We start from the raw sequence: 66,470 nt of genomic DNA, 5'->3' as shown, positions 1-66,470 counted from the left end.
ATCACATTTGGCCTGATCCAAACCCCAATGCAATTAATTTTTTTTCCCATTTACTTCAGGGGGTTATAACTCAGGGCTACTGAAAGAAAATGAAGTCTTGCTAGTAATCAAAACTATTCTTTATCCAAAGGGTGAAGCCTCCTTCATCTCAGACTTGATTTACCCATTCAATAATACTTAAATTAGGTCAAAATAAAAAAAGATTCTTTTATACAGCATATAATTAACCGGTGAAACTTGGTGCCCCAGGAAAATGCGGAGGTCAATGAGATGATGTCTGTTTTTGCATGTGGTGTCTTGCGTGGAAACGAATGCCTGGGCCACGCTACATAACAGCAACACAAGTGAGTTTTTACCCTCACAATAAAATTAGACTGTTTGTGTTAACCGTGTTCTTGCAATCTCCCATCTGTTTCTCTGTGCCTGTTGTCTCTTGTCTTGTATTAAATTATGAGCTCTTGGAATGGATGACAACAAAGGTCTTTTGGTAGGTACTTTGACAGCCTCTATCGGTCTTATGTCAGTAAAAGAAATAAGGCAATTTTGCCTAAAAGCCTGCCCTTATTCAGAAGTGACACTGAGGTAGGGCTTAGAAATAAAAAACAGTACTGAACAAGTGGGAAAAAAAAGGAAAAAATCATACATACTGCTGAAGGCAGCTAACCAACGCTGTAAGAAGCTTGGTATGAAATGTAATATCCCCAGGACCACGCTGATTCAAACTAATATTTAATTAATAGCTTTTTGAGGGGGAAAAGGCACAATGATTCCTTTCCCCTCATTTTTTTTTTCTCTTTTTTTTCTCTAAAGTTTAGTTTACCTTTTTACCTTTGCCTTAAAGACGTATAAACCCCAGCTCAACGTTCTCACTCAGCACCATCTGAGAACACTCTGTTATGCAGCACAATATGCTTGAAATGCTTGAAACTGAGTCAGCTCAGGTACTTCAGAGCTTGTTAGTTTTAGCTCAGGCAGCCTGGACGTTCCCGCACCGTGGCTGCCAGCACTGTGGATTGCAGGAGGGTTCGTTAGTTCAGCTGCGATCTAAATGTATGCAGCCGGAGGAGGCTGAGGGCAGTGCCCGTGTTGGGGATCACGGAGCAGAGCCATCAAAGCAGCACCATCTGCCACCAGCAGAGATTCATCGGAGACAATTGGCTGCGCTGAGCCAGAGAGGGCTTCGCGTAGCGCTGGTGGGACACCTTGTCACTCTCCTCCCAAAGCTACCGTTCCCAGGAGCGTGACGTGTGGCTTAGAGATGCTTGAGCCTGTTCCAGGCAAAACCAGCTGAGCTCTGGCAGGGGTTTACTAGCCCAGGCTCAGCACCGTTTCAAGGCAACGGCATCGCTCCTAGACCCAAATTGGCCCCAGAACAAGTACAGCTCCATTTGTATGCACTGCCGTTCCCGAACCAGTAAGTCATACTGCAGCCAAGCTGACTCCGCACAAAGCCGTCTCAGGTACATCTAAACCCAGACAGCTGGCAGGGCTTTAAAAATAAAGAATTCAAGTCACGACGCAAAGTTAACTGGGTGAAAGAAACGTAGTGGTCCCTGCAATCTAGGAGGTCAGACTGATTGATACAGCGCTTTGTTCTGGGGTTAAATCTGTGAATCTGCAGCTGAGGCTCCAAAGCAGAGGGATGACAACAGCAAGGACAGTGCCAGTAAGGAGAAAAGCTGAGTGGTTGGCAGAGCCATGGCTGCAGCGAGGCGGGTAACTGTCAGTAGATCAGAGCAGGCAAAAGGGAACAGTTCCCTGCCCCTGAAACCGGGAGAAGAAGGGAAAATCTGGTAACAAAAGAGGACACAAGGAAATTCTGGCTTGTGGATGTGGGCAGAAGCGTTGGGATGAGGGAGAAGGATGGATTCATGCAGGGAGTTCCTGCAAAGAAGTGGGAGGTTTCTATAGGAGGAACTTGCTGGGGAATGAAGGATTGCCAAAAGTCCTCGACTGGCACAGCGAGTTTAGAGAAGAATAGTAATAAAATATGCAGTGCCTCCTGGTAACAGCGTTAGTAATAACCATCAAGATAAATGTTAATGTTGATATAAATAAAGCTATATGCGATTATGATCAGCTAAGGCCAGGAAGATATTATTTTTCTGGATTGAACAATTAAGTGCATTGTGTGCACTTACAGACAGAGAAAGGTGGAAGGAGAGGATTTATATTGTCTTCTGAAGACTCAACACTGACCACTGTCAGAGACAGGACACTACATCGATCTGTTTGGGAATGACAATTTCTCTTTTCTGCAACAACCACAAAATATTTCTGCTGGGAGTTCAGAGCTTTGGCCTCACTTAATTTGATACTAAAAGGTCTTGGTGGACAGAGATACCTAAAACTGCCAGCCTGATCTAGTGAGAATCGTGTTCATGCCTCCGCATAGGAAGAGTTTGTCTTATGATAAGGCAGGAGCTTAAAGTAAAACCTGAGTGTAAACATATAAATAAAATGGTTTGGCATTTACTTTAGACTCTAAATTCTAGCTCCCAAAATATAAATAAAATGGCTTGCTGTTTACTCTCACTCCCACTTGAAATGCAGGCTAGAATGCCATAGGGTTGTTCTAGTTTAGCGGCATGCTAATAATTGCAGATATACCATCAATTGTGCTGGCATATTCATTTAATGGATTGCAATTGTTGCTATAAACAAATGGTAATTGCTTGGGATTTAAAATATACTGTAATTGCACTTTTAACATTGAACTTCTGCAATATAAAGATGGTAATTGCGGCATCTTTCAGTTCGATCGGTTTAAAATACAGGAGCAAGAGCAGTTCTGCAATGAAGACCAAGAGAAATAAGGGAATGCTTCAAGTCAGGGAGCAGCTTAGCCTCCAGTCCTGCTCCCTTCACCGTGCACAACACCACTTCCCTCCCAGTGCGAGAACTTAGGGCTGGCCACATATGAAACCACACAGAGATTTCCAAAACGGAGCCGTCAAGTTTCTGCACGTAAATCAAGACTTCTCTTGGTATAACCAGAGTGGATTTGCTGGCGGGGGGGGAAAAGAGGAGATGGCTATTAATCCTGATGCCAAGTTTGCGTGATGGGAGTACGGGCAAGGCTGCCAACCCCATCCCACTCCATGGCTCCAGCTGCAGCGAAGCACAGGCAGAAATCTCCCCGAGCACTAACCTCTCCATCGCTCAGCCTAGGTTTTACGGGAGTAAATAGCGTTTGCCCTATACCCCTTGTTCTGGTCCATTTAAGTATCCATCCTTCTAACTTTATGCCCTGAACTCTCATCTCATAGTAAGGTTTCCTCAAACAAGTTTCAGGCCCTGGCCCAGGCTGCCCAGGGCAGGGGCTGAGTCCCCATCCCTGGAGGGATTTAAAAGAAGGGCAGACGTGGTGCTCGAGGACATGGTTTAGTGGTGGGCTTGGCAGTGCTGGGTTAACGGTTGGACTCGATGATCTTAGAGGTCTTTTCCAACCTAAACGATTCTGTGGTTCCATGATTCTAAGTATTCCCATCTATTGACTCTCTGCCTTTCACAGTCCCAACCTCCCACCGCTTCTGCTCTACCTATGGCATTTATCTGACCCTGAATAAACAACCTAAACGAGCAGAAAACGGCCCCAACCCCCCCAAAAAAAGAAGAAAAAAAAAGAAACCAACCCACAAACATAAGACCCCTTCCAGATATTTTTTTGCTGATCTAACGAGCTGGGAGCGAAGGAGGAGAGAGCAGGAGCACCACTTTTGGCAGCAGCAAGTTGCTAGAGGCTCAGGAATTTTACAAAACTTCACCTATAGGGCCATCAGGTAGGTTAGGATGAACCCGAACCACAGAGGTGTCATCTAGGTGAGGTACTCTGTACCTGCAGCTTGGCAAAGGTATCCTGATCGGCTTGTGCGCGTCTGTCAGTCAAACAAAAATAAACGTTGCTGTTCTGACGGAGGATTATAGATCAGCTGGGAAATCAGTTGTGCTACATTCTGCTACACCCGATTAGTTTTAGTCCTGGTGCTCAAATCTGTCAAGTATTTATCTGGGGTAACTGCCCGGCCTTTGCGAGAGTAATAATGAATAACTAAGCTTTTTACTGTCACAATAATAATGAAGTATTAATGGTGAATTAAGGACCAGAATGAGAGAAAATCCAGTCGTGCAGCAGTTGCTGCCAGTTAGCGTCCAACTATACAGTCAGACGTGGAAGCGTTAATGTATCTGGGTAAATGAAGGAGCGATATGATCACACAGTGTCTATAAACATAAATCAAGATCAATAAAAACACTGGCTGCATAGATTCGGAGGGTGGATTCAGCAGCTTTAAGACTACAAAACTTAATTTCCTAATCACCTGTACCTTTAGCATCTTACTTGTATATCATAAAAATGCTTCAATGTATTCCTGTGCCAGTGGTTGCACTGAATTCCTGAAAGTACATACATGTATTCTAGGAGGAGAAACATTTAACTGCATCAAGGATGGAGTAGAAAAGAAAAAAAAAAAGAATTTACAAGCAAAAAAACCCTCTAACTCAAAATTATCTAATTAATGTTCAATTTGTAATGGAAAGCCACAAAAAAGTCTATAAATCTAGATGTTATAAGCTAATCTAGAAACAGCTATAAACCTATATTCCTGGGCTTTTAGATTTTGGCTGCACTAGAAAACGTTTCTTCCACATTCTGTAAAGTTGAGCTTGAGTGCTAGTGGCCAAGATCCGCAGAGCTGGCCAAATCAAGGCCCACACAGTGAAAAAGCTTTTGAATATAATTTCTGACCCAAGCATTGGATACACTTGGGTCTGGTTAAAACATATGAGCCAAGGAAAATCATCGGAAAACTTCATCGGAGGGGATTTAATCGCACCTCGCAGACACGGCCACGTTTTCTCCTGCGTGCCCTTCTGGCGTTGACAAGATGCGGCTGAGTCAAATTCTCCTGGCACTACAAACGGGAATAAACTGCGTCCCCTATTTCTCAGGTGAAAACAATTCATTTCTTGAAACGAAACTGTGTCTCTGCCTTCATTTTCTTCCTATTTTCCCCTCTGCCAGCTCACTACATCCATCATTTTCCTTCGCTAAAGACAACCTCGGCTGTTGACTTGTCTCAAACAACTGTAGGATCGCTGCCAGAAGACACCTTCTGATGCTTGGCTTGACTGAGCTGTCACCGACCCATCGCGTGGACTCACTCACACCTCCTCTCTACACCAGTTTTTGGTTGTCCCGCTTACAGGGAAATGAAGGGGCAACCCATAAAAATAACGAGCATGTAAGCAACACTGCTGGGGAGCAAACGGCTCAGAGGGAGAGCGGTGAAAAATCATACACAGCGGCGAAAATCTCCCAAGATAAATGCAAAGATTTAGGGCAGCCAGACAGAAATTGCAGTGTTTGCAAAAGTCAGCGTGCACGCACCGCGTTATTTACAGCAAACGACGTGTTCAGTCGACACAGCCCGTTCTCTGTTCCTTAGGCCGCTGATTTTCTTTTGTTTTGTTCTCTCCCGATTTGCCCAGACTTTCCAAATAATTTTCCCACTGCCTTGGCCTCTCGTTTGCGGTTTTATAGGCTGTTACAAGCACCGTTGATATCCGATGTTCTAAAACTGAGACAAGTTAGTTGCTTTGGATTAGTCATAGCAGGAGTGCTGTAGTTCCACGGTTGGATCAGCTTTACCCCAGAAGGCAGGTTTCTAGGACAAAGAATATTTATGAGCACAGGCATCATTTGCTGAGGGCAGCGAAATGTGGGCTCTTTGGAGGAAGACTGAGAAAACAGAATTGAAACCACTTCTGAGCCTGGCTCCCTGACTTCTGGCATTTGTATAAATACAAGCGCATCATCGTTTTCTACATTTTTCCCTGCGTAACACCCACAAAATATCCTCCTGCTTGGCCAGTATTTATTCTGCAGCGTGCGAGTGATGTGTGGGTATCGCTCAGGACGCAGCCCTCTTGGCCAGATCACACAGAGGTCTTAACTGATGTGGAAGCGAGATGTGACCGTTTCACTCTCCGTTCATATTCAGATGTTGGGTTGTAGAAGCAAGTTTTGGCAGAAAAGATACAGTGAAATATCGACGTGGAATAACAGTATTTTTGCAGGAAATCGAGAGGCCAGTATAGTTTCTGTACTCAAGTGATTTTTTTCCACGAAAATCTATTTGTGAGTGGTTGAACCCATGTTATCTCATTCTTCAGGGCACATTTCTCATGCGTTCTTTCGCACGTCTTTATTAAGAGGAGTCACTCCGTACGCTTGATGCAAGGCTGCTCCTTTTCCCCATGTGCAGAGGCATTAACTGGGTAGCAGATCACTCACCTTCTCCCGATGGAGCATACATCTGTGCCAGATGTTCATCTCCTGAGTCTAGCCCCAAATAATCCTGAAATTGAATTAAAGTCTCTAAGATTTTTAAAGTAAAGAAGGTTGGGGTGCTTTTCGTTTATGCTTTTAAGGATTCGTATTTTTGCTCTGCTCTCCCATTGTGAGATCTAGAAATTACCTTTGTTTTAGAAAGCAAGCTGGGATTTCCCCAAGTTTCCCATTATTCCAGAATTTCGAATCTTAAAACCTCATATTTCACAGGTCATGGTAAAATTGTTGATCATCACACTGCTCAAAATGAGCTACATATATAAGCTCTTTTCCTCTCTCTAAATACCAGATGAAGAACTGTCTGATTTTCAGACCACCTCTCATGTAACTGGAAAGGAGAGGAAAAATCAAATGACTGTTTGACAGAACGGATCTTTCTGATAACGACCTCCTGGGATTTAGGTTTTATGGACTGCAATGGATTGGACTGTGTGGATGCAGGCTGGGATGAGGGCTGGGCTGGAAAGGGATGCTGCTGGAGGGAAGGCAGTCTCTTCACCTCTCATCCCTGCCGCCCCTATCACCTCTGCCTGGGGATGTACGTGGATGCAGTGTAGCTCGCTAAATGCATTGTATTATCCCTCATGGTAAAGTACGCAGATGCTTCTTATAGGCAAGTGCTCCAGGGACACTCAGAAGCTGCTATTTTCTCTGTCTCATCAGTGAAGGCCTGTAGGTGCCTGCAAATGGATGTGTGCCCGAAAGCTGTAGGCGTGCTTGGGACAGGTTTAATCTAGCTAAGCAGGGTACGAGAGTAAAGGTGGTTTGGTGGCACAGCCTTTCGCTGCGATACCAGAGAATACACCCAGAGTCCCTGGTGGGTTTCTGTGGTCTGTACCGAAGGCAACGTTACTCTGTTCCCAGGGTAAACTAAAGCTGTGTTGGAAGATACAGACTTCGCCTAGGCGTGTTGCAATCCAGCCTCTAACTGCCGTGAAGCCACGCTCCGGGTCTGCACCGAATGCCCCGGCGTGCCCTCACCGCTGTGTAGCTGGTGACACGTGCTATTTGACAGGACGACATCTCAAAGCTTGCGTCCCTCGGGACTGAATGCAGACACACGGGCGTGAAGCAGAGGTGGGGCGTGCAGTAACACCACTGCTGCGCTCTCGCTGGCTGTGCAGGGTGCGCTACACCAGGTAGTATCGGCGTAGGTGCCGCAGTCCCTCCTCCTGCATTAAACCTGTCCCTAGGATTCATTAATCAGTGGCATATAAGAAGGGAGGTTAGCTCTGATGTTCCTAGCTGATGCTGTCAGACTTAAATTCCCCCTGTAATTATAACTGGCCACTTTTGATATGTGGTTTTTTTTTTTTTTTTAATTTACAGTTCACCATTCCTGTGCGTTCAGCATGACTGTGCTACGAGCAGGGTGTGTTTATGTGGTGGATGATGTTGTTTCTCTAAAGGGCTAATCCCAGAGATCCTCAGGGGAAAAAGGTTCTTTGAACATTATAAAACTGCCTATTTGCCTACTGCTAATTAGGCAAATATAACCTCCAGTTTGAATCTTCTTGGAGACTGGGAAGAAGAAAAATACCCTGAAAGCAGGTGGGAAAGGGTTAACAAACGAAACACAGGCTGTGAAATGGAAATATTCTTCCTGGCTCGGAGATCGTAGGCAAAAGCGCTCATCAAGCAGGAGTCTCTGTATCTGCTATCTGACAGTGCCACAGGGGACAGCGAGACGCCTGCAAACCAAGGTCATTGCCTCCCTCTTTGAAGTAACGCATTACTACATGCTGGCGCAGAAGGAAAAGCTGGACCTCCAGCACATACAAACCGATCGAGTGACACGTCAGGCAAAAAAGCGTGGAAAAAGGCAGAAGTATCAGCACCCAGTTCCTCAGATACTGAGAGCTAACAGGGATGAGGAAATTATCCAGTCTGACCTCATTTGTGATGGGATTTTTTCCCCAATTATTTCTCCATAGAGTCTGATAACTTGTCATTTAATGGGGAACTAGAAGTCAGTAACCTATGGATGGTGGGTAGATTAAAACGCCCCCTTTTTGAGTTGGGAATCAGAGGAGAAAATTAAACATTTTTTTGGATCAAATCCTGCAAAGAATTATGCACGTACTTACCCAATGGACTAGACGGACATACACAAACCAGTAAAGTAAGGAGGGACGGACGCTGGGGTGAACACTTGTCCGTGGGTGTCTGTACCGTTCCGTTGTTGGCACTGCTCTTGGTACGGCGTTGGCTTCTGCTGACTGTCCCAGACATGGTCTGAGAAGGTCATGGGCCAGCAGCTCTTCCTGGCCAGCAGAAGGAAGAAGCCACCCTGTCCCGAGGAAGAAGAGGAGCAGAGTTCAGCTGTATCAACAGGAGTCCTGACATGGCATTTCATCTTAGGTCAGACGATGAGCCCTGACCTTTATTTACAGGTACAGATACAGTCAATTAGCTTATTTGTGAACAAAAAAAAAATGCCTGAGCTTTTAAACTACCTCCTGTCAATGCTCTTTAGATGCCCCAGCATCGCCTGAGGAGGAGGAGCAATGAGGGCTCTTTGGAGGAAGAACTGTCATAACATTTATCCGGAGCTGAGTGTCCTGTTAGTTCCCAAGAAACAGCAAACCTCTCCAATATTAAGCAGATGTCATCTTTTAAAGTCTGAAGATGCTGTCGCTTACAACGAAGGGGGAGAGGGAACAGAGAGAGGGAGGCTCTGTGTTAAGGAACACAAAGCTGCAGCCGGCTCCCTCGCAGCCTCCACTAACTCCCGCTCAGCTTGAGAGACTCCTAGCCTAAATGTCTGGTCTTAAATGTTAATAGTGCATGACGAGAGGATGTAAAGAACAAGAGGAGGCTTTCATCAGGGTCTTGCATGCACCACTAAGCTCTACAACCTCCTCCCTTCCCCTCAAGAAGCTGCCTGTGCTGGAAGAAGCTCTGATCACGGTTCAGCCATAGCCTTGGGTCAGCCTGCGGTGACACGAGTGTACGTGAGGAGCTGCTGAAACACGGGAAGGGCTCTCCTTCCCCTATCTCAGGAGCTGCATTTAAGCTCGCGCCCTTGCCTGAGTGATGCTTGAGGTTTGTCCGTGCCCTGCCTTTTACTTGCTGATCCTGACCTGCCGACTTGGCTTCCTAGACCTCCCTCAATGCTATGGACTTGTCCGGCATCTGCTGGACTCTTGGCTGGACTTGGTCACTCTCACTGGACCTGCTCTGCTCTCCTTGCTTGGTTGCTGTGGGACCAAGCTCATGTTGGGACCCTCGGCCCTTGGCTTCCCTTCTGCTGTGGGGCAGCCCCACTCCAGCTGCCTCTCCGCAGCTCCTGGCTGACCTCCAAACCCTGCAGAGGACTTTGGCCAGCCTACAGAGGCAGGTCTTGGCCTCGCAGGCTTCTCTGACACCTCTGCAGACACAGTGACCGCTATCCCTCAACCCCTCAACCGCTCAATGGGGACTGGGCAAGGCTATGGGGTTTACTGGTCAGATGCAACTAATCTTGGCCACCTATTCAACAGATTTTAGTTGTTTAATGAAAGTAATGTCCCAGATCTCAGAGAGGACCCTGGATTGGGTCATGCTCTATGCTGAATGCCATGACCCCGTACTAAAGGACCCTGAAACTGGTCACTGCTCTGGGTCATTTTTTGGGAGTATCACAACCTACATGGCTGTGGCTAAGGCTGGAGCCCCACCTCACAGCAACCCTCCCTATCACCCCACGGGGTGGGTGCACCACCCAAACCGCTGCTCTGGTGGACCTGGGGCGTCCCATAATTTTGTTGCTTCTGAGTTTGCCAATAAAGCCTGGATTTCTCCCCAGCTTAAAACACTCTCACCCTCCTCCTGCACCGCTCCTTTGGTTGCACCAGCGTGCCCGTGGGGCTTGCTCTGAACTGGAGCAGGGAGCTGACAGCGCTTTCACAGGGAAGCAGGTGCATCACCTCTTTTTTCTTGCTCCGCTCTCTGATCTTTCTCACGGCTGTCCTCACCAAAACCATCACGTCAGTGCAGGACAGGAATGAACAGCGGGGTGCAGGATGACTTCAAGCCAGTTGTTTTACATCATGTGAAACCTGGGCAGAAAGTTAAAAGCTGCTGTGAGCTGCCTCGAGGATTAAGCTGCTTTCTTTGTCCTTGGAGCGCTAGCTGGGGAGTGCAAGGAGAGGGAGCGCAGAGTACATGGACTTGTTCAGGGTAAGGCAGACGGTGGCAGTGAGACACTGTGGAGCTCGTGCCTTCACGTTGTGGTGTCCTCCCGCCTTCCCCTGATGTGACAGTACCGCTTATTGATGAAGTCAGGTTGTTCCTCTGAATGGACTGAGCTGATCCTGTCTGATGACTCTGATATTTCCGATAACTAATCCGTGAAGTGTGCAATGAGAACTAACGAATTGCACTTTTTGGTAAGACTCCAAGCTATATTACACCCAGTCAGTACCTTCCATGAACCATGCAGTTTTGAACCGTTGGTTTAAAATGTAATGATTGCATAGCTATTTACTTGATGTCTTTCAAAGTTCACTATACATCACTTTGAACGCTTTGCTACAAGCAATGTAAAGATGAGATGGGGCTGGATCTACAGAATGAATTTATCTGGCAATTATTATGCTTGAGGGAGTAAAAATGATTTGTTAAATTGAGAAGTAGTTGTTGTAGGCTATGCAGGAGTAATGGAAATAATCTGTATGTAAGTCATGATAACATCGGAAAGACACGTGAGAACTCAGGGTAAGTCCATAATTAAAAAAAGACCTCACCAAACATATGCAAGAAGGTCAGTATGTATTCACATATTTCAATATAAATACAGGGGAAGCAGAGGTCGTTCTTCATGCTATGAAGAGCTGAACTGTAGAACGCCTTGCCAGAGGTTGAGGAGGCAGAAAATTTGCCTGGGTTAAAAGGGAAATTAAGACAGGATTTGAGAGAGAAGGGATCTCTTGAGGATTACCAAGTAGACCAGCCACATCAGGTTCAGGAAATTCTCTGGGATGAAGTAGTTGGAAACTGTAGTTGGTGAGGGAAGAATCACTGATTCTTTCTTTGACATCTGCTTATGGACACTTTTGGAAACAGGGCAGTGGACTACTTGCACATTCGGTCTGAATCAGTATCCCTGTTCCTTTGCTCTTATCGTATCATCAGTTATTTATTAACACTAAACCATTAACATCAATATGACAAAGCTGAATAATCATTTCATTGACTCTTCTCATATTATGTTTGCAACAAACCCTATATCCTGAGAATGTTTACACAAACCAACATTACATTTCTTAAATGCATGTGATGGGACGCATTCAGTTCGGTGAGAGTAGTCAGACAAATAAACCTTTCACGTGTTCATCGAATGCTCACAAAATTGTGGATTTTGATAACAAATTATGGCATGTTCCTCAACAATAATGTAGAGCAAATAGAAGGCTTTACCTCCTGCTACAATAATAAATAAGCTATTCTAGAAGTTAACAAATCTACTTTCCAGATTCCTAGGAAATGAAAATTTAAGACTTTGCTTCTTATGTTCCTCCATCCTGGATGTTTTGGGAAGTAACGAAATGAGCATTGCCATGCGATTCAGCAACTGGCTTTACTACGCATTTATGCTTGTCTGACTGTCGTGCTCAGCCAGTGTCTTACGCTGATGTGTTGGTAAAGCAAAACGTTTATGTCCTGAGAGAATGATGTCTCTCAGGACAGCCTGTCACCCTGCTGACAGGGTGCGAGAGAAAGGTGGCAGCTACAGAAGAAACACTGGCTACAGACCAGGGTCTCGAGCGGCCTTGCCTTGCCAGCCGTTAGCAGAGGAGCATCATGATCCACTATCTTGGGCAAGACATCGAATCTCCATGCGGAAAATGAGTAATCTCCGCAAATATATTTTCACTCAGGCTGTAATTACTGGACAGGTGTAAAATTGAGCATGCTGAGAAGGTTTTAATTTTACACATACTTTCCCATTTTGCAAATGGTTTGGATTCACTATTTGCATATCTAAGATACACACCAGTGGTTTAGCTCCACTGCTCGTACATGCACAAGATGTATCCACATACCATAAATAAGTGGTTGTGAAAGGCATAAAGACTGTAACAGCCTTCTCTTTCAGATTAGGCTACACCTTTCTTTGTAAGCTGAGCTGTGGGCTATCAGTTGGATAATTCACGGTTGTTTACCTTGGAACCAGCATTGTGGCCTCCTAAAACCAGGATTTGTGTCCAGCACTCTTGCTCGCTCAGGAAGTATTGGTGAAGGCATTCGAGCTCTAACAATTCGTGTCTATTTTGTTTTTAACATCACCGTCAAATGCCAACTTGTATTCATCCAGAAAGCTGTCAAGGGTTTTGCATCTCAGTGTGTTTTCTTCTATTTTAATTTAAACCTCTTAGTGAAAGTTTCAGTATTTGCCATGCTCTGTTCTTTCCCAGTCATGGCTAGGATCATTAAATCATAAGAAAATCCCGAAGGCAAGCAATCTAATAAAACAGTCCTTTGTTTTGTGGCTGGCATGACAACTCAAACAGAAGGTCAGTCAAAAAAACATGCTTTTCTGAAAGCCATGGGGAAATGAGTGGATGAGTACCCTGCCTCTTTCTAGCCACCACGCCACAGCAATAAGAAGTGAATTTGCATTTAACGCAAGAGATGAAAGTGCAAAAACTCATTCAGTGAAATAACAGCAAGTTATTTTCACAGCAAGGCGCTGCTCATGTTGGCTGGCACAGCTTCCTGGGGATTTAGGGACTACTGCATGATTTTGTATAATCCACTCGGCTGGGCTGCCTGACCCTGAATGTGCCATGTCTAACGTATGCTAACCCCACTCCATATCACCTTGAGGAAGGAAACCTTAAAATATATTCAATTCACCTGCTTTGTCACCTCTTATCAATGTGACCATCTTCCAGCACCTCGCGTTCAGTATTGGTAAACTGGCCTGGCTACAAGGCAAACTAGGAGCTGCTCTAATTTCAGACTGTGCCCTGGGTTTGGTTGTTTTGTTTTTGTTTTGTTTTTTTAAATATCTTTAAGTTACTTCAGGTGTGAAGTGGAGAAAATTGAATAGTCTGAGTAGTGGTAAGTAGTTCTGTCTGGTTTGGTTTTCTCACCGTTGCTATCATCTCCTCTCAGCTGGTAGGTAAAACAGCTCTTCAACAACTGTGGTTGTAACAATGTAGTGGTTAACACAGAAAGATTCTTCAAACACTCTAATATTCAGCGGTGGATGATTAGTTTTTTTTTTCTTTTGCCTCAAATACTCAGTCTATGCTTTACTCTATAGTTTTGTCTTTGAGATGAAGATGTGCTGCTTCAAAATGGAAGCAAAGATTGGCTTCAAATTCCCTGGCAAAGCTTCTCATACAGGACACAGATCATCTCAGCTTATCTAGTTCAAGCCTGTCTGCACGTAACACTGTTTTCTTTGGAAGTTCAGTATTGTTGCTCTGTGCTTCACTGTTCTTATTTCTTACAGTTGGAGCTGTGTCAAAAGAAAAATCAGCTTTTTGTTTCTTTCCTCCTCAGCACCAGTGGGTAAATCACTGCTGAGGTAGATCGAAACATTTTTTCCTTATAATCGTTTGGACTCAGCCTTCAAATTTCTTGTCCCAGATCCGCTGCCTACTGCAAAGAGGAACAATGTTGGGTGACTGGAAGCAGACTGGTGGAGCAACTGGAAAGTTAAGGAGCATCTGGTGGTCACTGCAGCCTTACGGACAGAGCGGCAGCACTTCAGCATTTCTGCTTGTTGGGCTCCTCATTTTCGCCAACAGCAGGTACCGGGAAAGAACAGCAGTGGCTCTGCCTACAACAAGTTGCAAAGCGTTGCCTGGAGGAACCCGTATCTCCCAACCTCCTGAGCCATTCTTGTGCTACCACTCGGTGCAGTCGGTAAGATGGAGCCCTGCAAAGCGCTGGCTGTCATTCATTGGGATGCGGCTAAGCTACGATAACACAAGGAGCTCACTTCTGAACACACAGTGAATTTGTAGATCAGCCCTCCAGTCTCTGTAAAGGACAGGAACCTTGCATTTTGCACTGCATTAGGAGAAATGGGCAGCAGGAAGATTTTTGTCGCTAAGTCACGATAAGCATTATCAAACATAATCTCTGCTGTGCAGTGCTAACCATCTGACACAACTTCTGTCTGCTTATCCCTCCTGGGCAATTCAATCATAGCTTAAGTGATATCTCTGCTCAGTCTTCTGGACACACGAGTATCTTGAAGAGCTGGAAGAGTAAAAGATGGAAGCAAAGGCTCGAGTCTCTACTGCTTTCAAAGGATGGTTGGCTTGGGCTAACAAATCCCCACGCAGCTAGACTTTAGCCAGCTCCTCCAAAGAACACGTGAAGCAAGCAAACAGATTGTGACACCCTAAGATCCCAAAATGCCTTGCCTCTGCCTATTAATAAAGTGCGGCTGCTGTTAACAGAGCATAACAGCGATGGTACATAGGGGTTTGGCACTCACAGGGAGAAGAACGCGACTTCCCTCTAACACACCTGTGAGTACGGATGCAGCGACTGCCGAGTAGTCGGTGCTACCCGCTGTGTTGTGGACTTGCACATGGGAGGGTCACCCGCTTCCTAACAAAGGTCTAGAAACTGGAGGAAAAAGCCTACCAGACAACACATCTATTGCTTTTGGTGGTGCTGGTAAACAGAGATGTTCCCTTTAGAGTGAACGAGATCACAATTCGCCACACTATGGGAAGTGGGCAAACACCACCCTGCATGGATGAAAAGAAAGAAGTGTTTAGAGTTAAGCTGACCTATTGCTCTTCCCCAGAATCCCAAATACATCTTTTTCCCTTAAAGCAGGCTATTTCATTTCACCGACAGGAAGAATCCAAAGCAGCAACCCTCAGCGGGGATGAAATCAGACTGTGAAACAAGCTAGACCTGCACCAGCGTGATGACGTGTTCTGATGAGGAGTGGAAGCTGTGAGAACAACAGCAGAGTGTCAGTGGTTATTCACTGCACATGGTGCTAAGCAATGCTGCTATTGCTTAGAAATAGCAACAACTTGATTACACTCAGAGAATGTCCCGACGCCAAGATTTGTGAATTCAGAGCTCCCATGTCCAGTAACTGATTTTTTTTTTTTACTCTTTTTATTCTGTTGTTTTTTCACATGAATGTCCTGTGAGAAGACAGCTTTTGGTGTGTCACTGCCACAACGCCCACAGTGAAGCACAGGTACCATTCCAGATGCAAAGCTTCCTGACGCTTTTCTATGCCTGGCACCACCAGAAGGAAGGAAGAAGGTAATCTATATTGAATCCCAGTTTATATCTTCTGCAGCAGCTCTTAAATAAAAAGAAAACTCCCATCTGTCACCTAGGATGCACAGCAGTACAAAGTTCCTCTTGAAGCACCAGCACAAGAGCTGAGCGAGGGAGCTCAGTTTTATTTCAGTCAACAACTTCCAGAGGAGCCTGGTAAGACTGCTTCATGTTCGCCTTGGTGTCCAAGCCTACGTGCACCGTGTCACTGTGAAAATCTCACTATTTCCCCCTCTCCCTTGGCTGCTGCATGGGCTCCGCTGTGGCTCCCACAGCCTCAGCTGGACGAGTGCTCCCGTCAAGACGATGGCACCCACAGCCCAGGCCCTGACCTTGCTGCCGTGCCACTGCCAACATGGCTGGGGCTCTTCTTCATAGAATCATAGAACTGTTGAGGTTGGAAAAGACCCTTAAGATCATCGAGTCCAACTGTTGACCCAGCACTGCCAAGTCCATCACTATACCATGTCCTCGAGCACCACATCTATCCGTTCTTTAAATACCTCCAGGGATGGAGACTCAACCACTTCCCTGGGTGGCCTGTGCCAGGGCCTGACCACCCTTTCGGTGAAGAAGTTTTCCCTAATATCCAACCCAAACCTGCCCTGGCGCAGCTTGAGGCCGTTCCCTCTCATCCCATCGCTTGTTCCTGGGGAGCAGAGACCGACCCCCCCGGCTCCAGCCCCCTTTCAGGCCGTTGCAGAGAGCGATGAGGGCTCCCCTCAGCCTCCTCTTCTCCAGGCTGAGCCCCCCCAGCTCCCCCAGCCGCCCCTCCCCAGCCTTGTGCTCCAGCCCCTGCCCCAGCCTCGCTGCCCTGCTCTGGCCACGCTCCAGCCCCTCCATGGCCGCCTTGGGGTGCGGGGCCCAGCGCTGAGCACAGCATTCGAGGGGCGGCCTCACCGGTGCCCAGCGCAGGGGCACCATCACCTCCCTGCTCCTGCTGGCCACACCGTGCCTGATACAAGCCAGGGTGCCATGGGCCCTCTTGGCCACCTGAGCACCCTGCTGGCTCGTGTCCAGCGGCTGTCGACCAGCACCCCCAGGCCCTTTCCCCCGGGCAGCTCCCAGCCGCTCCTCCCCTTCAGGCCCATGCCCGGCCCTGGCCATGCCGCGGGCCGCCTGTGGGGGCTGCGGAGGGGCCGAGGGCCGCGACCCCGGCCCGGCGCTGCGGGAGCCCCGGGGGAATCGCCACAGCCCCGCGGCCCGGCTCTAACCACCACCGGCAGCCAAGGCCCGAGCCCGGCCCACCGCTGCCGCGGGGGCCTGGCCGCGGCGTCCCCCGGATCCCCGCCACCCCCGTGCCGTGCCCCTCGCCCGGGGCTGTGCAACGGGGCCGGGGCTCCCGTACGGACTCCGACCCCTCCATCCCGGGCCTCCGCCGTCCCGGCGTGCCCCGCGCCGCGGACACTCTACCCGCCGCCTCCGTGGGCGGAAGGGGGTGGGGCGTGTTGTGGTGCCGCCGCCGTCGCTGTCGCCGTGCGGTGGGAGAGGCCCGGGGCCGCGGCGAGGGGCGGGGGAAGGTGAGCGGCGGAGGGGCCCCGGGGGGCCTCTCCTCCTCTTCCTCCTCCTCCGTCCCCTTCTGGGTCCCCGGGGACGGGGGGGTGGCGGGGCGGGGGTCGTGTGTGGTGCCTGAGGAGCGTGGCGGGAGGGACGGGCCCTGGGGGGGGTGAGCCCGGGTAACGTGAGGGCGTGGGGTCCTCTGGCAGGGAGGTGAGGTTTGGGGTGCTTGAGGGGGGTGTGGGGAGGCGATGAGGGGAGTTGGGGTCGTGGGGGCGAGCAGGGGTGGTGTGTGTGTGTTGGGGTGGGGATCCGGTCGTGTGGATGTGGGATTTGGGGATTCCTTGGGGTGCGTGGGGGGGGTAGGGGGAGGAGGAGGAGTTGGGAGTCTGAGGAGGGCTTGGGTTGGGCTGGGGATGGCTTGAGGTGAGCTGGGATAACGTGAGGGTTTGGGACCTGTGGGGTGGGAGTAAGATTTGGGGGCGGCTGGGTGCTTGAGGGGTGTATGGGGAGACTTGTCAGTACAAAAGATGAGGGAGGTGGCTTTTGAGGTGTCTGGGTTTATTGAAGACTGTGGGGAAGGGGTGCTTTTGGGGTTGTGGGACACTTAGTTTCGGGGAGAAGAGAGGTGAATAGAGGTTAGGTATGTGTAATACAGTGAATGGGACAGGATGGGTATGGGAAGGGTTGATAGTTATGTGGGCTGGTGAAGGTACGGGGATGAGCTGGTGGGGTCTTAGGAGGCTTCAGGGTACACGTTGATGGGGGCGGGTGTGTATTTGGGAGCAGATAAGGTGGCTGATGTTTCTAAGGGAGAGAGCTTCAGAGCCTTACAGAGTTGTTACGGTGTGGTTTGGGCAAGGATTAGGAGGACTGTGCATTGAGGCAGTGCGGTTGATGGAGGAGCTGAATGTTGGGGTTTGAGTTTTGTGTAACGCGCGTTATTTCTGGTAATTCATAGGAGTATGTGTAGATAGGAGATTTATGATGGTAAGCATTTTCTAGATGCTTCCCTTTGGGGAAGGGAATAAAGCCTGTAGGGTTTATAGGAGCCTATAGGCTCTTGATATCCACAAATCCTGTTTCAAAAGTTGAGATGGCATCATGCTTTCAAATTGTTTTCATTCACTGCTAAATCTGGAGAGTGGCTCTTGTTGCACTGTATGTCTGTGACATCAGTAGCTTGGTCAGCACCGCTGTGAGCATTGAGGAAGAGCAGGTGGGAAGAAGCAGGTGGATACCGTTACTGCAATCTTAGAAGATGAGAAATTTAACAGCATTTCAGATTTGCTTTTTTATTTATGTGAGAAGATGATAAAATCCACCTTGTGATCCTCCAGAGAAGTAGTAACTCTCCCTCGTAAACCATGTGTCCATTCCTTTTCTCTTATTGTTGGTTGAGGCAGAAACCAGAACTTGAGCTGCAGCTGTGTTTGACTGAGTCAACCCGAATCTCCTTTGGTATTCTGGCATCCCACCTGTGTCTGTCTGTGACTCCCTCTGAAGCTCATTCGCCTGAGGAAAGATGCAATAGGTTAACGATCATGTATCAAGCTATCACATGTCCAAAAAACTTCACAGACTGCTTCAAGAGCCTCCTGGACTATGGTAACATTCTCTAAAGCTTTCTGCTCTTCCTTCAGTAGGAAGATCAGAACTTGACAAAATAGTTGGATGTTGTTGAGTTTGACACTCTCCCATGTGCCCCCTCTAGAAAGAAGGGAAATGTGACTGAACAGGGAGAGAGGATGAATGCTTGAGAGAGATCCTGGTAACAAGACATTCCTTGTTAGTATTATGCCATTCTTAGAAGGAAACTTCTGCTTTTGATGGTTAGAGAAAATAATTCCTTGAAGAAAAGTGTTTTTAAAATAATTCCCTCTGTGAACTGTGTACTAGTTTGCATTTGCTTTCATAGCCTTTTGAGTAGATTGTTTTCTAAGTGCAGACAATAAGGTAGGAGTTTGTCTAGCATTTGGAGAAGTGTGGCGCTTGTGAATTGGGTCTAAGCTTCTTATTTGAAGGAGCTTGCATAACGGTGTAGTAAAGTGTAAGAGGTCTGATTAAGGCTGCCTTAATAATCCCTGCGTGGTCACTGGAGAGACTTGGCCGCTACTTAGGAAGCGAGGGATGGAGGAACTGCGCTTCACATAACTTCTTAGATGCCTACTGTGGGAATACCCTGAAGAGTCTTGTTTATTATAAGACTGGTAAATACGTGCTGTTTATGCGAGTCTTACATGAAACAGTTTTCTTCTAAAGTGTTGTTAGATGTACAGGTGCTTCAAATAATCAAAAAACAAGCTTTGTTTACTTCAGTCGTAAATTATAACTTGTTCTTCGGAGACAATCGCTTAAAACGTTTCTCAAGGTTTTGCTTGCCTTGTGCAGTAAAATAGCTGGGCTGACATGATGTTATTAATTCTGAATACCGGAAGATTGGATATCTGCTTAATCAAAAGACACAAGTACGTTGCCAAAGTTCAGGACCTGAGTTCAAAGGCCTGCCACGTAAAGTCAGTTGTAGATACTTTGGGCTGCTAATCATATGCAAATAGAAAGAGACTGGAGGAGGGAAGGGTAGCTCCATCTGAGATAGATCATAGATTCACTTGGCTATGTGCACACCTTGATCAGTCCAGGTGATGTGGCAAAATTGGCTTGGAAATAATTAAACTTTTGAGGGAGGTGACATAATAACTGTTATTTGCCACGGGCACAGAACACCTTCCAACAGGCAAGAGGCTTGCGAAAAAGGAAAAAGAAAGGCCAAAGCCTCATTCAGGTGCAGTGCCAGAGTAGGTGGGCTGGGGGAATGTGGAAAAGGAAAGGAGAGGGCTAGATGGGTTTGAGTGATAGGTGGTTGGTGACAGGAGTTACGGAGAGGACAGGTGAACCAGTTGCATGAATTTATTTTTAGGCTTTGCCCTCTTCTGCGAGGTGATGTTGGCTCTTGCCTCTTTTAGCTAAGCCTGTGCTACATTTCAGATAAACCCCTGAATTACAAAAAAAAGTGTGTATTTTTTTTAACTCCTCAGAGGTCTTTACAGGTACTGTTCTCAAAGCTCACACCTTTTTGCTCTTTTGGGGAGTAGGGTGTTACCTACGCAGACCTTCCTTTAGGCTGTGTAAATGGGAGCTCTGTAAGAAGCAGAACCAGTGAACGCATTTCCAGTTGTTTTGCCCTGAGGTTGTGCTCACCTGCTCTCTGTTAAGATTAGAGTCGCTGCATCAGCCTGTCTCTCTGTCGGGGATGTACCTTTCTTTTATACGCATTTGCCTATTCTCACAAAACCAAAAGGCACGTAAGATATCTATCCCACTTGCACTTACAGCTTGGTTGTGTAAGCCTTATTTCCTTAGGCAGCAAAACTGAAAACTCACAGGCAGGTAGATTTTTAAAAAAATAAATCAAGCCTTCCGGATGAGTACAGCAGCGATAGCCTGGTAGTATGTTACAGCAAGTGTATTCTCCGAGGAAGGGGCATTGACTCATTTCTCCAGTGAAGTCTGGCATTTAATTTGGAAGTCTGCCTGATGGTGACTGATACCAGATCTTTCACAGGAGAACAGAGAATCCCTCGGATGGGCAGCTGATATTTAGTGAAAGCCTTATGCCCTGAAGCATGAAAGTTTGTATGTTTTGGAAAGTCGTATACCTTTATATGTGCAGTTGGTTAACTATAGGTGATGTTATCCTTAGTGATTAATATATATATGTAATTATTTTTAATCTTAAACTTGTGCTGTTAGTGGCATAATGAGTTGAATAATTTCATAGGCTAGATACATTTTAGAAAATGTCTTTGGTTTCTTAGTTTGGTGCCTTTCTATTTTCCCGGTCATTTTCTGGCTGTTCCTGAAAGGTAAATGAGAGTGTTCAATGTATCGCCTCTGCGGTGTTTGTCAAGTGGGGTATTTTGGAGTTATGCTTCATCAGCATTACCAGCCATTGACCATAAAACTGTGCCGTTCTGAGCAACCGTACTTAAAAGTTGACTGTGTTAAAGTTAACATTTCTGAGTTGGCAATCTTCTTTTTTTGTTTCCATTTCACTTTAATATTAAAGTTTAAGCAGCTTTCTGCACTGTTTCTTTCATGGCTACTAGCACAACACATTGAAGATTGATGTGATGTTTCAAGTTGACGTGTAGTAACCTTGATTATTGTTGAAATTCTGTTTGATGCATGCTGAAATGAAGTTAGTGAGCTTAGTTTGATTTTTACAACTCAACTGACAACTGGAGAAGAACTGAGAGAGGGACAGTGAAAAAAGAATTAACATCTAATTCTTCTTTAATCTCCATTTTAAAAGTTCAAAATAACGCTTTTCAAGTGACGTGTAATCTTCTGTAGCGTTAATTCCCTTTTCTAAGGAAACAAGTTATGTGCAATTATGCTTTCTGTCAATTCCTCTGACAGTTGTTAGTTGCTTTAACATGCTGGCAAATTGTAGCCACCTTTGACAAAGGGACAGTTCCTACAAGTTATGCGGAAATGATTCCTGTGGAGCAGAAACGAGACTCTTTTAGTGCTGCTTGTGGTAAGAACTCAACCCTTATTAGACGTTAGAGCAGCTCTACAGGCAAGAGAGTTTATGAATGCCTGAACTAGAAGAGGCTTTGCTCTCTTACCTTCTTAGACAAGAAAAACGCTTGATGATGAGACACATGTTTCAAAGAAACTTTGAACATCTTAATGAATTGTTTGATACGGGGCTGTTTAAAGCAGTCATTCCCTCTATCAAAAGTTTGAGTTCACAGTGTGAATTTTTTTCCTTTTTTTTCCCCTAATACTTCATTTATGCAGTTTGCCTGAAGCAGAGTAAATGCCTTTTTTTTTTTTTCTTTTTTTTTTTTTTCTTGACTTGTTTGTCATAATCACTTAAAGTCTGCTGATTTAGAGCTGCTCTTTTACAGGAAGTTAGGATAACTTAAAAACAGGGATGGGGGCATCAGAAATATTTTGCTTATCATTTCATAGTGTCTTTGAATGCATCTAGGAATTGATATATTGGATAAAAAAATGAGTTGTTTGTTTTCCTTTAGGCAAAATGCTTTCTAGGTTATGTTTACCCACTGCATAGGAGATTTTACATTGTAAATATGTCTGTATAGGTCATTAGTTAGTTTTCTAAAATGTTCGTTATGGTTATCTTTCAGAGATTATGTGAGCTGCTGCATTAGTCTTCTAACACCTTGCACTGAATACTCATGGTATGTCTGAAGGACAGATCTCTTGTGTGTTCTAAATGTACCAGGTAAATCCCAATAATAACTTTGCATGGGGGATTGTGACCTGTTAAAGAGTAAGAAATCAAGAGAAAGCAACTTTTATTCTATATTTAGTCCTAGTTGATTCTGTAAAAAGAGCCTGACAGGCTGTAGCCTAAAATTTATTTTTGTATTTGTGTATTATACTAGAAAATCAGACAACTGCAACGCTAATGCAACTATTTGCAACACTAGTGAAGATGCAGCGTGGCAGTGGGGGTTAGCCAGTTTCCGTAAATACCTTTAAGAACTTTACTCAGCATTTCTGATGTGTGAAGTAAAGCAGAAGGAGGGAAAATAGTGGTATTTTTCAGGTAGATAATTCCCCTGTCAAATCCCCTGCCTCACCTTTTTGTCTGAGAGAGGCGAAAAATGGGCACAGTGACCCTTGAGAACAGTTTGATTGCCTTCCAGTGGCAGCGGTGTTACAAGAGGTACTGTTCAGTAGCAGTGGTGAATAAACTTTTACCTTGACATATTTCTGGCTAACATGTTGGATTGTAAGTAACTAATACCACATCCATTAACGTGCCATTAACCTAATTGAATATTTCATTTTCAGGTTGTCCTCATGAGTACTCCAGTGGAGAATGTCCATGATCTTCTTTGCCTGTGTGGTTCGGGTGAGGGATGGACTTCCCCTCTCAGCCTCCACAGATTTTCATTTCAACCGGGACTTTCTGGAATGCAGAAAGAGATTAAAGGCATTATCCTCAATTCTGGCACAGTATCCAAGTCGAGGCACGGCAAAAGGACGTGACTTTAGCATACAGTAAGTCCTTGCTTTTATTTGTTTGTTTGTTTTTTTGACTTTAATTTTTGAAATGGTTCTCCTGGGGATTAGTTGAACTTTAAGGATTAGGTGTATTCTATAGTGCTTAACTCCAGTCTGAAATCCCACCACGCATGTCAAGATTGTAACCTCCAAGCAGTATTTTGAAACCTTATTTCTCAGCACCGCAGCCACACAGCTCCTACTCAGTTTAGTAAGCATATGCTAAGAATTGCTTATTTTAGTTGTCATTTTGTGTAGCAAATGCTTTCTGCTCGATGGGCAGTACTTGTTACTATTAGCAATTGGAGTATCTTGGACTTCTACAAATACCTTCTAAGACGTCATCCTAGTTCCTAGGAATTACTTAGTTTAGTCTAAACCCCAAACCCTTTCTGTCAGTGACTGTCAGGTCTTGCTGATGCCTTCTCTCAAGCTCCTGCAGTGATTCTGGCTTGCACAGAAGTGCCCTGACTCCCTCCTACGTGCTGCCCACTCCATTTTCTGCATACCAGCAGGGTTCAAGTCTCGAGAAGCTCTGACTGATGGGTGTGTTTTGAGGAGGCCTGAAGCATACTGACAGTAGCCAGTATGGAGAAATTATAAATCTTTGCTTTTATTTATTGGAGAAGGATCTGCTAGTTTTTATTTTAAGAAATTAAGGTTTCACTCAGAGATGAGAATTTTCATTTACTATTGATTTTAGTGTAGCTCTAAAAATGAGTTTTAGCTTGTGATCGCATTTCTGGTTAACAAATGCAAGAAAACTTCAAAGTGGCCCTGAGCTAAAACTGAGTATCCCTTTTTGGGGTAGTGATTGGAGAAAGAAGATACATGAACTTACACTGAATCAATTGGAAAAGCAAAGATAAGCATTTTAATTCCTTTTCCCTGAAAACGAACTTGTGCCTTTTAATGCCAACATGTTCCGCTTTTAATCTTCTGTAGCCTCTATGGAAGTAGCTATGCATCTGGCTCTGGGATGAGTGCAAACCGATACGTGGCAAAAAGGCTATAAATTATTGACAACTGGGAAAAGGTAGTTTTGTGCAGGCATGGCGTTGATCCTCAGCTGTGAGCTGGGGACAAAAGGAATTTAGGGAACGTACCCAGTGTAACTAGGCTTTAACGGAGCTAATCAAAACCATAAATCCCAAGTACATAGTACAATGAATAAATAAAAATGTGATAAAATAGAAACCACAAGGATTTCTGTATGAGAGGGATGAAATATATAAATAGTAGAAAAGAGAGCAAATACAGAGAGAGAAATTGTTCAGCTTCAAAGCTTTGATGTTATACTGAAATATTGCTAACAAATGGCTAACCTGTAAGGGAAGATTCCTCAGTCTTCTTTCAGAGATAATTACGAATCCGTAGTTATGGCGGGGCTTGTGGAAGTTTAGCTATCTACATTATGAGTGCTGACATCTGAACGAGGTGCCCTGACTCCCATCTTATTTAATGAAGCCTAGACGAGAGTGATTTATTTCATCCTTAAGTACATGCCTACATTTTGGTCAGATGAATCCCCCACTAAGTTTCCTAGAAGGTTTTTGGGCTATCTGTAAGTGGAAATTTCTACATAAATATGGCTTCAGTGTTAGAGGGACCCCTTTCGGAGCAGAATTTTTATTGTGCTGTTTCTATTACAAATTCATCTTTATTTGTTACAGATGACTTAGCAGTAACAGTGTTTGAATATCTTGGTTTGTGCAAGTTAACAAACCTCTTTTGCTGTTAATGTGAAGTTGTCATAGAATCACAGAATTGTTAAGGTTGGAAAAGACCCTTAAGATCATCGAGTCCAACTGTTAACCCAGCACTGCCAAATCCACCACTAAACCATGTCCTCGAGCACCACGTCTACCCTTCTTTTAAATACCTCCAGGGGAGCAAGGAATACATCTGCTTGCTTCCTGTGGACAAGCTTGCTTGTGTTTACTTTTGTTTATGGAAAGCCACTGTATTTTCTTCCAAGATCTTCTTCCCCGTTATATTTTCTGGCCATCTCTTTTCTTATTAACATGATTTAAAGCCAGCCTGAGAAAATAATGTCCTCAGTTTTTACTGATATAGCAAATTAATAAAATCTGTATTGTGATCTTTAGTATGCTAAGGCATACTGAATGAGTTAAGAATAAGCGTTAGATCTACAGGGGCTGCAGGACTATTACAGCAGTGCGAACAGTCTATCTTTCGCAGTTTGCTCTTTCAGTGCAGTCTGTACATTTTGTTTTGACAGAAAGCACAGTTTACTTCTCATGTTCAGCATGACTCTTCTACCTTTTTATGTTGATGTTATATTTTTTTTTTTTTTTCTATTTCAGTTTCCTTTCTTCTGGGGATATTGCCTGCATGGCAATCTGTTCCAGCAATTACTCAACCATCATGGCGTTTTGCTTCCTGGAAGAGCTTCAGTGGGAATTTGCTGCTTCCTACGATACAACAAGCATCGGTTTAGCTTCCAGACCATATGCTTTTCTTGAATTTGGTTTGTAACTTTGTTCTCTAATAGTAAGAATTCTTTGCCTGCTACTTTTATGATGTTAAACAATGTCTCCTGGCCAAAGCCTAATCATAAAAATGTATCTGTGTGTGTGCCTTTGCATGCATTTGTAGGAGGAAAGAGAGATCTTGTAACTGCATTAAACTATTAAATTGTTGGTTTTGCAGTCCCTGAGAGCCCCTATAACAGTTGAAAAAAATGCTGTGGTGATTAATAAACAAGCACAGAAGATAAAGACATCCACATCTCAAACACTTTCTAACTTAATTAAAGAACTCTGACAGGTGGAGACAGATGGGTACAGGAATAAAGGCAGACAGAATAGATTATTATGGACAGCTTTACTTCTGGCATGACTTAGATTCACATAATACCTAGTGTTTCTTTTTTAACCTGATGTAAATGGTTTTCTTGCCAAGCAGAAGCTGCTCTACTGAACCTCACAGCTTTGAAAAACACAATTGCTTTGCAATGAGAAACTCTCTTCTGGGAAAGGATAAGATATTGCAGTGGGTTAGCACACTTCTATCCAGATTTCGATAATAGTGTTAAGCTCATGCTTAAAAGATTGAGAAATCCACAAGGAAAGCAATTTATACAGTCATCTTGTATTTTGATTGGATTCCCTGCAGGGCACGTTCCAGGCATGATGTAATTTTATACTGAGGTCCAAATTACTCCTTTTTTTTAACTTCACTAGGAATTTGGGAATTTCTAGCCTCTTTTAATTGCATAAGGCTCTTGTTAAATAAAAAAATGCAATTTTTTTTTTTTTTCATGTTTACTATTATACTGTATTTTGTTACTGAGTCTACCTAATGTTGCTGTGTGATTATTGTTTTTTTTCCTCTCCTTCTTTCCTGTGTTTGGATCTGAGATGCACTTGATGCATAAGATCTTAGCCTTTTGCCTGGTAGTTACAGCTAATTGTAGCAGGCTGAGTTAAGGTAAAATACAGGATTTTTCACTAAGGAATGCTTATGGCACTGCGTGTTCTAGCACAACATGAAGTCCTCCTGTGTGGTCTCAAAACTCATGCTTAAGCTATTACATCCGTATCATATCCAATAGTAGCTGTAGTCAACCTATGCAAGTCTTCTAGCGTAACAATATCTTAAGGATATGGATTTTACTTATAGGATATCTTAGCAAAATAAATGTTTCTGCATTTTATTTCCCTAAGCATTTGAAATAGCTTGAATTTGCCAAAATCTTTGCACAATTAAATAGGAAGTAGCAGCATCCACAGTGAGGTCCTTCAGCTCTGGAGGTGCGAGCAATTCGTACTTGGATGAATTCTCTACTTAGTCTCAGTGCAACTCCTGTCAAACCAGCAGCCACATTTGTGGAAAGGGATTTGCTTGCAAGTGGTATTAAATTTAAAGTGCGAGAGATGAAGCAGAGTGATCTGTATGTAGATCTGTGGCTTGGATGTTGGTGGAATCACTGTGGAATTGCCTCTGCCAGTCAGAGCTGCTTCGTGACTCAAATGTAGGTTGAGTTCATTTATCTCTGTGCTGGAAAAAAACCTAATCCTTGACATTGTTAAAACACAATGTGGAATTGCTTCTCGTGGTAGTTCGTGGGTAGTTTAAGATATGCGTTACGTCTACCCTGGAATATGAAAGCTTGTTTTCAGTCCACCGGCAGGCAGGGTTTTGAGATTTAAAGTATGCAGAAGGGAGTGGGTGCGATATAAGATACCTAGGAAAGGTATTTTTGTTCCCTAGCCATCAGTGGAGTCTTATACCTGAAACTAATAAGAAAAGAAATGAAGGAAGAAATGAAAAACAATCAAAAAAGAATGCCATGATTTGATTAATAATTACCTAAAGCACTTAACTTTTGCAGAGCTAATTGAAGCATGCTTTTATATTGTTTCAGATAACATTATTCAGAAAGTGAAATGCCATTTTAACTGTGCGAGTGGCTCTCAAACGAAGGCCAACTGGGAGAAGATGGAGGAGGAGCTGAAGTTCCGGCCCCCGGTTCAGCTGAAGCTAGAGGATACCGAGCTGATGAATGGGATGACTAACGGGGGGCCTGCAGGCGTTCATGTGGAGGTTGGTAAGTTACTACTACGCACAGGTGACGGTAGACTTCCTGAGCCTAACTTTACAAACAACAGAAAAACATGTAACAGCAGCGGTTCCTTTTGCACTGAGAAATATATATATCATGTGTATGAAACCTGAGAAAAAAGACTGCCTTTCTATCGTAGTAAACAACATATGGTCTTTAGATTATAGCAGGTATGCATCAGAGCCTTTAAGGACTCGTGGTAGTGTCTTTTTTGCCAGCCTTTTCCAGCTTCTCTATATGGACAATTGGTTGTAACTGGACTTGGTGTTTTCCGTGTTAAATACTCCTGCTTTTAAAGCAGTTGTTTGTTAAATTTGCTATGACAAAAGAAGCTCCGCTAATTCTTTGCTGGTTGCAAACTCTAATAGAAGATATGTAATTACAGTCCCAATGAGTTGCTTCAGCCTTGAGGAAAGAAAAGATGAGAAGAATATGAGCTGAGGGTAAAACTCTCATTCCCAGACTGTCTGTCTTGGGTTGTTCTCCCCTCTTTGCTTTCTCCTTTTACCTGATTCTTTAAAATTTAATGCATTTGACTAAAATTCTGGAAGAGAATATGTATATCTGTATAAAAAACACATAGAGGCTTGACAAGGGACCTTTTTCTTACGAATACTAACATTTTACCGGCTTCTAGAAGTACTAACCTCTACTTACTTATTGTAAAATTGGTATCTTCTTATTTGTGTTTCAGTTGCATAGTCAAAGTCTTGCCTACTTCCTCAACAAAATGAAATGCTTTTAATCCTATTAGCATGGCGGTTTAAATGCAGCTGGAGTGCCAGGAGTTTGTATTTCCTCTTTTTTTTTTTTTTTTTTTTTTTCTTTTCGTTGTTCTTGGCTTATGAAACACTAATAAAATTAAGTCCCAGTTGCTTGGTCTTTTTGTATCTGATGGATGAGCTGGAATCTAATTTGACAGGTATTTTAAGTTAAAATGAGGGGCAGTGGCCAGGAGGAAGAAAAAAATAGAATTGAAAACATTTCGTTTGCCAGTCGGATTTGTGAGTGCGCCTCAGAACTGTGCTTGAAGGTTAAATATTTTCATGATGTGACAGGGCTTAGAAATTCTTTGCACTAGTGTGAACAGTTTCAGTGCCAGTAAACATTTGCAAGCTAGTCTGTGTCCGCAGATCAGAAATACATTTGCAGTTCCCACATATTCTTAATTGCTTTCTTTTACTTTCCATCTGGCTTTGTATTTCTGGCTGTTCTCTCTGGTCTAACCCAAATACTCTTACAGATTGTTCTGCCTTTATTTTAAGTATCGTGTTTATGATCATCTGCTTCCCTCAGCTGGAGTCAGCTTTCCTGGCTTATGTCTCTCTCCTCTCATCATTACCTTCCAGCTGAATCCCACTTTGCTGCTCTAAGTTTAGCTGTGTGGTTAGTGTTTGTTCCCATATTAATGTTATTTATAACATGGCTCTACAGGAGACTTCTTGAGCATACGTTGAAGTGTTATGGTTGCAGGGGAGCAGAATTTAATTGTGTCTACATTCCATAGTGAAGATAGATCAATCAATAGATTGATTGAAACATCGGTCTCCTTACACGGTTGTAGATGGTTCCTGTCTTCTTTGGAGCTGTGTCATCACATCCCCTTGCTCTTCATTTTAGTGTGAAAGGAGTCTGAAATGTCAGGGCAGTTCTGTCCTTGTTAGTATACATGGGAACAAGAGCTTTTTTTTTTTTTTTTTTTATTATTCTGTTTGTTCCTTCCTTTGTTAACTAAACCCAGCTCAATTCTTGCTAGAAAGACACTGGCATTGTATCCTTGATCAAGATCTGCACAACCTCAGCTGTTGTTGCAAAAGCCTCACCTTGTGTCTCAGTATGGGCACAGCTGATAAAGCTCCGGAGGACAGTGGGGTGTGTATACAGCAGAAATGTGAAGTGTAAGTAGCTTTCTGTGAAGAGGGAGAGTTTTCATATCAGAACTGGCTCTATGAAATAGAAGAACAACTTGAGCTATTCGTCTAGTAAGCATGCTGTTAAATTATGCAGCATTGTGCTCCGCTTGATGAATGTTCTTAGTCTTTTGTAGGCACACAGGGAGTCCTTCACAGAGTCCTTTTTAAGCTGTTTTTTGAAGATGTCTCACATCTCTGTCTTTTGTGTGCTTGTATTTTATTTTAAAATGTTTGAGTCTGATTTCATTTTTCACTCCTGGTGCTGTCTTTATCTGGAGCTTTGAGTATGTGACTCATTGTCAATCCCTTGTTGTGCGATGCCTTGAAGAGACAGAATGGAGCGTGGTACAGGCATTCACGTCAGTCTCCGGTTAAATAGCCAGAGGCCTCTGCTCAGAAAATCCTTTATAGGCAGAAGTTCCAATTTCTTCATTGTGTGAGGGTGTTTTCACAGAATTGTTCTGTACATGTTCAAACCGGCAGATGCGCTTTTCCTGGGTGCTAGGTAATCCACAGTCCCCAGAACATCTTCTGTATGATTCTTGTACTCTGAAGTGCACAACTTTTCTACTTGAAGAGTCAAATCAGTTTGAAACCCAATTAGCATTTAATTTTGCTTGTGCAAAATTGTGCTGTCTTGGACTAAGAGTGCTTGTACTCTCTTGTTCCCTTATTTAATGGAACAAGCAATTCTAGTATGAAATTCCATTTATAAAAATATGATTGAATTCACAAAAGGAAGTGTGGTAATTTTTCCTTAGCAGTACCCATCTCATTTGTTCTGTGCAGTTTCAGTTTGTGAATTAAACCTCAGAATGATAGAGCAGAAATAAAGCTCCACAGCAAAGAATTTAAAGATCGGTTTTCACAGAAACTGAACACTGAGCAACTGGGTACTGTAATCTCCCCTGCATCTGTGATAGCAATTCTTTTTATCCTACTGGACAAAAAACCTGTAACTTCTGTGTAATATTCCATGCCACAGAACAGTATATTGAGACTTGCATTGCTCTTCCCTGGGGACTGGGAACTCTTGACATGTAGAGTTTGCAAGATCCTGTACAATGAATGACACTTGTGCTTGATAATTTTTCTTTGTTTGAGAGACACTGTGTGCCTCGGCAGTAAACCTTAAACTGAGGAAGAAGAAACAGCGGTCTTTATTCAGAAATTTTTGTGAGAGACAGATACATAGCTGCAACATTATTTAATTTATCAAAAATAGTAGGAATCTGAATACTGAGCTCAGTGAATGAACAAACATGCTGGTACAGCTTCTGTTCAGTGCGCTGTTTGGACCTTAAATTTCACTGCATAGCAAAAAAGGCAAAATTGCCTTTGAATGATAGAGTTACTCGCACCATTTATTTACATGAACATGTGTATGACGATAATACACAGTAATGCTACATAATGTGACATATATCAAATGGAATTAATACAGTTCCTTTTGCAGCCGCTTTGGAGATGAAATTATGGAGGTATGAATGCATGCCAGACAAATTAATTGCATAGACACTTATAAAAGATACTTTATATCCCTATATTAATTTGGCACCTAACTTTTTTACTCCCATCTATCAAAATCTCTCCTGAAGGAGAAGACATAAGTGTTTTCCTATCTTAAACCATGCAGTACTGCAATATTTAAGCTGTTACGGTGTTTCATCTGTCACTGAAATGAAGCCAGAGATGATGTCTGCTGTGTTGTTTAGTTTATCTACAGTAGCCAGGAGCTGGCTACCTCTGGACACAGGAGGCAGAAGATCCTGAGAGCTGGGGAGACTTCTTGAGGGCTCATTCATTCTCTCCTGTATCTTATGGGTGTTGGTGCAGGAGAGGATCTGGATTTGGTATCTGAGCCGCAAATTACCCTTCTTATTGTTATGCTGACAGTGTTCTACTTGTGGTGATCCAAGGGCAGGGATGAAATGTAGGTGAGTATCTAGGTGTGGTGTCTGTTGTTGGGCTAGCTAGTATAGGTAGGGTAAAAAAAAACCAGGTGAGCTTTTAGACAACCAAACCCCTGAATTAGAAGCGGCAGATTCCAAAGTTAAATAGACATAATAATTGCTTTGACCTTCATTAGGTATGTATCAATTAGATCATCCTGAAGAAATGGTATTTGGGGGTGTGGGTGTTTAGTAGTGGAGAAGGTGAGAAAGGAAGGAGACGGATAATTCGCTACCTGTGAAACGTGGGCAGGCTGGGAGAAAGGGAATTGTAATGCACTGTGAAATGTGGCTCAAAGGCCAAAAACTGTAGCATCCAGTTTAATTCCTAGGCTTCGGTTTTGATCATGTTTTGTCAGTCTGAGTGGCCCAGAGATAAGAGCAGCAGTTCTGTGGCAGATGTTTCCCCGCTGTGACTGGGCAGTATCATCCTGACACCTCCTATAACAACTACTCCAGCAGCAGAGCATCAAAGTCCTTGGCTCCTACAGTTGTATTCTGGCAACTGCTTTATTAGGGCACCAAATGCTGTATGGAAGCTTACACAGGTGAAACTAAATTGCTGTATACCAGACTGAACCCTCAAACTGTCAGTGGGAAGAAATGCGTAATGACCAGTTGAGGAAGAGATGAATTGCTGTCTTGCTTCTATGGGTGTCAGAAATCTAAGCTCTTTCCCAGGCCTTCGGGTGCTTAAAGCCTCTAGATTTTCTACTGACCTGTGAAGAGTGTTAAGTATGCTAATCTGCTGAAATAAACAGCTGAAAAACATCTGTGTGCACCATAAAAGAAGACATTAATGCTAAATAGCTCAAGAACAAATTCTGTTGCTTAGTCTTATTAAAAAATACTCCAGAGCTCTTGCTGATTTCTAGATGTCTGAAGAACTGAACAGTGTAGTGCAACAAAAAAGTATTTCTATTCATAATTGGTCTTCTGTGGAGCAAGCATAGAACCATAGAATCGTTAAGGTTGGAAAAGACCCTTAAGATCATCGAGTCCAGCTGTTACCCCAGCACTGCCAGGTCCATCTATACCATGTCCTCGAGCACCACATCTACCCGGCTTTTAAATACCTCCAGGGATGGAGAATCAACCACTTCCCTGGGCAGGCTGTTCCAATGCCTAACCACTCTCTCCATGAAGAAATTTTTCCTAATATCTAATGAAATCTCCCCTGGCACGACTTGAGCCCATTTCCTCTTGTCCTATCCCTTCTTACTGGGGAGAAGAGACCGACTCCCACCTCGCTACAGCCTCCTTTCAGGCAGTTGTAGAGAGCAATAAGGTCTCCCCTCAGCCTCCTCTTCTCCAGGCTAAACACCCCCAGCTCCCTCAGCTGCTCCTCATAAGAGTTGTGCTCCAGACCCTTCACCAACTTCCTGAAAAGGCATGAAAGGTTTAGAAAATGTTTAAAACCCAAATCAGTTGATTTGCGTCATTTGAAGTTACAAGATGCACAGGAGTAGTGCTAACTTTCACTAATGGGTCTTTTTTTTGTATTTTTAAGTCCCTACTTACAGAATGGAGCGTGTGACTCCCCTCGGGATTCTGTCGCTTGTTCTGAACATCATGTGTGGAGCTTTGAATCTCATTCGAGGAGTTCACCTAGCAGAGTATTCATTTCAGGTAACCCTGATTGAATTGAAACCTGTAAATGAGTCAAAGGGAGAGAGTTATTTGGGTAACCAGATTAAGGGTGGCTGTTCTGCTTCTTGGTAGAGCATGTATCTTTCCACAAGAAGTGTTTTGTTTGTCCAGGGAATGTACAATTGATTGCTCACCTGCTAGACCTCGTATGTTTTATTGTATTTCGCAGCACATTGCATTTTATTCTTTTCTAGGGAGATTAAAATTTGGAGAAATATTTTAGTCTTGCCAGGCTGGCTGGATTTTTTTTTTCCATTCTTGTATTTTGTTCTAGATGCTTTTGTGTAAATTTTTTTAAACAAATGTGAAACTGTAAACAACTTTTAAAAAGGGGAAAAAAACCAGTGCCCTGATTGTATGGTGGCACAGTTTTATTTAGCAGGAATTGTCACTTAAGCCTCAGTTCTTGGTATCATGGTCAATGATATTGATCTTGCTGTTTTACACTGTTGCAGTCAATCAACATAAACTAGGATGAGAGGTACTTGATGAAATATAGTGTTCTAAAATATCAAGCAGCGCTTGCTAAAAACTGTAGCTGACGTAGTTGTTTGTCACTTATTTTAATCCAAACAGGAGGACCGTGAAGGAATTGGAAATGTGATAGCTTTTTTTCTACCTTTTCTAGCCTGTGTTTTTCAGGTATGTTAACTGTAAATAAAACCCTTTCTGATTATTTTTATATTATAACGCACAAGACAAAATAATTTTCAGTTAAGCAGAGGAATGGTTTGGGTTTTAGAATCCCATCTAGGTGATTCCACTGAGGTATTCCAGTGAAGGGGCACAAATACAGTTAAAGGCACAATTTCACCCTCGGCAAATTGCAGTTGCAAATTTTTTTCAGTGCTTTCATGTTTTGACGTGCCGAAAGGGGCTGAGCGTGGTAAATAAGTGCTAGCCCAAAGAGGATTTGTTTCCCAAAGGGAAACACAGTGTCTTTCTGACAGTGGCAGACTTAGTGATGGGGTTTTGTAGCATAACCACCTTGAAAGACTAAGCAAATACAGGATAGCAGCATTATTGAAAATGTTCTAATTTACATTAAAAACTACTTTTAATTCTTGAGACAAATGTGGTTCCTGACTTGCTTAGATTTCCCCACCCCCCCCGCAATGGATTATTTTCTCTGACGTCCTTATGCAGAAGAGTTTGAATGAGGGAAATATTACATGCTCCACATGGGTCCTTCTTGAAAGGTTCCTTAAATGCCTAAAACATTGGTCCACAACCTTTAACTTGAGGGCAGTATGTTGTTTGCAAAATCTTGAAGCTGCTGTAGTTGGGTTGCTAGTTGACAGAAGGAATAGCGTAATTCCTACAGTGTATTCATTGCTGAGTACTGTTGCGTTAGGCTAATGGTTTGGGGACCACTATCTGGAGACTTCTATTTATCTACGGTATTTAAAACTTGCCGAGAGGATATTTATTGTATCATAATAGATACAATTTAGTGTCTTTCAGCCTTCTTATACCTCTGCTCACCGCAGAACTTTAAGATGGAGGTATTAATTTGGATCTAAATACTTGGTGCAAGTCATTCTTCACAAAGAAAGGCTCTGTCCTGCTTTTTTCCGTTTAGTACCTGAAGCTAGAGAAGCTAAATAGGGAAGAATTCTCTCTTATCCTTTTGATCTATAGCAGTCATCTTCACAAAATGCTTGTGCATAAATTGAGCTCAAATGTGAAGTGCTTTCTGCGTGCTGATCTCTCCTTGTGTCATCAGCACAGTTGGAAACTGTGACCTTAAGTGAGAAAGCATGATCTGTTACTGCCTGAGTTAAAAAAGTAACTCTTCTGCCAGCACTTTGTGAGGTTTTTCGTTTTCTCCTGTAAGGGTTGTTGCTCTTCACACATGCTTAGCAAATGGGTTCCACCTGTTCTTGAATTTAAAAAGAAAAAGAGCCCAAAACCCCAGCTAAGCCTGTTAACAGAAATGATGGTCTTTCTACCAAGTCAGGTCTAGAGAATGAAGTCCTTTACTTATCCAAGGACAAATACGGCAGAAGCAGATTTGCGTTTGCTGTTTTCCTGCTTCTGAGCCTTTGTCTTGCAAAAATCATAGGTGGTTTTTGAAAGCTGGCTCAGCTTTCGGTCTCCGTTTAATCCAGGCTGAGGGACGCCAGTTGTGCTGACAGACTTGTTTTGATATCTGTGCTGACCCAGGAGGGCCTGGGTTGAGGCCACCACTCCAGCTATTCTTGGAGGGCCTTTCAACATAGGAATTGAAGGGAAGCTTTGAGATTCTTAATGATCGCTGCAATGGCAGGTGCATCCCAGTGGTATGGATACGCCAGCAATTCCCAGCTATACCTCTTGTCTATATGTACGTTTAATGTACACATGTGTATACGTATATTTAATGCTAACGCTGTCTCTCTGGTCCTTTTGTAGTGTTACTTGTACCTCTTCTACAGCTCGGCAAGGAAGGTGAAGACATTTGTACTCTTTTTCTCTGTTTGTTTATGCAACATTTACTTGTACGGATTACGGAACCTCTGGCAAATAGCCTTTCACATAGGAGTGGCATCTCTTTCTTCTTATCAGATACTGACAAGGCAACTTATGGAGAAACAACCTGACTGCGGAGTATGAAAAAGGCTTTGGGTTTGCTACTCTATTTTTACAACCTTTTTTGTATTAAACTGGCCAAGAATAGCTTGGATTAAAGATTTGTGACAATGGTTATTGCAAGGAGGATATTTCAAAGCAGCTTGAAATAAAGTAGGATACTGTAATCGCCTCAAACCTACAGTGAGGAATGTGGCTGTATTTAACATGGCATGTGGTAATTGTGCATGGTAGATTTTGTCAGGTGTCACCAACAGATGGAGGTTCTCCTTACCATAAACAGGCTTTTACTCCTCAACTAATACCATTTAGACAGCATTTTGCCATTTGTCTTACTGGCTTTGTAACGGTTTGGCAGGTCAATGTCTTGCCCTGCCAATGCTTCGGAAAATATTAAAATTGTATAGTACAATGAAGATAAAGTGGTGGGTAACATTTTTGTCTATAGAATTTGTTAAGCATTAAGATTCTTGGTAAATGTAAGTAAAGGAGTTGTTTGCCATAATTAGATGAGTTCAATATCAGTGGGGAAAAATTGGTAGGATGAGCTTCAGGGTAATTTTTCTAGGTTTTGAAGGACAGGAAAAGGCTGTGGCTCTTCTGAAAACCATAAAGGCTATAAATATCTCCTGGCTAAGCAGCGCATCGTAGCTAGGTATGTGCTCATTGGTTAATTGCAAATATGCTTGGGGCAGCATAAAATAAACCAAGTGAATATACGTGATCTTTCAGCTCAAGTGGCCTTTATTTCTGTGGTTAAGGTCACTCTTAGTATAAGGGTAATTCCATGTTTGCTTGGTCTGTACGGATAATAAATCTTCCAAGCCTACTCATGACAGGCCACTGACTCCTTCACCTTTTTTAAAAAAATGTATAGCTGGTGAGTAGAAAGCCATTTCCAGTAATGGGAAGCAAGAGCAGGTTCTCTTTATTATATAAAACACCTTTAGTTAATGGTGTTGAGTTCTTACACTAAGATGAATTTATGAGTGTGCACTTTTGAATAGTACTTAAGAGCTGAAATTCTTAACCTCTGCTGCACTGGGTATTCTTGTATGTAATGTATTGAGGTGCGTTTGGGCATTTTAGAACATATATAAATAATTTAGGCTGTCTGTTTAAAAAAATGCATAGCATTTTGATGCGGCTGTCCTTGAAGGGTTGTAGAGACTCAAACTGAGAAGATGTAGAGAACTGTAGGTGTGTTATTGTGGAAGTGTGGTCCTAGATTTTCTTATCTTTTTCTTAGGAAACTTGTTTTCTGGTCGCCCCATTTCTTCCACTAGACGTGTGTCACCAAAGATTTATTTTCCTGTAACGTAGTCTCTGCCTCTAGTGGTTGCAAAGCGATTAACGTGGTTCAGAGTTGTCTTCCTGAGTTTGCGGAAACGCTTAACAAAATTACTTTCTTGCATCTCAGTGAATTTTCCTGCACTCTCACGATGCAAACACGGGTATCGGTGGACTCCTAAACCAGAAACCTGGGGTGCTGTACCTTGGAAGCACTTCGGGGATGCAGCTGACTGCAACAAGGGCATCGGTAGGCAGCCCAGTGCAACCTAAACAGACATTAAGAGACTTGGTGCCAGAGCTTTTTCCAGTAATAAAATATAGGTATTTCTCTTCAATTCCATGTTAGCCCATTTACTGTAACAATAATAAAATAATGAAGTCCTTTCAACTGTGAGGAGTAGTCTAGTAGGGATGACGGAGGACTATTTTAGCCAGCTGGTTAAGCAAACAGCTAGGGCTGTGTGCCATAAGGGAATACCCTTCTGTTATAAGGGAGTGGATTCAAATTATTTGTCTGTCATTACCCTGTTTTTTTGCCAGAGTGTAAGTGGAGAAATGAAGGCAGAATTCAACCATTGTCCTTAAGACACCCAGCTGACCCCACAGATGGGGGGGGTTTAGTACTGGCAAGATTTAAGTTTTCATGCTGTTCAGTCCCAGTTTTACTTGGTGAATTACTCTTAGAGATTGCAGGGAACTAAGCCACGAGTTTGGATTATAAGTTTAAAAAAAAAAAAATCTGAAAAAAGGACACCCCCAAAAATCTGATACTAGAAACGTAACACTTTCTTTAGGATACTGGATCTGATGACTGATTGTGTTTTCCAGGAGCATAAGCTGGGACTCGGCCCCACTGGTTTACCATGAGGAATCATCCTGTGGGGAGAGGATGAAGTATTTTATACTACAGATAGGCAGAACTTTGTGAAAAGGACCTTAGTGATATGACCCAGCTCCCTGCTCCCACCCTTTTAGCCTCAATCTGTCCGAAGAGTCCAGAAGAGCTTTACTGTTTCTTCATGGGCTCGGATAAAGCTTAAGGCATGCAGAGCATTTACAGGGGGGGCATGGGACCAGGGCACCATTATCTGCTTTTTATTCCTCATTGAGCCGACTGGAAGAAACTGTAATGTTCCCGACGCTTCCCAAGCACCTGACTGTTTGCTTTATCATAAAACAAATACCGCCCCGTGCCAGGTGATGCTAGCAACGGCTCTGCAATAAGAGCGGTAGAGCAAGGTGTATAGATAGCTTGTGTAATTAACATAATTAGAGTGGCGAAAGATTAAATTCAGCTTTTGTTTAATATTTTCTTTTTCCTGAAAATGTTTCAGTAAAATCAAACAAAACCAGTTGGTTCAGTTCTGCCTTCCTGTAATTTTTTTTTTTGCTTTGTGAATTAGATGGAGGATGCGATTACATCTTTTCTACTAAATGAACAAAGCTCTGGTTTGCTGTTCGTCTTAATCCCTTTGCAACCTTTTTTTTCCCCCTGTGATATGTGTAAACCATATTAAGGAATCTACATGGATCGATACATGTGCATTAGTATCTGCGCACTTTGTAGGTTTGGATTGTGATTCAGGGGTGAGGCAGAGCACACGTAGTTTGACTTTTTTTTTTTTAATGTTAGTATTTTGAATGGCTTTTACGTCTGTACGGTATTGATACAGTTAAACTTTTTCTTCTGGTGAAGCAGCAAGAGGCATAGAATAGTTTACATTGATCTCAGTGCTTTAAGATTTAATGAAAAAGATGACTTGCAGTTTGAGTACATGGAATCTGACTCATAACGTGGGATTATGCCTGTGTTGAATCAAATCCCCAAACAGGAATCCCTCCCTTTCTGTTCGACTTTAAACTGTTTAATGTAGTTTGTATTGCATCTCCTTAATTCTGTCAGTTTTCAAGATAAGTCTTTTGGAAACTCTTTTCCTCACGCAGCAGCTCAGCACAAGAAAGACTGGCAAAGAATAAACTTCATTAATTTAAAGATTTGCAGTGCTTAGTCACTTTATGAAGCTGATCATTTTCTGTGGGTTTTTGTTATTTTTTTAATTCCTCCCAAAGACCTGTTAGGTTTGTAGAAGGTGGGCTGGTACCTTTTTAGACATTTTTGCACTGTATTAATAATCGAACCTGTGTAAATGTGTATAAAATAATTTTGCATGTATATGTATATATGTACATATATCTAATAAATGGCTTTTTTGTAATGGTTGTCTTCATTTCTAGTTTTGAAATAGCTGAGTATATTAGAAACAAGGTAGATCATCCATTTCATTTTCATATGCATCTTCAGTGTTTCATGTGGTAGCGTCCAAAATATTTAAAAAATAAGCTCAGTTCTTCTCTTTAACAAATAGCTTCAGAATCAGAGTGATTTCAAAGGCTGTCATAGTGCACGCTGGATTCTATGTGGTCTCTTACAGAAAGAAATATCTGTATGAACTGAGGGTGGCTCTCTCCGAGCCAGTGTGCTCTCTGATACCTAATCTGCCTGGGTGCGCACTGGCTCTTTCTGTTCAGGGGGATTTTAGGTAGGATTTTTATTCAGTCATCTACACACTGAAGAGTGACTGATTCATCAGTTGAACTATATAAATGTATTTATAAATCTCTATGTAGAAACTTGCTTATCCAAGCAACAGATTGCAGTAGGCTGTGATACAGTCTTTATAGCTTTAACAGTCTTTGGTCTTTGCTTTCAGGGACCGTGTTCTATGGCTTTTCCTGCAAAACTTGCATTTTGGAGTGTTGAAGTGCATGAGGCAAGATGTAACACGGTCCTGTAGGTCCTTTTCCAGCTGCCTGGCAGTGAGTAATGGAGATTTTTCACATTGCTGTTAGATTTTCAGCCTAGTCTCTTGATGGAACTAGGCCTAGTAGTTAGTCCCACCAGTCAGTCCCTGCTAAGAGCTTGTGGACTGTTTTTGGCCGATTTCAGCCACCTTTCGTAAAGGCTCTGAAAACGCTGCCTCATCAGGCTTTGTAGAAATGAGTGACTGTACGTGACAGAAAATTCAGCATTCCCCCCATCTGAATGTGTCGGGTTTGGGTATCGATGAGTGTGCTTTGGGAGAGTGATGCTTGGAAGGGCAGGACTCACAGGGGACCCTGCCTAATGAGGAACCAAAGAATCGGGTAAAAATCAAAAAGCTGGACGAAATCAGGCTTGTGGAACTACTGGTTTCTTCCCAATTTTCCGCTCCCTGCTCCTCCACAGAACGCTACCTAGATATCTGTAGCAAAAGCAAACCATGATGGGTGAAGGGCTGGGTTCTTCCACTGGTTTCCAATGTGCAAAAAGTGAAATCTTTTCTAATCTCTGAGGCTTATTCTTGTTCAAGGCGGCAGTTTTGGGTAAAGTGGATCTGGGAGAACTGCAAAGTCTTTAGCGTTATTCTTCTGCTTTACAGACACATCCCACTCTTTGCCTTGACTTGGCCTTTTCGCCTTGGAGCTTGCTCGGATGCTGGCTTGCGGCACGAAAATGTCAGCAGTCGGTTTGAGATGGCTACAGTGCTGCAGCGCTGGTTGCCGTGCTCGAAGGAGAAGGAGAGAAGCCTGTGCGTGCCCCCGTGACGAGGGAAGAGGCAGAAGAGTAGGGTGTGCAGACAGGAGGTGGTAATAAGCAAAAGCTGATGGCGAGGGAGGGAGGAGAGCGCCTTATTCTTCTGAACTGCTCTGCCCTTTGAAATCTAGATGTTATTTTTGTTCTGTAAATAAATGATTGCTCAAAGCGTGTTTCTTCTCAAGATGCCAATAGAGAAGAACAGCAGCCTTTCCTTTTTTTTTTTTTTTTCCGAGGCGAGGGGAGAAAGCAATTATAACTCCCTTCTTCTTTTGAAGATGCTGATAAAAGGAGGTGGGAGGATCAGAGGGTCCCTGTGCCAAAAGAGGAACTCCTAAGGTGATAGAAATACATGTTTTTATTTTAAACAAAGTAACTCAACTTCTGCTGTGTGCTGACTTTCAAAGGTGACCTAATTCCATGTAAAAACTGTTTTGGAGGGGGAAGGAAACAGTGGCCACAAGAAAAAGAGCAGCTTTGCCTTCAAATGGGTTATCTCCTCGTGATGCCGGCTGTCTCGCCTCTTGTCTCCAAGGCCACTCTTGGAGCGAGCCCAAAACCAGGGGCAGGCAGGAGGTGGGGACGGTTGAACGGTCTCTCTCAAGTGGTGTTTGCTTTTAAAAGCAATTGACCACGCGCCTTAACCTCGGCAGCGCGGTGCCTCTGCTGAGGCTGCTGGCTGAAGGGGTCAGAGGCTTTATTCCCCGCCTGCTGGCTTGGGCAGGTACCTCCTGGTTGGCTGCCAATAAATCTCTGCTAAAGGCGTGACCTTTTGGAGAAGGTTTTGGAAAGAAGCAATATCACGTCGGCGGGAAACGAGTGTGTGTTGGAGCTCCCCGCGAGGGTGTGGAAATTAATCCTCTTCCCCTCAGCCTTTCTTTTCCAAAAGGCTTAACAAAGTGATAGTTTTAAATTTGACCAATTGCTGTGCGCTCTTTTCCCTCTGAAGTGGTGTTCTGGCAAAAACGAGGACCTTGGAGTGGGAGTGAATAGTATCTGCTACGTTTTCCCGTGCTGCAAACGTGGAATACCATGCGACTGCATTCATCAGGCACTTCAGGAGGGGCTGTTCAAGGAGAGAAGCTGTTAACCTCTGCGGGCAGATAAAAGGTAATATCCCTTCCCTTGGGCCTGCCCCCACCAGATACGGTAGCAGCTCTTTTTCACCAAATTACGGTGGTGCAGAGCAGCACGAGCTTGAGCTCACCCATGTCTTAGGTTGGCTTAAGCTGATTGTTAATCAGGAAGATGCAGCTAAAAGGGGAGGTGTCTCCCCATCCCCGAGGCTGCAGGTCTTTCCCTTGAGTCATTTTTTTTCTAGCCCCAGGAAGGCTGATCCAGGCTGCTTGGAAGAACCATTTTAAAAGTAATTAAATGGTAACAGAAAACAAAGAGCCCTTAAAAGTCTTTGCTTTCTGTTCCCACTTAAAGTGTATGATAAGCAAAACTCAGAAACATATAAAATTCCCTTTTTGGAATAAATGTCGTTTGATACAAGAACGGTAAGAAAGGCTTGAAATAATGACCATTAAAATGTAAAGCACCAATCAGTATAGCATGACATATGGCTGCAGAGGGCTGGGATTTATTCTTTCGTTGTGGAAGGAAGGACATTAACATACAAAATCCCTTATTTCACGGGCTCTTGTAGGGAAACACTAAAAAGCAATTATGTGGAAAGTTCAGCTCTGAAATATATTAGTGCCCATGGGTACGCACCACGCAAAACAACCAGGAGGCCTTCTCCTGGGAGATGCCACCTCCTCCTACCTGCCGTGGCCTTGAGCGAGAGCTAAGGGCACAGACCTCCTGGCACGATCGGCCTCGAACTGTTTGTGTTTGCCTGCTGGATGAGGCCAAAAAACCCAAGTTGAGCTGCAGCGAAGGTGCTGGGCGTGCTGAGTAAGCCTGTGCGTGTCGCGTCAGGCTTTCACCAGCGGAGCGCCCTGTTAACGGGATACGGTGTGCTCTGGCCAAAGGGGAATAAATGCCCTGCTCAGAAGATGTGGCAGCACAACTGCAGCCGCTGAGCGTGGTTCTGGGTGGCAGGGGTCGCAGCGGCTCTGCCTCACCCTGGGTTTGGCTGTTTTCACGTATTGGGTGTGACCCGAATGTATGCGCGGCATCAGGCTTCCCTGCAGGGCAAGGCAGAACTACTACATACCCGCCGTGAGCATAGCCAGGAGCTGGGGCATCCTTCCAGAAGATGGGTCTCCTCCCAAGGCAGTGCCTTTCACCTGCGCACAGGTCTCATTTAAGCCTCTTGAGCAACATTCAGATGACAGAGAGCAGGAACCTCCGATGCCTGAGGCACCTCAAGAGCTGGCAGCGCAGTTAAGCTGGGTTGCTGGTTTGGACTCACAGGCCAAAATTCAAGCGATGTGTCCCGTGTTGGTACTGAAGCTTCTGCTTTGTGTCTAGCCCATACGTACCTAAGTCATAGTGTCGTTTTTCTTCTCTTTCTTTGAAGCTTCTCACTGAGGCTGGCTTGCTCGGCGGATGCTGGGGTTGGAGGGAGCAAGCGAGAAGCAGCAGCGCTTTGTGGTCTCACGGTTAATACACTAAACCGAGCAGGGAGAAGCCTTGCCGCCTCCATTCCCAGGCCTCACCTGTCCTTGGCTGTTCCCGACCCTCACGCAGGATTTTCCGATCCCCGCAAGCATGAGTGGGTACACAGCGAGGAGTATTTGGAATTGTTTCAAATTTTTTATTTTAATCTTCAATGCTACTTCTTGAGCTTTCTGCTTCTCTCTCTTGCAAGCACTGGGAGGCACCAGTGCACAAGCCAATGCTGCACACCCCAGCTGGGAGGGAAGCCAAGCTGCTGACTCAGGGAACCTGCCGATTTTTTTACCTGCTTGTACGAATGCTACGGTTCTCCCAGTAGATTTTGCTGTGGGATTCATGAAACGGAGATGAAACACCCTGGAGACAGTAGGAGGATCACTTCAGGGCTGCAAATCCACTTACCTAGCTAGGCTGGAACCAATTTGTCAAAAGCAAAGTCACTGTAGCTTCTTTTTTTTGTCTCGCTTATCTTTAAGGAACAAAGCATCGTTCTTTGTGCTAAATATTGACGCTCCTGGTCTGAGCATCGGGGCTTTGTTCTCGGCCCTAGGGATTCAGGGAGGGACTGGAGGGTTTCTGAGAGAAGAAACCAGTGGCTTAATTAGTGAGAAGTCTGGAGGCATGCATACATACATACATACATTTCTGGTACTTAATCAATCTGCGGTAACTGCTTGAGAAGTGAAGTCAGATGGAAACGGATTTGAGGCAAAATCTTGTTTCTGAAACTCTGCTAATAAATGAGCGAAGGATGCTGCTGCCCTTTGCTATGCGAGGAGGGGGAAGGTGGGGGACCTGGCTGGCAGCGGGCAGCTCTGGCGGCGGTGGGGGTAGAGGACACGTAGGGTGGCTTCCAGGCAGGACCTCAAACCTTGCTGTCTGTCCTGGGGGGAATCCTGTAAGCCAATGCTGGGCAGGGAGGCCTGAGCTGGAGCTGACTGAGGTCACCAGCCTGCTTCCAGTGACCAAACTGGGTTTGAGAGATGCTTTGCTGGTGTTAAAAGGGACCTCGCAAGATCGCATTAGTCCTTCCTCCTTCCCAGCAGCATATGCTCTGTGGTTCGCTTGTTTGTGTAACGACCACATCTCCCTCCTGCCTTTTTTGCTGGCAGCAGTGCTGATTTCTGCATTCCCTCTTCCACAGTGGCAGGGGAAATTGGACGGGTGTGAAGAAGAAACTGGACCTACCTCACCGCAAGCCTACGTGTACCAGCAGGCTGGAGAGGGCAGCATGGAGACGTGAAGGATAAATGGAGGAAAAGGAGGCAGGGAAGAGCAGGAACCAGGACATGCGGGACTGCAGGCTAGACTGCACCCTGCTTATGTCTGCTCCAACGTCACCCTAATCTCCAAGGTGCCTGAGCTCCCCAGGGTCCATGGAGGGAGAGGTGACACTGGGTGCTTCTTCCTTTACACAAGGAAAAAATTTTTCACGATGAGGATGGTGAAACACCGGCACAGGTTGCCCAGAGGGGTGGTAGATGCCCCATCCCTGGAAGCGTTCAAGGCCAGGCTGGATGGGGCTCTGAGCAACCTGATCTGGTTGGAGATGTCCCTGCCCATTGCAGGGGGGATGGACTGGATGGGCTTTAAAGGTCCCTTCCATCCCAAAGCATTCTGTGATTCCTGGACAAACCTGTACGTTGGCAAGAGGAGGTGACACAGCTCAGTGCCAAGTCTGGGCCAGGTAAACAGGATGGATTTTGCCTGGCTTAATCCCACGGTAAATTTGCTGCCGTTGAGAGGTGAAAGGGAGCTGCCTGGCTGGGGAGCAGAGTCATGCTGGCATCTACCAGAAGTTACCTACTTCTGGTATCACTGTGTGGTCAGGAATAAAATTCCCAGCGAAAAATATTAGGCTTTTTCAGCAATTCCTTCCATTGTAGCTTTTTAAAAAAATCTCCTGATCGTTGCTTGGAGAGTGACCGGCTGTTGTGCACCGTGTCTTTACTGGCAAAGAGAGGGGCAGTTCTCGGATGGCAGCTGGTGTCAGGCACCGTCCTCCTGCAAAGGGGACAGCTGCGGTTTTAACGCTTGTTAGAAAGATCCCAAACTCCCCAGTGTGCTCATGCGCCGTCTGGATTAGACAGGTTTACCTGCTAGCGCCTGGCTTGGAAACCACCTGCCAGCTTGCCTGGAAAGGATCGTGGTCCTAACTGGGATTGCTGGCTGGAGCAATGGCAAGTCAGGCAATAGCAGAGACATTGCTCCTGCCTGGATGAGGAGCAATGAAGGTGCCTGAATTCCCTATGGGAATTATTCCCTTTGGGAACAGCTGTGGGGGGCTCTCTGTGAGCCAGGAATATCAGCTGTACCACCCGACATCTCTGCACTGGCTTAGACACAAGCGGAACCAAACTCCTGGGTCACTGGTGGAACAAGACCGTTCTCCATCGTGATGCAGCTCAGATGGCTCCCAGGTGTTTGCTCACCGTGTTTAACCAGGAGCAATAAAAACTATAATTGCCAGTTGATGTCTAAACAAGAACTTGGCTCTGGAAGGGAATTCATTACAAACCGGAATGAAAACACTGCACACCGCCGCCTCCCAGAGGCATTTCAGAGAGGGATGCTTTCTCCTCACCTGGACAGACGCCTCCGTCCTTTGGAGGAACAAGTTAGCTGGAGGGCTGCCCAGCAAACCTCCTCCTTTGCCGCTCTTTGGAAACTGGATTCTCAACCATTAGAGACTGATTTTAACCTCTTCTGCATTGGCTTTGCAGCGTTATTTTGGCATCAGCTTTAGCACTGATAAGTCTCTCTTGTCCCTGGCCTTTTTTCTTGACAGCAGTGCTTTGTGCCGTGTCTCTTGGAAATGGTCTGACAGGACATGGTCATCGCGTGATCGGCGGGGGACTCAGATCCTGCCCTGCACCCCTGCTTGGTGCTGGTGAGGTTGCACCTAAAATACTGAGTCCGGTTGGGGCTCTTCAGTCCAAAAGGAACATGGAGAAACTGGAGAGGATCTGGTGAAAGGACATCAGGATGGGCAGGGGCAAAAGCCTGTGGTCTACAAGGAGAAGTCAGGGAGCTGAGTTTGTTGAGTCTTGAAAAGAGGCTAAGGGACAATCTGATGGTAGCCTACAACTACCCCTGGGGGAATTGCAGAGATACAGATCTAAATTCTTCTTAGTAGCAGAAAGTACACATGAAGGAACTCGTTGCAGCTTGGGAAGTTCAGGTTGGACACTAGATAAAAATCCCGCTAGGAGGGAAGGGCAGCTCTGGAATAGGTCACGTAGGCTGGGGTTTCTCCATCCCCAGAGGCTGTCACATCTTTGCTGGGCAAAGCCATAACCGATGTGAACTAGCGTTGGTGTCAGTCCTGTCTTGAGCATAAGCTGGAGTAGATGTCCCTTCCAACCATCTCTGTGATTTTACAAACTACAACATTCTGTGATTTAGGGTTCTGGGTGCTGCTTAGCTACCTCACAACGGTTGGGTCTTCAGTTAGCATAATATTAAAAAAATCCCCACCAACAACTCTAAATCAAATTGACCTCCCTGAAGCCTCTCTTGCTCTAAATCGAACATTAACGTAATTTAGAAAGAGCAGGAAGGCTTTGCAGAGTAATTTGAGGGCATTTTTATCATTTCACATGCTCATCGTCTGGCTGGCCCGTGACTGTGAAACATAGGACCTTACGCAGGCAGAACAGCCGGTGTTACGGCAGCGAATTAACCTTGTGTTGGAGTGCTGCTGACTTGCAGCACGCCAGATTTATGACTTACGATACGATCTGAGGGGATTGCTTTTGCTCTAATGATCTTGCTTCCCATTTAGAAAGGTGACCTTAGGGCCTGCTGGTAAAGAAGCAGCATAATTACATGTGGATTATTATTTAAAGTTGCCACAACTATTTTTTTTTTTTTTAAATGACCTTTTTTTTTCTGCGTGTTGTCCCTACATCATTTTCCCCAGTTATCAGGAACCTGACTTAATGAACTTCCAATTTACATGTTTATAACCTGGCAACACCAATGCCATCCCCAGGTGGGATTCAAGGTTGTTGTGGTTTATGCATGGGAGAAACATGGTGTTGTTCCTATGCCATAAGGTAATTATTTTTTCAGATGGTTGAGACATATCAGCCTCCAGAAAAGACCCAAATGTGCTTTGTAGCAGAGACCTGCATGGCTATATGGGTGTGTGAGGGTACGACACACAACTGGAAGCACTGGCCTCCCCTGGATGCTATCAGCCCTACCTTCATCCCTACTCTTGGGAGCTTCTACTCTCTGGAGGACTTCCAGCCACTTTTAGGCATTAATGGTGACAGCAAAGAAAGTGCCTCTGTTGTCTTGGATAAAGGTGGCCTGGGTGGTGGGGACCGTGTTGCAAAGTCTCGGGTTTGTTGGGAGATTTGTCGGTTGAGCTCAGAGGACGGTGTCACCTCTGCCTTGCATTGGCACTTCTCCCAGCCACGTATCAGTGTAGCTGCTATCTCCCTCTGTCCACCGAGCGCTTGCAAAGCCCCGTGTCACCACCAGCAACTGCTGCTTCGTTACAATACTGCTGACGCCGCGTGATTGTGTGATTTCAGGTTATTCTTTAAACTCTGCTGCTTCCCAGCTTGTGCTGAGTCTTGCTCGCCTGCTGCCACGCTGGTTGGTGCTTGACAAACATCCATGTAGATCTTCCCGTCTTTGCATTACCTAGGAGTTGAGTGAGGCCGATTAGTACAGAAATGAGGTTTTGATCTGAGCACCTCTGGTCATTTGAAAGCTCAGTGGATCATTTCTGATTGCTGACACATTACCGAGCTGAGCTGACGGCAGGGAATGATGCTCATTAGAGGGGGGACTGCTAAACACAGGAATATCTGTCGATCATACTGCCTGTTGCGTTGAATTTGGACAATCCTTAACTCTTTCTCACTCTTCCCTCTGATAAATATTTTAGAATGTGTCAGGACCGAGCACAATGCTTTTGCTGGGTATTTCACTCAAAAAAAAAAAAAAAAAAAAGGAGATTTTCAGACATGAACTGAACTCATTCAGTGGTTTCCAACACAAACAGAAAAAATCCAGAGTTGCTTTTTTTTTTACACTTGAAATGCTGCAGTTTTCATTGAAAGTGATACTTTACTTCACTGTCAGCTACAATCTCAATAAAAGTCAAAAGGGAAACATCCTGAAAATGAAATATTTTGTTCAACTCAGGACAGTTTTTGTCTGGGAAGGCCTAGAAACAGCAACAGTAAGCTGTGATCAAAGAGTTTGATCACATAAGGAATTTAAAGACAGGAATGCAAACAGTCTCAGCCCCTGTTTTGACAGTCTGAAGTAGTTAAAATTCAGTGTTCAGTCTTGTTTGGACTCCATTGCCTTTTAAGACCGACTTAAAAATGGAAATACTTAATAAATTAGTAGTTGTAACTTAAATCATCCATCACTGGCTGGTCAGCTGTATAGTACCCAAATCCATTGATGTACTGAGTAATTACAGCCTTCAGTTGGTTAATCATGGGACCTCCTGCTGCTTTAGACACACTTGGGTATGTGGGCAAAGAAGGAAAAGGGCTTTGAGACTATCTTTGAGCCAGGTTAATAAGCAACTCTTCCCGCTGGATCATATCTATCCATCCGTCACTGCCTGGGAAGAGAATCAATCCTTTTTACAGCAATGAGCGTATTCAATAATGCAAAAGGTCATGGCATTATACACAATGAGGTGGTGTCTTAAATGAGTGATGGGCTACGGCTTTGCCTTTTAAAACCTACACATTTGTATGTCGATTTGTCATCAGCAGCTAAGGCATCTTTGGGAAACCTACCTGCCTCAGCATGTTGTGTTGTCCAGGAAACCTCTGGTGTAAGGACTCCTTTCCCATTAGAGTCCACTCCATTTATTCACGTCGAGAACAGTCTTGGCCAGGTGGGATTGATTTTCTAGCTAGCAGAGTATCGTTTGGTGTTTGCAATGGAACAGGCATTAACTGATGTCATTGGCAGGAGCAGATTCTCAAGGGACATCTTCTCTGAGACTCTTGGCACCATTTTGGACACAAGATAGATGGCCACAGTGTTTGCAAAGATAAATATATATGGTTTTTTTGTGAGGCCTGTAAGGTCTCCAGATTTTGTGGCAATGCAGGTCACATTAGTACCGAAGATTACAAGACAGGGGGTTTATTTCCACTTTGGTTCACATAGGCACATCTGCAGTAGGGTATAACCTAGCTAGCTCAGTGCTGTGGTGGCATTGAACTGAAGGCCGCTGCATGGTCTTCTTGGATATTTGGGAAGTAAGGTCAAGGTCAACTCTATACCGAGTTCCAAACCTGAGTTCCACACCAGCTGGCTGGGGAGCAGCTCTGCAGAAAAGGACCTGTTTATTCCAGTGGACAAGTTGAATGTGTATCAACGATAAGTCCTCATGATGATGAAGGCCAACAGCATCCTGGGCTGTATCAGCGAGAGGGTAGCCAGCAGATGAAGAGGAGGGATGGTTCCCTTCCAGCTGGCATTCGTGAGACTGCATCTGGAGTGCTGCATTCAGTTTTGGGCGGCCCAGTAAAGAAAGACATCAACCTACTGAAGCAAGTCCAGTTGAGGCAAGATGATTATGGGGCTGGAGCACATGGTGTAGGAGGAGAAGCTGAGAGAACTGGGTTTGTTCAGCCTGAATAAGGGTGTTGTGGTTTAATCCAGCAGGCAGCTAAACATAACACAGCCGTTTGCTCACACACGCCTTCCCCAGTGGGATGGGGGAGAGAATTGGAAAAATAAAAGAAAAAAAGTAAAAGTTGTGGGTTGAGATAAAGACATTTCAATAGGACAGAAAAGGAAGGGAAAATATTATTATTGTTATTATTATTATTAATTATAAGAATATAATTAGTAATAATAATAATAATAATAATAATAAAGAGTATACAAAGTAAGTGATGCCCAGCCAGTTCCCAAGCAGTGGTTCCCCCCTGGCCAACTCCCCCCAGTTTCTGTACTGGGCATGACGCCATAGGGTATGGAAGAGCCCGTTGGCCAGGCTGGGTCAGCTGTCCCGCCCTTGCCCCCTCCCAGCTTCTCGCTGGCAGGGCATGGGAAGCTGAAAAGTCCTTCACTAGTATAAACGCTATTTAACAGCAACTAAAACATCAGTGTGTTATCAAGGTTATTCTCATACTAAATCCAAAACACAGACTATACCAGCTACTAGAAGAAAAAAAAATAACTCTATCCCAGCCGAAACCAGGACAAAGCTAAGGGGAATCTAATTGTCTTCAACTAATTAATGAGTGGTGAAGGAGAAGACAAAGCCATACTCTTCTTGGAGACGTCCAGCAAAAGGATGAGAAGCAAGAGACAAAAGTTGCAACAAGGGCAATTCCAACGATACACAAGGAAACATTTTTCACCATGAGAGTGGTCAAATGCTGCAACAGGGATCTGGAGAGGCTGTGTAATCTCCATCCTTGCAGACAGCCAAAACTGGACTGGACAGGACTGGGCATCCTGGTAAATAGTGCGGCTGGCCCTGCATTGAGTGGGGGAGTTGGACTAGAGATGTCCTGAGATTCTTTCAAACTAAATTGTTCTCTTACTTCAGTAGTTACATTACAGTAGCAGAAATATAAACCTACTTTATGACAGAGTCAAGACTGAATATGGGGGGAACAGAGGTCAAAATAGGAGCTATGGTGTGATGGATGCAGAGATTTATGCACAACTGAAAGACCAAAGAGCTGTCTAGAGTCCATGAGAGCAACTGCTTAGATTCCCAGTCTTCCCGATGGCTACAAATGGCTCAATAAAAAGGATCTCAGCTGTAAAACTGTGACATTATATGAGGTTACAAACAAAGGAAAATTGGCAAGCCAGGCGAGTCCCAAAGATTTTAATTCGCCTGTGGATGCTGAATGCAACAGACTGGATTTAAAAGCAGCAGTAACTTTGGAGTACAAAACATTTACACCAAGGATCAGTAAGCTCTGTTTATGACAGCATTTGAGAGCGCAATAAAGGGTCACAAAGGGAAGGGAAATTATGCCAGGTCCCATGGGGCCTTTGGCTCGTGGGAGCGTTGGTCACTGCTCGCAACGCTAGAAGAGAACTGAGGATTTAAGTGTAACGAAGATGCCAGGAAAGCTGAAGCTTGAGGAACACAAAAAGAGGACCTGAAGCCAGGTTACGAGATGCATGTTGAGGAACCTGAGCAGCAGGACTAATTTCAAGAGCACCTTTGAGAATTCAATCCCTTTCTTTAGGTTCATAGGTTGGATTTGAGGACGGATTTTTAAGACTCGTCTTACTGAACCCAGCTTACAGCATTACTCAATTTGATGTTTTTTCCAATTTGAAGACTTAAAGGGTTCCCATTGTAGAGTGACCAGCCTAGGTCTCAACAGAGTCCCATAAGCCGGAGACTGACAGGCTTTGACACAGCTGGGGAGCTGAAGGGACCTGCGGTCTATTCCTCCTCTCTAAGGATTCCCTGTGTGACTCTGGGCAGTGCTCGGGCTCTATCAGACAGGCACAGAAACCCGTCGTCGTGGCTGGCAGTGTGTCTGAGCTCAAGAAAGTGAATTAGAGCATCTGCTCCCCAGGCTCAGCTCCCCTTGAGACCCATAGATCTGACCCCAGCGCGAGGCTCTTGTGGCCTGTGTGCAGGACACGGGGATCTCTCGCGTTCTCTGTGTCTTGCTTCCTCTGACATAAAACAGTTGCAGAATTCTGTCAGCAAACTGTTCTCTGTCAAAGCAAAGTTCGGCGGGAACATGCCTATTCTGATGAAATTTCACTCAAAACCACCAGACACAGCATTTTGAAACTTCCAGTTTGGCAATCACAGAAAAGGGAAGTCGAAGTCCTGGTACAACATTCCCTTTTATTGCTGTGGGAACATCTGAATGATGCTTGAGTACGATTTCTTTAAAAAAAAAAAAACAAACCAAATACCTTAGCTTTTTTTTTGCTTCTGTTGTAGAATAGCGATATTTTTGCAGGCACATTTGAACAGAAAGGAATAATCTGATCTCCAAGCAGCTATTCCTTTCTCTTATCCTTCATTTCTTCTTTACCTAAATGCAGGATTTTCGAGAGTGCCTTTGAACTGTACGAACTTACCTCGGGCGCGTTTTTATTGCATATACCATATTTTCCCAGAGAGAGGCCACAATTTATGGTCGCAGTTTGCAATCTGCGAGCAACCGATTGCAGTGTAGATGGGCACAGTTTCAGTGCCCAAAAGCTTGAGGGCAAAATCCACAGCCGTTGTGTCAGCAAACGCGGTGTGTACAGCACCTGGCTCTCTTTCCAGCAGCGCTTCCAGTTGTTGCTGTATTAAAATGACTGTTATTTCCACTAGCAACTTATTCCCCTAAAGAGAAATCATAGCAGCAGCAGAGCGTGCAGATCCACTGGAGGAAATTCTCGCCGTGGCTAAAGGAGCTGTTTCATGATTCCTACCAGGTTAGGACTTGGACAGTGTTTTCTTTAACCCGTGAGAATCAAGTTAAGCTGGAATTTCTTGAGAAAAGCCTCCTTGTTTAATTTCTTCTCTCCCTTTTTATTGTTTCATATAAAATGCTGGGCTGCATTTGCCACAACCCTCCCCAGCAGAGGAGTAATTACATTTATTGGAAATGCTTCCTGATCACATATTCATTTACCAGCTGCTAAAGTAAAATGAACTGGGCAAAGTGCCACTGGAGAGTTGGATTCATAAGCTGGAGAAAGCAAATGAAACAACTGCTCAGTGTGCAGTTGCTTTCCCTCTCCAGCAATTCATTATCCTCCTGTTCAGCTGATTTAGGAAGTTAAAAGGCAGTCAGGATGGCAGCATGAGATACGTTTTAGCATGAGCATAGCTTTGGGGTTGCCAAATTTACCTTTGACTGCACTATAAATGGTACAACAAATAACTTTATTTCTTAAATATGATGTAATAAATAATAACAGTAAGAAACACTTTATTCTTATTTCTTCATTACTCTCCATCACATTAGTGTTGAGTTGTCACTGACCTATTTTCATCCTCCCTGTCCTCTTTCTCCCTCCCACTATCCCAGTATCTGCTTTCTGGACCCCACAATCAACACAAAACCCAACCAGCTCCAAATCACCACATGCGGAAAACCCCCATAGCACATATAGATACCATCGACACCTTCAAACCCACCAGCCACCCAAAACCCACCAAAGCGCTGTGAAATACTGCTGAGGCCATACGAGTTGTGGAGGCCACCACGTTTCATTGTACAGAGACGACTTGTGGGACCCACCTCTCTGGTCTTCACTCAACCGCTTGTCTGGGGAAACAGATCTCACCTTCAAAATGCGCAGTCTGAATACCCAACCAACCTGCACTGCAAGGCAAAGCAAGAAGACCCAGCAGCAGTATGTCTATGTGTACGTCTGTGTTTTAGCGGTTCAAACTATGCCAGAGCTGTGGCAGAAAAGCATTAAAGGATTATCCTTGCAGAAGAACATAGCCTAAAAGATTTCACTGGAAGCTCTCCTACAAGTCTCCAGATGTCTCCTCCATCCCTCCTTGCACAGTTTAGAGATGTCACATAGAGCAGTGCAGGCTCAGGAGCCCAGTTGTGGGGAGGAACCAAAGGCAAAGCTTATGTGTACCTATCCATCGGCACCCGGAGAAACGCACCAGTACAGGACTGCCAAAATCCACACACCAGAAAGAGATAGATTTTGTTCAGAGAACCAAGTACTGCCAGAGACCCAGTGAAGATGAAAAAACCAGCCAGAATGAGCCAGATGGGCAAAACAGTACAGGCAGAAACCCTCCAGTGCCCACAAGAGAATATTTTTCAAGGCATAACCCTTTTGTCTCTGATCACTCAGTCTTCATCCCCCAGGGAAGACCTATAAAATGTGTTGAAACATGGGCCTATCAAGTAAGATATATAAATCTACTAGATGTGAAAAATCAATAGACATTGATTTTATGGTGTATTACTTCCTCCCTGCCCCCTCCGTATCTCATTCCCCCTGGCAGTGGCAGGCAAGAAATAAATAATTGATTATATTCCTGCTCTCTCCCTCCCCATCCCATCATTTTGTGTCTCATGAAGGCTAATAAGCTTATAGCCTTACCTGAGATCTGCAGGTGCTAACTACTCACTTCTTTCAACTTGCCTAAATGTCCAACGTAATTAGATTCGGAGCATTTCCTCTCATCTTATATTTAGCTTCAATATTTATGTTTTGGTTTCAGTCTGAAGAAGGATCTGTATGTTCAGAAGTTTCTCTTTTTTTTCAGATATGACGGTTAATCTAATAAAAGGTATGAGCTTACCCTCTTTGGTCCTGTTTAACACATGAAGGGAAGGAGCTGGATGGTGTATCTCTGAAGGCTAAGGGAGACTTCTCTTATTTTAAATTTAAAAGTTGCTTGACAGTCTTTCTATCACCTAGCGTCTTGGGCGCTCTTTGACGATGTGGATGCATTGCTTTTTATCCAGAAATGTAGTCAATACCTGTCAGTATGAAGATTGCTTATTAGACTCATAAAATTCAAACAGAGTGGGATAGTACACATCCTAGACAAGCAGACACTGGAGCTGGGCTGATAAAGCCTTGAATTACTTGAAGAGAGCTTAACATAATTGCTGGTTTTCTTCTGCAAAGAGATTTCTACAAAGCATATAAAAGCAACGCTTAAAAAGAAATGATTTGTGGCATAAGTGGTGTGATAAACATCTGAATATTAATGTGGTTCTGGTAAAGAGCCATGTAAATTTGTGTCTTTGAGCGTTTTTTTCCCTTAGGCACACTGAGGTTTGGTTGTCCGTACGTCAGTGTCTCATGCCGTTTGAGGGTTTCCTATTTGGTCCCATGCTGCCAGCCCAGGGGGGTTTGGGACTCCTGTAGGTTGTCTTCAGTCCTGTGTGGACATCTCCGATGTCCAACATTGCTCAGATGTCATTAGATGTCTGTGTTTAGGCAAATGAGTTGAGCCCCATGTATCAGAACCTAAATCATCTCTTTTCTAAAGTTTGGCCTTTGAAAGACACCACCAAGAGAAGATTTCTACTGAAATCCCAGATCTTCTGTCCTGGGGCAGGGGGTGGGGAAAGGAGCCATCTCAGCTGGGTAGGTGGAACCACTGCTCCTTTTCTGACTGGGGCAGAAGGGGCATTTCAAACTCCAGGCTGTCACTGTGTCCTCAAAGCCCTCTGCGACCCCCAGGCAGGGCGCTCTGTTCCTGGTGCCATTTTGAACATCGCAGATGTCCAGTGGTTTGGTTGATGCTCGGGCTCACGGAGATCACAGCAGGAATAAGTTGGCTGCAACGTCCGCTCCATTCCTGTGGCAAAACAGGAGTCTTCTCCTGTGTTGTCATGGATATTTTACCTAGACCTAGGGCATTTTTAAACTTTATTCTTCATTCTTCAATTGGTTTGTGACAATTGTGGTCTGTATGGTGCATGTAAGTCCAGGACATGGATGAGAGGAGCAGCTCCAACAGTGGGAGACTTTCTGCTTGTTCCTACAGATGCTCACTCTTTTTCTTTTTTTTGGCATATTTATGTCTTTTTATATAGGTTCCCGTGGCCGTCCACATCAGCACTTTGAAGGCACATGTTCCTCTTCTCTGCTTGGATGGCTGCTTTCTTGCAAGATGATCTGCAGTTGGACTGCATTTAGCCGAGCCCTGTGGGGTATGGAGGCAGCCCAGGGTGGCACAAAGACAGGCACAGACATACGGGTGTTGTGGAGATACGCAAAGGTACAGAGATACAGATCCAGGAGAGGGTGTGTTTGTGTGCGTGTGGGGAAGAAGAGGTTGCGTGTGTCTGTATTTCACAGGTCCGTCATCTTGCAAACCTGACATGGGCAACATAAACTTGCACTTTCTAGCCAAGAAAATATCTTCGGTCTCATTCACATCTCGGCAGTAGGCCGGGCGTGTGATTTTATTGGGGGAGGTTAATTCATCTCTGTCTTTTCTGTTGAGCGGGAGCCAACCTGAAGTCATGTTTATTTGAAAAACTTCTCTCTTGAAGTCTGGTTATTTTTCCAGCACCTTCTGTTAACCTTTCACGTGTCTGTAACTGTTGTAGCTCATGTCCCCTGCTGTTTTCATGCATCTAAGTTAAAAAGAAAGGGCTGGATTCTCAGCTGGGATAAACCGGTGACACACACTTACAGTGATGGGGCTGCTGGGATTTACACCTGTAGTAAGTGAGAAATCCAGATGAACAGGGCTAGCTTTGCAATGGGCTGTGACAGATGAAGTGTCTCAGACCTTCCCATCAGCATCAGCTTAGCACCAAAGTCGTTCAAAAGTAGCACCACCACATTTCATTGCTGAGAGACTGCACACCCAGAGAGGACTGGCTGCAACACGCTGGCCCCAGCCAGGGACTCCCATGGCTTCATCTGGTGTCTTGGAGGATTACAATGCTTTTAGGGATCTTTCCCTCTGCAAGGTCAGGTGATGCTCCAGGCGTGGTGGCAGGAAGGTAGGTAGCTGCACAAGCCTTTTCTCACTCCATCCATCCCAGTCATTTGTGCTTCAGCCGGGAAAACCAAACTGTCACTCTGTTTAAAGCTAACCTCTATGTTGCAAATCTTTGCTCCTTTCCTTATTGAGTCTGCTGCCCTGTGTTTCTTTCTTCCCTTAGGACCACAGCCAAAACTTGTGTGAATTTCCCAGAATAACTCCTGCTTTTAGCCCCGTCATCTCCTGGAACATCTCCTCTAACCGAAGCCAAGCTCACTGTCCCCATGCCAAGCTGAGCTGCTGCAAAGCCAACTGTGAAGGCTTTTGTGTGTGAAGATCCTCTCTTTTCCCATAGCCTGTGCTTCTAACAGGTGTGGATGGAAGGACAAAATACGGTGCCCAGCCAAGCCCAACTGTATTATCTGGCTGAGATAACAGTGATATTATGAGCAGATAAGTCTGCTCTGTCTCAGTAGAAATGCCCATTTTTCTCACAGGTACATGGCAGTGTCTTGCAGACGTCTGATTTCCTCCAAAGTTTCCTATAGTAACATGAAAAGTGATTTCCCACTTTGTTCTGGACTCAAAGCTCTGGAAAGTATCTTTGCTGCTCAAACGTCTTCATCACAACAGTAACAGTGTGAAAAATCCCGCATCCTCCATGGTCTTGTGTTGGCCTCACCCTCATATTCTGTTTGTCTGCATGATGCTGACAACGTTTGGCTTCTGCTGAGAAATTCAGAAAAGCAATTAGTTAATGCCGAGAGGCCACCACTGATGAGACAATCCATGAGTCAACAGATGAAGAATGCCAAACAGTTATTATTAAAGGAAATATCAACAATTTACAGAACAAAACACTTGTCTGCTGGCTTGTAAAGGTACATCAAACCCAGCTGATGGCTAGTGTTGTAACTGGCAGTTTGCGTTGCTCTGTGTAATGTGGAGAACATCTGGAGCAGGAGTTCAATCAGTGATTCACTCTCTTTTCTCAAATCACTGTGTGCAAAAATGTATCATCTCCTTGAAAATACAAGATCTCCTCACAAGCACTCCGAAGGTGTCACTAAGCACCCACACACCTGGTGGGACTGGCAGTGGGGTTAATGCTGCCCAGTTCCTCTGGGATCTGCTGAATGGGGCTGTTTCATTCAACTAATTTCCTATTTTATACCAAGTTTTTTAGTCCAGTCTGTCACCATGGCCTAAAAGCAGTCCAGCCCAGTCATGGCTTGCCCTCTGTAAGTGAAGTTATTTCTTTAGCTATTTCTTATTGCTACTGCTGGTCCTTACTTTTGGGTTTGTTTTACTAGGGCCAAGTTACCATTTTATAAGTCATGTCACTTGAGGCAGCTGCAGCCTGGTTTGAATGGGAGGACTGGACGACAGTGGGACCACTTCTCACGCCATCAGTTATCCCAAACAGAAACCAAAGGAGGAGATAGATAAAGCTTCAATGGCCTTGGCCTGCTGATTCTGCATCTACTTACATTCTTGCACAATTTCAAGATCTGAAGCTTTGGAAAAACTACAGGTACTGCAAGACTGACATATTCATGAGCTGGCAGCAGTGTGAAGATGTATCTTATGATACAGTAATTCTTTGCTTCTCTGGGTTTGTCCTGGGAGATGTCACAGAGCCACAGAATGGCTGGGGATGGAAGGAACCTCTGGAGGTCAAGCTGGGCCACCTAGAGAAGGTTGCCCAGGTCCTTGTCCCCCTTAAATAAGTTGAATTTTCTTTTGGACTACAACTTTTACCTCTAGAACGTGGATGAATCCTTTAAAAATAGTGATGAAGCCCATTTATCTTTCCAAAGGGAGGTTTGCCAAGAGCACTCTTGCATTATCTTTCACATGGGATGTTTGCTTTGTTTTCATTTAAGTTATATCCATTATCACTTTAAAAGACTGCAAATTGGCTGTAGGAAACAAAGCCGACAGTCATGTTGTAATGAAGTATCTTCCATTCTGGAGAAATTGTATTCAATTTGAAGTATCTCTCTCATCTATCAAGTATTGATTTGAGGGGAGAACGTTTAACAAAACTGCCAACTGGTTCTGATCTCTTTGACCCGTGTAAATCCAGAGTGACTCCCTAGAAATCGATGAAATCACATTGATTCAGAAATGTTGCAATTAAATGAGCTAATGGATGAGGATTCAGTGGTGAAAGCTAAATGAGAGTGATCTGACCAAACTGGGAAGCTGGTAAAAGGGGTGGACTCAGCAACTTCACGTTCCTTGGGTGGACCAAGAGGGTGCTTGGGCACATGTTTGTTCGGGTGTGTTTTCTTTTTGCTTGCTGAAGCCGGTATGTGGGTGGCTGTGTGTGCGAGAGGCTTGTGCAAGTATGTGTTTACTGTGGGTGTGGGTGGGAAACCGGGAGGGAGATTGCTATGTTAAAAGGAAACAGTGAGACGAGCTGATCTGTAAAAACTTTCCACCGTGGTAAACAAAATGGTGCTTCCAGACAGCAAAATAAAAGGGCCTGGGGTTGAGCTCAAGTGCCAGAGGCTGGATTGTCCTTGCTTCTGAACTGCTTGCTCACCCTTGGGCTGTGCTTTGGCCACCTCCAGCTATGCCTTTCCAAGACCAAGGCATGATTTTGGGAATAATTCACTTCAGTGGCTATTTCCCACCATAGTCTTTCTCTCTCTGCACTGTCTTCCAATGCTACCCGAGCAGACTTAGACCCTCCAACACCCTTTCATGTCCCTGCATCCCACCCCAGGGCATGCACCTCAAAACCTCACCTTCAAGTCATGCAAACTCCACTCTGCTGGGCTGCAGCACAGCCCACTGCTTTACTTTCTATGAATTGAACTGAAGAAATAAAGAAAAATAATAATAACCATATTTTTGGACCACAGAAAACTCAAGACCAGTTGCTCTGTAGTGTGGATGCAGACCGAGGGAGCCAGCCCTGAGGAAAACAAAATCAATTGCCTGTAAAGCATTGCTTATATAGCCTGTACTTTGGGATCGGTCTTGAACTCTGCCTGGGAACCATGTGGCCTCGGCCAAATCCCTGCCAGGGACACTTGTACCCATCGATGGTACAGGCAACTTTCAGTGCTTGGAAACTTTCTCCAGTGCTGTTTAATTCACTAGTGTGGGTGTAGCTCTAGAAGTCCCACTCAGAGGTGACAAAGAGACCATATCCAAAGAGCTGACAAGTCCTTGCCTTTGAGGGGTATCTCTCATCATGTAAAACTGGCTAACCTGGCAGTAAGTCATTCCCTTCAGATCCCTGAGCAATGTAGATTTATACTGTAAGGATGGTTGAAGTACTCTCAGATTCTCCTGGATTTGTGAAATTACCTTTTCAGTGATACTGCTTGCAATAGCTGAAGCAAAAAGTATTCGGTGTTTGAAACCTCTGAAAGATGTCTGTCTTTTTGTCCTCCTACTGCATGTCCCTGGAGAAGGGCACTGTGCATCCTGAGGATTCACAAGGTGAGAGCGGCCAAGGAACAGATATATAAGGAACGGGGGAGACAAGGAAATGTCCTGTGAATGAGGCCGAATAAGATGAAGGACAGTTTTTGAGATCTGGTGGAAATGAGAGTGTCAGAGCACTGTATGACCTATTGCCATATAGAAAAAAAGGGACTTGTTCAGTGTTGGGAGAGAAAGCTGAGGGGATATAATTGTCTTCAAGAAGGTAATAGGTAATACAAGTGAAGGGAATAAACTCTTTTCCATATTCAAAGGGAAAAGGATAGAAATTGTAGGTTTATACTACAGCAGAGGAGTTTTAGTTAAATGTTAGGAAAAGCTTCCTGATGGTGAGGGTAGTTCAAAACGTGAAGGGATTTTGGGGAAGGGCTTCCATCCCTGGAGGAAGAAGGTTACAAACGCATTATCAGATACATTAAACATTATCAGGACGGTTTAGGGAGAACTAACAAAGCCTTGAAGCAGAAGGTGGACAAGTGGCTTCTTGATGTCCTTTCCCATCCTGTTTCAGTCTCCAGTGCTCAGGGCGATGAGTACATCTTTGAGCATCACCGAGTCTTGCAACTATCCTTCCCTCTAACATCAAAGGCAGCTAGAAACAACCCGAGGGAAGGCAAACCATTAGGAAAAGGTGATCAGAGCAGCGGCAGAGCCAGCACCACCTCCCTCCTGCTCTCCGGAAGGTCCTTCTGCTGGGAGTTGCTTGTTGGCTTGAGGCGCCATGTCGCTTTGAGGAAAGAGCTGTTCAAGTCAGACACCATGATCCACGTCTCAGCCCTTTGCCCAGAGCACAGGAGCCCAGCGGAGAGAAAGTCTGGTGTAATCAGCTGGTTTTTGGCCCCTGGGGTTGAATTACCCTCCTTGCTTTGTGCTATGAATTTGGGACAGAGCTTTGATAGAGCCTCCTGTAATTAAAAATTGTTCTGTATGTTTTCTAGTGGGGACAAAGCCTCCCGCTGCGTGCAGGTGGAAAAAGCCTTTGCTCTGCTGATACCAGCACTGGCCTATTCAGCCGTTTCTTGATGGAAGAAGCGGGGAGAGGATCAGAGAGAAATCCTGTTTCTAAGACGTGTGCAAAAGAAGGTGAACTTTAAAAAAGGTCAGAAGACCTGGGATTAATTCCTTGCACTGCTATAGAATGCCTGAGTTTCCTCCACAAGTTGTTTAGCCTTTCCTTGCTTTGGCTTCCCACCCATAGGAATGGTTTCGTAGACTCATAGAGCATAGTAAGGATGTAGTTGTTAAAGGAGGTCAGAGACAAGGACAGGAGCGCACAAGGATACTACGCCCTTAGGACAGTGATGCTGTGAGCAGTCTCATGCTGTTCCAGAAGATCATGCATGAAGTCTCATGCACCATCCAGGAGAAAGTTTGTGTCTAGCACTGAATACTTTTTGAGGCTTGGAGAAAAGCGTTGAATAAACACCTTTCTATCTATCATGCCTTTTCTTAATCTTACCCAACTGCACAAAAGTCCTGAGTTTCTCACAGCTTCTGGTCTGCTGCTCACGTTCTCTTTAGTCACGTTCTTTGCTTCATCATTAGCAGTGGGCAGAGAAGACCTGATGAATAAGGATGACTACAGAGGGCTTCAGAGCACTCTGTTTTGTTTAGTTTAGTTCAAGTAGACTGTCAAAGAGGCACCGAGCTGTTCTTAAACTAGGACTTGCCTTATGCTTTATTTGTCTGAGTCTGGCCTCTTTCTTCATCAGAAATTATGTCAGACAGAGTTGGAAGACTTTGGACACTTGCCTGAGATCTCTGGCTGTGCCCTAGGAATGACTGGGATGCACAGAATCACAGGATAGCTGGGCTGGGAGGGATCTCTGGAGGTCTCCAGTCCATGCCCCCTGCTGAAACCAGGGTCAACAAGAGCAGGCTGTGCACCGTCAGGTTTTGAATATCTGTCTCCAAGGATGGAAACACCACAACGTCTCTGGGCAGCCTGCTCCAGGGTTTGACCACTTTCACGGTGAAAAGGTTTTTTCTTATGTTTAAGTGGAATTTCCCATATTTTGGTTTGTGCCTATTGTCTCTTGTCCTGTCAATGAGCACCATGGAGGAGCCTGGCTCTGTCTTCTTTCCTCCCTCCACGTCAGGTATTTATGCACATTAACAAGATCCCCTGGAGCTTTCTCTTATTGAGGCTAAACAACCCCAGCATTCTCAGCAGAGGTTTAATCTTATCTAACATATAAAAATTAAAATTCAAGTCTAAACCAGTCACCATGGACTCCTTTTACAAGAGAGAAACAGACACCACTGGCACACACTTCAGCTCCCTTATCCTGCAAATCTCAAGTGTGGTTCAATTGCCTATACATAGCTGCCAAATACCATTTGAGATGGTATCTAGGACATTCGCATGGGACTGGCAGGTTTGACACAGGATTTACAAGAGACCAACCTCCTTCTGAAAAGGCAGCTGGAGGCCGGGAGGAATATCTTGGAGGTCCAAAATGGGTTTACATCTGTGTGAGAGCAACTGACTCCACTTCAAAGGTGGGAGCCACTTGGCAGATTGAGGTGGCTTCATTTGGATGTGCACATGAAGGTGTCTGCATGTGAGCTAGAGGCAGGGTTTAGCTGCTCAGTATTTGCAGTTGGAGCTGTTTGAGAGTGATGCCCCTGTGCTGCCTACTTGTCTTTGTCCAGAAGGGAAGGAAATCCTAGGGAAGAGCATGGCAAGTCATGATCAAACCAGGGTTAAAGCTGACCTCTGAATCCAATCCTAGATGTCAGGAGTATATGAAGACAGCAGCAATAGAGATAGGGAAAATGAAAATGCTGGTTGTGACAACTGAACTTCTGTGTCGGAAAAATATTATCCAGTTTTATTCCTTGGGAGCAGAGAGCTTATGTTAAAGTTGTGTTCCAGAAAGGGCTTTGTGTCTAGAGGTTAACAGGAATAGCTATCAGTGGTTATCCCAACAATAAAACCAGTCCCTTTGCCCCCTCAGAAATGAATGAGAAAGAGGAGCAAGGAAACTTGAGTGGGACACCTTCTATGTTCCTCCTGATGTTGGATTTAGGAAAACACAGCCTGCCCTAGGATCAAGGTTCAGAAGGTTGAGGGAAGGGACAGCAAAGTGTGCTCAGCTGGATTTTATGTGTAAGACGGGCTTAGCCGTGGGTGGATGAGGACTTTCAAAGCTGGTGTGAGGATCCCTATGTCATTGGGGAGAACAGGAACTGCCAGATAAAATCCTCGCCTCATCCATCACAACATCGGTTTCTCATCCCCAAGCCTGGCTGTTAGAGGTACGCTGAAATCCAACCCCCGGCCCTCCCAGCCCCAGCAGCCCCTAAAAAACGAAACGGCCTATAAACTATCTTAAATTATGCCAGGGGCTCCCCCAGCCCCATGCAACTTTTGATATGGGGGTGTAAATTTACACTTTAACACTGCAGAGCTGAGCTTAAGAATAATGGGTCCTGAGGTGGCAGAAATCTGTATGCCGTTAGCAAACAGAAGGCGATGGATTGCCCCAGTATTTTCACTATCGGTTATGTCTGTACAAAGTGAATATAAAAGGTACCAGGGTGCTGGTACTTTCCCTTCTCTTTACTCTGTAGTGGCAGGGGAGAACTGGGCTGGTTTTTATTTGACCAAGGTAAATGTGCTGCTTGTTTTTCTTCTGCGTTCCTAAAAAATGAGGAGCAAACACCCGTGTCAGACACGACTGAACAGGGAAAACCTGCTCCTTCCCTGCCTGTCTTCACAGTGCAGTAACTTGTAATTCAAAGTCCTTACGAAAAGGCAACTAGAACTGTGAAACTGGGTGTTAGGAGAAAGCAAATTTAACCTTGTTTGTGGCTGGTGGAACAGACCCCTCTGCATTAGTAAGCATGATGCAAAGTGCCGTAAATATTTTTAATGAATAAACAAGATAAGATTTCTCTTGCTGGAGATGTAGAGAGGATGGAGTAAAAGCAGATGCCTTCCCTTGAAGGAGTGTTGAATGAAGCCACATGTGTCCCCAAACATTGCTGGTTTCTTCCTTCTGCAGCATCATCATCAGCTGGGGAATCTTGAACGGAGCAGAATTGTGATGCAATGGTATTGACCCCAGTGCTAACAGCACTCATCACCATGTTTCACCTTCATCAGGACCTTTCTACAGTCATGATCAACACCACGAGTTTCAAACAGGGGAAACCGAGGCACGAGTGAGAAGCCACAGTCACAGGTTTGTGCAGTAGTGGAGGTGGAAAGAGAATCAACAGCTTTGTTGGGCTTGTTCTTGAGCTACCTAGTAGCAGACCTAATCTCCCCAGTCTGTCTTTACTCCCTTACCCAGGGAAATGGCATTGGCAACACCCTGAGCAATGTGGGCAGCAGAAAAGAGGTGGTTCAAGTCACATTTGAGTTCAGGATACCACCCTTGTGCCCCCAATTCCTCTACCCTACTGCGGTGCTCCAAGCTAGGAGTCCTGATTCCTTCTCATGACTCTCTCCTTCCGTTCCCCTGCCAGCATCTCTAGGTCTTGACATCTGACTGGGACCGGAGGGCGGTGGAGCAGTACGCTGAGTTTCCATTGCCCGTGTGTAATGGAGTTGGACTCTCAAGGATGGGTTATTTCCCTCTTCAGAGGCCTGGGGTGAGGCTTAGCTGTAGCAAAGCAAGCTCTCTCCTTGTGTTTCACCCTTCAAAGGACAAGACATCCCCGACATGCCACATCATAGCCTGATTTTTTCCTTATGGTGCCAGTGGCTTTCAGCTCTGGCAGACCTGTCAGCATCTCTTTTTATTGTGCCTGTCAGTGCCAAGCTATGTTTTTGTTTTTAATCCAGGGAAATGTTTAAGCCTTGGTGATTCTCTGGAGGGGAGATGCTCTAATTAACTGCTGTGCATGTTGGGGAGGAAGGCAGTGTTTCTTTACCTCCCAAAAGAGCAAATCTGAGCTGCCCATCAGCCAGGCACGTCTCTCCTTGTGCCTGCCAGAGGATAGTTTCTGTTTGGGGATGCTGAGGAGCACCACAACAAGGTGTTGCTGTCCGGAGAGCTGGTGACTGGTGTGGCACGGGCTGACACCCAAAACAGGGAGACAAATTTCCACCTTTGTGGGCAAGGTGTGTGGTTGTGTTGGGTTAGAGGGAGTCAATGGTCAGGAGTGCCTGGACAAAGCCTTGTCTGCCTACAGCTTTGTTTTTCTGGAGAGGGAGATGGGTCGCTCCTGAGTTAGGCTTAACTTTCATTGCTAAAAAATGCATTCTTATGCTGTTTTGTGGGGAGAAACAGCCAAGATAGATAGATAGATAATTTCTGGCTTTGTATTTCTCGATGACACAAGTACTGTCCCCTCTGCAGATAAATCTCACAGTGTCTCTTCTTGATTAGGTTTTCATTGCTAACCTAGGCGGGCTTCTTGGTGTTAAACTTGCACTTAAGTTTCTCATTAAAGAATTGTCTTAGAGCACTGAATACCTCCTGGCACCAAAAACCCCTGCTGAATCAAAGTGCGGCCAGCAGTATGTTGGAGACCGCGTAAACCATATAGCATCCCATCTGTCTGCAGGAATAGGTCAGGAAAAATATATATCGGATGTTTTTTGAGTAGGACATTTGGAGTGTGGCTAGAAGCAATGCAAAAGGGAGGAATATTTTTTTGGGAAAAAAAAAAAAAGGTCAAGCAGCTCAAGCTCAAGCCTTGCTCACGGGCAGGTGAGTGAGGGCAGATAAGATGACTCCTTGTGATCCTCCCCAGAGGCACAAGATGAAGACCTCTATAAGAAGAGGACCTTATGACTGGTGGCTTTGCCGTGGTGTAAGGGGGAGGCAGAAAGTCCTTGCCCAGTGCCATTTAATGTCTGTACAAATCTCTTTGGAAGGACTTGGCTGTACTCAGCAGTCCTGGACTGGCACTGAACATCAGCATAAGCAGGTACCTACACACGGAGCAGGGAAGGAGCTCTGTATGCTTCTGCAACGATGATGGAGCTGAGTTAATTCTCTGTGCGGCACTGCCGTCACCCTTTGATCATTTTGCCCTTCTGGGTCTCTGTTCCCTACAGTAAAATGGAAACAATAATTCTTTAGTGTCTGATTTGTCTCCCCAGGAAAGTCTGCCCTGTCTGTGGAGCGGTGAGGCAGGACTAATTTTGGTTGTTCTGGCAGGGTTACGTGCATGGGCACTGGTCCCTTGAGCAAATCTGCGGGGACAGAGCTGCACACAAAGTCCCGTAGGTGCCTCTGTGGGAACCTGCTCTTATAACCCTGGTTACACAGAATTTAGCAGGATCTAAATGCTGTTTTCTTGTGTACCATTAGGTGGTGATGGAGGAAGCAGGACAGACACAATCTGCAGAGTTTCAAGCCAGAAAAATCAGAA

At 44.6% G+C, this 66,470-nt stretch overlaps 1 protein-coding gene across 5 annotated transcripts; it reads left to right on the top strand.

Annotated features, from left to right (window-relative positions):
* The first annotated feature begins 17,054 nt into the window (after window positions 1-17,054).
* Window positions 17,055-44,552, top strand: SEC22C (SEC22 homolog C, vesicle trafficking protein). Of its 5 annotated transcripts, XR_014229834.1 has the most exons (10): window positions 17,075-17,130; window positions 22,270-22,367; window positions 22,943-23,152; window positions 25,483-25,646; window positions 27,546-27,728; window positions 33,119-33,237; window positions 33,835-33,900; window positions 41,646-41,806; window positions 43,167-43,361; window positions 44,409-44,552. XR_014229834.1 is itself a non-coding variant. In XM_082327495.1 (8 exons), exons 3-8 carry the CDS (start codon window positions 22,971-22,973, stop codon window positions 35,851-35,853), a joined length of 915 nt encoding a protein of 304 aa, XP_082183621.1. In that variant the 5' UTR covers window positions 17,075-17,130; window positions 22,270-22,323; window positions 22,943-22,970; the 3' UTR covers window positions 35,854-39,265. The 5 variants fall into 5 exon arrangements, 4 of the variants coding, with proteins under 4 accessions (XP_082183622.1, XP_082183621.1, XP_082183619.1 ...); XM_082327495.1 differs by lacking the exons at window positions 41,646-41,806; window positions 43,167-43,361; window positions 44,409-44,552 and adding an exon at window positions 35,653-39,265 and having other exon boundaries at window positions 22,270-22,323; XM_082327493.1 differs by lacking the exons at window positions 41,646-41,806; window positions 43,167-43,361; window positions 44,409-44,552 and adding an exon at window positions 35,653-39,265.
* The last annotated feature ends 21,918 nt before the right edge of the window (window positions 44,553-66,470 follow it).

Source organism: Platalea leucorodia (assembly GCF_965183815.1).
Source record: "Platalea leucorodia genome assembly, chromosome: 1".
NCBI classification, from domain to species: Eukaryota; Metazoa; Chordata; class Aves; order Pelecaniformes; family Threskiornithidae; genus Platalea; species Platalea leucorodia.
Note: the sequence above shows the minus strand (reverse complement) of the source record. Positions and strands in the feature narration are given on the sequence as shown.

Excerpts from the sequence above, each read along its gene's own strand:
- SEC22C (XM_082327496.1), top strand. The coding sequence starts at position 22,971 with ATGTCCATGATCTTCTTTGCCTGTGTGGTTCGGGTGAGGGATGGACTT. Across the intron at positions 27,729-33,118 it reads AGGCGTTCATGTGGAGGTTG|TCCCTACTTACAGAATGGAG; the intron begins GTAAGTTACTAC and ends TGTATTTTTAAG. Across the intron at positions 33,238-33,834 it reads TAGCAGAGTATTCATTTCAG|GAGGACCGTGAAGGAATTGG; the intron begins GTAACCCTGATT and ends TAATCCAAACAG.